Genomic DNA, 71,920 nt, shown 5'->3' on the forward strand with positions numbered 1-71,920 from the left:
CCCTCTTCTTGGGGAGCAGGGCTCTAGGGCGAGGGGGCTTCAGCGGTTGTGGCACACAGGCTTAGTGCCCCATGGCATGTGGGATCTTCCAGACCAGAGATCAAACCCATGTCCCCTGCCTTGGCAAGCGAATTCTTAACCACTGACCACCAGGGAAATCCAAGATTGTTTCTAAATGAGTAAAACAAACCCACAGTATACTAAAATTTATGGAATGTAGCTAAACCAATATTTATGGTTAAGATAGAGTGCTTCTCCCCTACCATTAGGAATTGGCAGGGATGTCAATTCTTGCCACTTTTATTCAGTATTATAATAGAGGTTCTAAATAGAGCGATAAGGCAAGAAAAATCAAGGTATAAAAACTGGAAAGGAAAAAGTAAAACTTTTTCTAATTATGAATTAATGAATTTTACAATATTGCAAAATACAGTCTACCATGCAATTATTAGTTGCATTTCTATGTACAAACAATAAATAACCCCAAATGAAATTAAGAAATCAATTTCTTTCACAATAATAAGATACTTTGCAATGCATTTAACAAAAGCAGTGCAATATGTCTGAACACTAACAGCTATAGAGCACAGCTAGAGAAATTAGAGAAAATCTCAATAAATGGAGAGCTATTCCTATGTTTTAGAAATACACTATGAGATACCTGAATAACTCCATAATTTAATAAAAATTACTAAATTATACCCTTATAATTGGTGGGTTTTATGCTGTGTAAATTATACCTCCATAAAGCTGTTAAAAATTGTTTTTTAAATGACCTTTCTGGATATAGGTGCTTGATGCATTTGTGTCAGAAAGCTATATTTTATATGTTTGTACTCGAAGACTGCTGAAGTAAATACGCAAGTTTATTAAAGCCAAGATATTTTTATATCCCTAATTCCAGTCTCTAAGTCTTAAACTGCTAAACATTCATCATCATAGGTTTCAACTTCTAAACTTGTACAATTATTTATTTGTGTCCACAGCCATAAAAAAATTGGAATGGGTATTTTTTGTATTATTTGTTAAAACTATTGTATTATGTTGTGTACTACAAGGAAAAGAAAATAGGGTGTCTTGGGTGAAAATGAAGCTAAAAGTTGTGGCTCTCTACACATGATAAGTTGCTTCAGGATTCTCCAGGCAACAATACTGGAGTGGGTTACCATGCCTGGCTTCAGGGGATCTTCCCAACCCAAGGACGAAACCCGTGTCTCTTATGTCTCCTGAATTGGCAGGAAGGTCCTTTACTACTAGTGCCACCTGGGAAGCCCATGGCTCTCTATAGGTTACAATTATTTCAGTAATCCACATGGCAGTCAAGCCGTTATAGTGAAAAGTTATGTCCATTAGATGGAAACTGGCAATTAGATTTCCCACAGCGAGGGACTCCTCGATATTGCCAGACTTCTCAGTGTGAAAAATTCACACATCATGTAATCCCTCTATTAAATACCTTCCTTTTAGGTGAAGCAGCACCTGCCTTGTTACCTTTATTTTTTTCGAGAAATGTGAATATAGTTTTTTCTTAATTTTGGTTTCTCTGGGGAATGAAGTTAGATATTACTTTGTGTACTAATCTTACTGTATTCTTAGAAGTAAGATAAATAATAAAGCAAGTTTTATTGGGTGCCTGACCCTGTGTCTTTGAAGTCTGTACAGAGAACTTCGGGAAGTGTTAATGCTGTTTTCACTTTGTATGCCCCTCATCTTTGAAAGGGCTTCCCTGGTGGCTCAGATGGTAACGAATCTGTCTGCAATGCAGGAGACCTGGGTTCAGTCCCTGGGTTGGGAAGATCCCCTGGAGGAGGGCATGGCAACCCACTCCAGTATTCTTGCCTGGAGAATCCCCAAGGACAGAGGAGCCTGGTGGGCTACAGTCCACGGGGTCACACAGAGTCAGACACGACTGAGCGACTAAGCACACGGCACATCTTTGAAAAGTTCTTAATGCTCCATAGTGCTGTTCACGCACTGACTAAATAAAGAGCAGTAAATACCACCAGGCATCTGAATACATAAATGCTCAGTGTTCAACTTGTGGACACCTCTCTAGACTCTCATGGGCAGTTTCACTCCCTGCCTCTATAGCAGCTGATTCTAAGACCCTTGCCCCCAGCCCCATCTTGGTCTTGCAGGCGGAATTCAGGCAACTGTTAAGCATATTGTGCCTGAAGTATTTCCTAGTAGCAAGTGATTGGGTGGACAGATCTTTTATAATAGCAGTTTTTTTTCGGGGAAAAGAGGAGCAGCTAGTGCTGCCAGGTCGCAAAGGGATCCTTAAATGGGAGATATTATTAGCACTAAGACCACGAAGAGGTAGGTTAGAGACCGTTTAGTTCAACATCAGTCATTTTACAAAAGAGAAAGTTGAAACTCGGGATACTGAGTGGATTTACCCCAGGGGTAGCCAAAACTGACAGTTTCCTACTCAGTATTTGTTCTTCTTCCTCACTAATGAACTCTGGATTTTGTTTAGAGTGGCAGTATTCCCAGAGTAAAAGAATCACCTTCTCAGCCTTCCTTGTGGCTAGGGATAAAGACATATGTCCCAGTCCTCACAAGGGAGATGTAAGCAGAGGTCACTGGATGGGGTTTTGGAGAGCTTTCTAAAGGGAGGCATCAGACTTCTTGTTGTCTCTTCCTTCCTCCTTCCTGTGTGCCATGCAGACACAAGACTAGTTGTTTCTGATTTTTATTATTTCTGGGTGTGAAAAAACTTTCTCTTTTAAAGCAATACCTCTTTCTGGCAATCTATCAAATGTTGGTGTAGAAGGAAATGGCAACCCACTCCAGTATTCTTGTTTGGAAAATCCCATGGACAGAGGAGCCTGGCAGGCTACCGTCCATAGGGTCGCAAAGAGTCCGACATGACTGAAGCAACTTAGCATCAAGTATTGGAGGAATCCATTCATGAATGCTACAGCTGCTGCTGCTGCTGCTGCTAAGTCACTTCAGTCGTGTCCGACTCTGTGAGGTCTCATAGATGGCAGCCCATCAGGCTCGCCGTCCCTGGGATTCTCCAGGCAAGAACATTGGAGTGGGTTGCCATTTCCTTCTCCAAAGCGTGAAAGTGGAGTTGCTCAGTCATGTCCGATTCTTAGTGACCCCATGGACTGCAGCCTACCAGGCTCCTCCATCCATGGGATTTTCCAGGCAAGAGTACTGGAGTGGGGTGCCATTGCCTTCTCCATGAATGCTACAGATCTTACTTGAATTCTGTACCTAGCTTTTCTTATGGAAGCAAAGGACATACCAAGGTTCTATAGAACCTGAGAAGGACAAGAAGCTTATCTGCAAGACATATACTTGTTTCTCAGTTTCTACTGAGCCCTCACTGTGAACCCCCAGCATATTAACTTTTGCTGCTCGCTGTAAGAGGGGATCAGCAGCAACTCAGAGAGGACAGTAACACCACCAACAAAAAGGCAGAGAGGGAAGTAACTCACTGAAGAAGGAGCAACGTTCTGGTGGAAGAAAGGGGCAACGTTGTTAGAGCTTTATGGAGAAGTATGTATGGAAAAGAGAAATCATTATATACTTTTGGATTTCTGGGCCAGAGAAGAAAGGGGTTTTCTTTTTTTTTTTTTTTAAGAGAAAAGTTCATGCCCTTATCACTTTTCTCCTTTTCAAGAAAGATAAAGAGACTGCATATAGTGCAGGAAGAGAGTAGGCCTGACTTTGTTCCGCCGAGTTTTCTTCTCAAGAGAAGCAAAGATTGTCAGGTTTGAGTGAAGCAGAGAGAAGCCTAAGAGGCCGGTTTCAGCTGCAGCCTGCTAGGGGAGCTGCTATTTTAAGAGAGAAGTATAAAATGTGAGAAGCACAGCACTTAATGTTTAACTCCATGAACTGAAAATAATTGGCAAGTGCGTTAGTAGTAGCTAAAGGGTGAGAATGTTTATCCAGGAAGCGCACCTTGATGGCCAGAATCGTCTTTTTTTTTTTTTTTAATTAAAGGAAAGTTGAGTATCAAGAGGATATAGAGATATAATCGACCTTTACACACTTTGTGCATTTAAAATACAATCCCTGGGGTTTGTTCTCATCTCAGGAGCGCTGGCTTGGTCTTTGTCACCTATCGGATTTCAGGAAGGCTGACTTGAGATGAGATGCGGCGTTGCCATTTCCTGGGCCCTCGCTTATTCTTTTTCTCCCGGCGCTGTCAGCCAGATCCTTTGTTGTGCCTGCTCTGCGTTCATTCTCTCTGCCCTCACACCTCCAGACAGTGCGATGGGGATTTTTCCCGGGCCTTGCAGGAAGAGCTCCGGACGGCCACCGTCTCAGGCATCAGATAAAGGACAGCTTTAACCAGCCAGTGGGTGTCGGGGCTGGGTCGGCGCCGCGCCGGGAGCAGACACGCTTTTGTGTCGGTGTTTGTCTCCGCGGCCGTCTGACCCCCTGGCGGGAGGCGCGGGCCGCGACCCCCGAGGAGGCGGGGCCTCCGAGCCGGGCTCCGCCTGGTGTGGGTTTCACGGTCGCCGCCGCCGCCCTCGTTTGTTCCGTTACCTCGCCCTGTCCTGAGCAAACAGTCGTGGCTGCCCAGGAGCCCTCCATGGCCTTCCTCCCACCCAACTCCGCGTTTTGCTTTTCCCCCTCGCTTTCTCATTTTTCCTCGTTAACAGCATCCTGGCGGGGCGCTTGGCAAAACTCAGGCTAAAAACAGAGAAAAGAGAGAAAAAGGACAAATTCGATGCACCTGCCTCCTTCCTCCAGAGTTTGCGAAGGATCTTAACCATGTCTGAGTCGGGGGAGATTAGTGAATTTGGCTACATCATGGAATTATTAGCCAGAGGCAAGGTAAGTGCCGGGGCGCGCGGGGCTGCGGCCTGGGTTCCGCCCCCAACCTCACCCCCGCCCCCGACTCCGGGCACTACTTGGCCTGTGGCTGCAGGTGTCCTGGGCCCTGGCAGCCCCCGGGGAGGGCGGGACTGGAGTCCCAGGTCCGTGTTCTCAGCCGCTGCTGAAAGCAAAGCAGACATCTGACCTCCCACCCTCTCCACCCCCATTAATAGCGCGGCATCTCTGAAATGAGCCAAAAAGGAATTGGCCAGCTGGGTGACGGCAGGGGCTCTGGGGACCGAGAGGGGCAAGGGCTCAGCCTGCGAAGATGGGGAGGAGGGCCGGGCGTTGGCCAGGGGGCGCTCCTCGACGCGCCCAGGGCTCCTAAGCGCGGTTGACGTCGTGTGGTTGACCAGGTCTGTCCAGAGCGCGGAGGGAAGGCTGCACCAGACGGTGGATAGGCTATGAGGGTGGGATCGGGTTCACGCAGTCCGACCTTACGGCGGATAAGTAGGGGCAGAACCCCGGTTCGCCCGGCCCTGGTGTTTTCAGGTCCTCGGCCGTTGTCCCAGGCCCGGAGCATTTCAGGCATCCTTCCTTTGGAGGGGAGAGGGAGATGCGAAGGCGCCGGGTTTCAGCCAGGCACCTGTTCCTTTCGGAGTCCTTTGGAAACCCAGGCTGGCGCTGTCGGTGGCGCCTGGTGACCCCGCCCTCAGCCGGGCGGAGCGGCGCCTCGCTGAAGCGGAAAGCCTTGCCGGAGTCTGCCTTCCGAGCTACATCTGAGAAAGTGCCTGTAGAGGCTCCTATGTGGTTTACAGGCGGGAAGAACTGGGAAATGTGAAAGTCCCGCGGTCCGCCGGGATTCGTCTGTGCCTAGAAAGCGAGAAACGGTCTTCTGCAGCTGGAGTTTCGACAAAAGGTTATGGCACAGATGAGAAAAGGATGCCCTGCGCAAGGTCATCTTGAAAAGAAGGATGATCTGCAGCTGTGCTGTGAGCCCCTGGAACATGAGTCTCATATCTCACCAACCCCAGCAACGCGGATGCTTCAGGCCAGACAGTCCCACGGCTGGGGAGCAGGTTAACGTCCCCCATCCCACCTCCCGCGACCAAAGGGTCCTGGGCTAACTGTGGGCCTCCTGAATTCCCTCACTTGTTGTGCAAACAGGGAATACACTCAACCAAAACAGAATGCTTATTCACTTTTCTTTAGTAGAGTCAGTGTTTCAGGCCACCCCTGCCATTTACACCTCGGACCAGAAGCAGAAACGGAGGACACCGGTTCGACTTTCTTTCGTGTCCCGAGGCTCCATCCTACACTTCGAGGAGCCTCCAGCACACGCGTAGGGACATTCTGGCCAGCATCTCCAAGCTCTTTATCTCCCCAAACAGCTTCCCCTTGGCCACGAGCACCTCCCTTCCCCAACCCCGGTCTGGAGTGCCTACCACAACCTTCTCCACCCTCTGGAGGATTGACCCTGGGGAGAGAAGTTCAGAAGGAAGTGCTGAGCGAGGAGGCTGGCTTCCAGGGGGCGAGCCTGGCCTGTCTAAAGAACACAGCAGGACCCTGGTTGCCCAGGAACCAACCAAATGGGGCAGGAGGATGCCTTCAGTTGGTTACAAAATCAATGGCCCACCCTAGGTGGGATCAGGAGCAGAATGACTGAGGGGTCAGTTTAGGCCCCTGGTGCTCAGGTATTCTTCAGAGTTAGCTGGAATTGTATTCCTTGGCTAATACTGTCCTTCAGTAAGCAGGCAACACTTGATATTAGGAGAGAATAGTTTTGAGGTAGGATCCAGGGATCTGCAAGTTGACATCCCAGGTGATTATGAAGCAGGCAGGTGAACTTCTCATGAACACTAAATGGGCAAGGAGGGTGGAATCATTAATGAACCCTTAAAACGTCTTATAATAAAGTCAGGTGAAGAAAACTAACCTCTTGCAATTAGCATTGTGTGTCAGAGTATGCTCACTGTAGTGAAAAAACACAACTCAGAACCTTCTGGCTTTATCCACTGAATTTCTCTGCCTCACTCTCCACTAGGTGGACCCTCTTCAGTAATGGGCCTGCAGCTGCAGTGGAGGCGTGAGCTCAGCTGACTTCCAGAGTCAGAGGGGCAGGTGTGCCTGTAAAATCTCTGGAGTGGGAAAGTGGGCTCTCACAGTAGGGTCTCTGCCTTTTATCTGGTGGAGTGAGGGGTCAGGAGTAGCCTCTTAACCATTACAACTCAAGCTTCTTCTTTGCCCTCTTTCCTTATAACTCTGCTCCTCCCAGTTACCCTCCTCATATATGTGATTATACAGACTTTGAACACTGAATACCTCACTGAGCATTAGCCATGGACTAACAGACCTTTGAGGTTTGACTTGCTTTCTTTTCCTCTGAGAAGTTAGGTTCCACCTTGTAGCTCAAGTTGGTAATGTAAAGAATAATATGAAATGGATCTAATCACACCAGGTTTGTGAAGTTTAAAACGAAAGAGTTGAGGCTCCTGTCTTCCTGCCCCCTCCCCTTTCCTCCCCTTCCTTCAAAGTTGGGACCAGTGGGTTGACCATCATCATAATTTCTTTCACTTTTCTCTGATGGCTTTAAAATTTTAAAACATTTAATATATGGTCATTGCAAAATATTCACACTTTACCAAAAACTTTACAAAGTCAAAGGTGGATCTTCACTCCCACCTCCAATCTACTGGGTTTCTTTGTGTCTACTTCAAATTAAATTAGGCTGCTGCTGTGTTCTCTGAATGTGGGAGGTGAGCCTTTCATCTCAGAGTAACATAAAACCCACATGATGAGCTTGATCAGCTTACTGACTCTACTGTGACGATTACTTTAATATTTAAAGTACACAGTGATCTCTACCACCGTGGTCTTTCAGTTCATCCAACAATACTCTATGAGTATGGGTGATACCTATGATTATTCTCAAAATCAATGTAAATGGACTCCTTATATTTCACTATCACAGAAATTTGTACCATTTCTGGAAGCCACTTTCTGAAGTTTGCGGGGTTTTTTTCCCCCCCAAAAAAACTTCCTATTTTGTGTTGGGGCCTAGCCGATTAACAGTGTTGTTAGTTTCAGGTGAACAGCACAGGGACTGTCATACACACACTTGAGTTTTTCTCCCCCAAACTCCCTTCCCTTCCAGGCTGCCAATGACATTGAGCAGAGTTCCATGTGCTGTACAGTAGGACTTTGTTGGTTATCCATTTTAAATATAGCAGTGTGTAGATGCGGAGAAGGCAATGGCAGCCCACTCCAGTACTCTTGCCTGGAAAATCCCATGGACGGAGGAGCCTGGTGGGCTGCAGTCCATGGGGTCGCTAAGAGTCGGACACAACTGAGCAACTTCACTTTCACTTTTAACTTTCATACATTGGAGCAGGAAATGGCAACCCACTCCAGTGTTCTTGCCTGGAGAATCCCAGGGACAGGGGAGCCTGGTGGGCTGCCGTCTATGGGGTCGCACAGAGTCGGACACGACTGAAGCACCTTAGCAGAAGCAGCAGCAATGTGTAGATGTCCATCCCAAATGCCTTAACTATCCCTTCCCCCCATCCTTCCCCTGTACAGCCCGCTGGCCTGCCTCACCCAGAAGCCACAAGTTCCTTCTCTGAGTCTGTGAGTCTTTCTGTTTTGTAACTTCGCTTCTATCGTATCTTTTTAGATTCCACAAATAAGGGATGTTATACGATATTCCTCCTTCTCTGTCTGACTTATTTCACTCAGTGTGACAGTCTCTAGATCCATTCGTGTTGCTGCCAATGGCATTATTTTATTCTTTTTAATGACTGGGTAATATTCCGTTGACACAGGTACCACGCCTTTCTTGTCCATTCCCCTGTCAGCCTGTGAACATTCAGGCTGCTTCCATGTCCTGGCCCTTGTAAACAGTGCTGCGATGAACACTGGGGTGCAGGTATCCTTTCAGACCATGTTTTTCTCTGGATATATGCCCAGGAGTAGGTCATATGGTAGGTCTATTTTTAGTTTTTTGAGGAACCTCCATACAGTTTTCCATTGTGGCTGTACCAATTTACATTCCCACCACCAGTGTAAGTGAGTTCCCTTCTCTCCACACCCTCTCCAATCTTATTGTTTGTGGATTTTTTTTATAATAACCATTCTGGTTGATATGAAGTGATATCTCATTGTAGTTTTGATTTGCATTTCTCTAATAATGAGCAATGTTGAACACCTTTTCCTGGGCTTCTTGGCCATATGTATGTCTTCTTTGGAGAAATGTCTGTTTGGTCTTCTGCCCATTTGTTGATTGGGTTGTTTGTTTTGGTGCTGTTAAGTGTCATGAGCTATTTGTAAATTTTGGAGACTAATCCCTTGTTGGTCAGATCATTTGCAAATATTTTCTCCCAATCTGTGGTTTTATTTCGTTTTTCTTCTGTAACTCATCTCTTTGGACTAAAAGAGAGCTTTCGAAATCTGTGATCAAAATCTAGCATTACACAATGCAGTGTTTTCAAACTGTTTTGGCCTTTAGAAAGATGTACCTTATTAATTTGCTATCATCTTCACACATTTGTTTTTTCCACACCATTGCATACTTTTCTAGAATCATAAAATGAAACCTTGATGACAGGAAAACTAGAAGACTTTATATTTAGTGCACGTCTTTATTTAGAGTTTAAATATATTTATATTTATGTATTCATAGCCAGAAAGCACTTATTTCCTACACTTGTATTTCCTACAGTTCAATAGTTACTGTTAGGGCACATCCAAAGAGTATGATAGTTTGAGCAAAAATAAAGAGGCTTTGGAAAGCTTACATTTAATTTTAATAGAGAAACAGTGATGGATCCATTACTTGGTGAATTATTACTTTTAACTTTGAATATCTTTGTCGCACAAAGAATTGAACTTTTATAGACACAAAATTTGCTTTCAAACAAGATGCTTAGACATCGAAAGAAGTACGTTTAGAAAACCCTCAAATCTAGACTAATGTGAAGTCTTAAACATCTCCTGGGACTAAAACAAAAATACCACCAAATGATCTGTTTCTGAAGACTCAATAGATGGTTGCTTACACAACTGAATCTAAACTGGGTGATAATACTAAGGTTGTATCCACTGCAAAGTGTTCTTTAAAATATTTTCTTATATCTTGGGATTGGGTAAAGTGTGTGTTTGTGGGGAGAAGGGAACGCAAAGAGAAGATTTAGGTGTTAGCAATATCACTTGAAAACGGCTAATTTTGTAAATATTAGAATTTTCCTCTGATGTTTTTACTATACTGCTCAAAGATAATTTGGGAGGGAAAAACTTTCTGTGAAATGACTTTGTCAAATAATGTTTCATCACATTTTCTATGAAATTGTAAATTATGTGTTAGTTGCTTACCTGTGGGCAGTGCTAAAGTAGGGAGGCTAGAGTGAGTCTCAGGTTTGAATCTTAGCTCTTGGTATGTAGGCATGTGCCCTTGACAGTATTACTTAATCTCTGGACAAAGCTGGAGAGAAGTTGTCATTGTTGCATGTCCCCTCTGAAGGGAAGTATACCTATTTCACAGGGTTATTGCAAGGATTAAATGAATATTTTGTGCAAAGTTCCTAACGCTGTTATTAGCACGTAGTAGGCCTCCAATAAGTAAAGCTATTACATCTACTTACTTTGACAATAGGTTTTGGTCTTGAGACACCTTATATGCAAATTACGATCATTAACAATGGAAGGTAAAGGTGCCAGTTAAAATGCCAGATGTAGGGTTAAATTTGAATTTCAGGTAAACAACCAACTTTTGAATCTAAGTATATCCCATTCAATATTTGAGATATACTAAAAAAAGATCATTACGTATGTGAAATTCAGATTTATCAGGGTGTCCTATGTTTTTATTTGCTCAAACTGGGAACCCTAAGTATAGGAATAGTGAGACGCAGTGAGACCTGCTAACAGCCTCTAAAGTGTTATTGATGTTCACCCTAAGTTGGCTAAAGGACCCCGTTGTCTACCAGTTATGCAGCCAATACACTCCTGTCATTAATGGGAATATACTCCTGTCATTAATGGGAACATGTCTACCAGGGCAGCGCTGTGTACCTCCTACCAACTCTGAAATTATTGGTCTGGTGCTACCAGTTAGCCAATGAATGCCTCCTGGACTTTCTTTTAAACAAACAAAAGCTTGAAATGGATGGGAAGATAACGTTTATAAAAACATCAAACATGAGTGTATGGAATAAGAGCATGTAATTGTGTTAAACTGAGCGGTAAGGGGAGTGCTCCAGCAGCTCAGAGTAAGGGGAACTGATCAGTGAGAACTAGACTCATGAGAATGGAGACCAGATCTGCAGCTTGAAAGGTGAGCAGGAGTTGGCCCACCAAGGGAAATCTGAACTTCCTGGCTGGCTGGACTCCTCTCCTCTGAGGTTGTTCCCATGGAAACTCTTTATGGCAGGTGAGCTTGGCCTGCCAGAGACTTAGGTCAATAACTGGTAAATGTCGTTTATTGTCCCTTTACCTGTAACTTCCTGGTACCCAGCAGCACAGACCATGCACGTGCCAATCTACTGGGATGCCCTGTGGCTGACTTCATTGCCACCTTCCTCACCACTTAAGTCCAGTGCTCTCTTAATTGAAAACCCAGATCGTTTCCAGACAGGGGGCAAGGTTTAGGAGCATGCTGGCCATGTCACCTGGTTGCTCATTCTTGCTCAGGATATACTCACAGAATGGTACTCTGGCTGTTTGACCTCAGACTGAACAGATGATGAGCCAGTGGTGCCTCATGGCACTGACTGAGATACGCACGATAGCCATCAGGACCTGACTCAGCCTGGAATTTAGTCTCTTGTTGGGTATTAGGAATTAGTGTGGAAAGAGAGCTGGTTAATTTAATGAATACTGTATAGCCTAAAGGGTATCAGGTTTATATTTTTAAGTGTGAGCTCATGAACATTTTTTGGGCCTCTATTTTACCAGACCTGAATAATATATGTGTGTAAGTGTGTGTGTGTGTGTGTGTTTCGGGAGTGGTGGTTGTTAGCAGGTGAAGAAGGAGAAATTGTCCTTTTGGACTTCATGAAACAGATAGATTCGAAACAGCTCACGGCCCTGTGATAGAAGAGCAATTACACAATGCCAACAAGCATAAGATATCATAATGTAGGCAAGAGTATAAAGGTCAAGGGACTGAGTGGGTGACAGATGTGGAATAGGCTTCCTTGTGTTGAATTTTGACCCATGTTTTAAAAGAAACTTGGAAAAGAAGGTACTAGGATACTCCAAACTGAGGGGGAGCAGGCACCAAGGGATAGTATATGCAGGACAAATTGGGAGAATAATGATTTATAAAACAAAACAAAACACATCTTTTGTGTCATTCCTACTTAAACATCTTCAAAAGCTTCCCAGTACCTACTAAAAAGCAGCATGGTAGTTCTAGGCCCTGCATACTGGACTCTTGTGTTTCTGCAAGAGCATTTGAAGGCTGTCAGAGAGAGGTATGGGGAAAGCAGAGAGAAGGAGTTTTAAAAATCCCGAAACCCATAGGATTTTCAGTTGAGCAACTGAGAAAGATCTTGGTTCTCTTGGATAACTGGGAGGCTGAGATGGATGGATGTTGGGAGAAAGTGATAAGATGACCCCGAGCATGGCAGCCATGGGAAGAGAAATGACTAGGTAGGTGGGAGACTGGTAGTTTGGATTGGTGGTTTTCAAGTTTGCTGTCTTCTTACCAATATTCACCCTCCCCTGTTTTGCTTTTAAAAGTATATGGATGAGTTTACACAAGTATAAAAACGGTTATGGGTTAAATTACATTAAAAAGTTTCTATAACTACCACAAGCGCATATTATAAAGTGCAAACAATACTGTGTGGCTGGAAAGTGTCTTCCACACCTGCTTCATGCCCCAGCTTCTTCACAACACTGTTAGCATTTCTTGCGCTCTATTGCAGGCATTTTTGCTTGTTTGTGTACATAAACAATATGCCTCTCTTTTTTGTTTGGCACTTTTTTTTTTACACTATTTTAGACGTCCTTTCTCATCAGTGCATTCATTTTAACTGCTAGGTAGTATTCCATGATGTGAATGTACATTATGAATGGTAGATATTTAATTTCTACAAATAAAGTCCCTCAGAGATCTTTGTACACATTTTTCTGCACACACGCAAGCTTTTCAGTGGGAAAATTATTAGAAGTGGAATTGCTTAAAAGTAGAAGCACTGACATTTTTTGATAGGATTTGCAAAATTTCCCTTCAAATAAGCCAAACCAATCTGCACTGTCACAAAAAGGTTTGAAGGTGCCTGTTTCCCCCATTCTCAACTAAGTGTATTGAGGTAACTTTTGAACTTGGAGAATAAGATGGAAAATAGCAACTCACTGGCATTTGATTTGCATAATGGAAGGACTTTCGAGTTTATTTTCAGCCCAATCTTGTCTCTACAGTTTTTTCCTTTAGTTCATGTTAACGAAACCTTCTAATCTCTTTTACTCTGTACTTTAACAGATTCGTTTTGGACTAACGCACTATTCAGGTTGGGTGGTTGTAAGATTAGAGCGACAGAGTAATTATTGAACCCCAAAACCGTAATTAAAAACAGAAACTGATTTATGATGCTTATTAATGATTGAGCCTTTTAAAATCTATACGAGAACATGGTGTCAGACATCATACAGGTTACTGTTACGCAGGCATTTATTTTCCTCAGTTCCCCCGGATCAGGACGATTCAGACCCCGTGGGGAGGAAGCAGCCTCAACTCCAGCCCGTAAAGCCACGCAACCAGGCATTACTCGGGGAGGTGTCCATCCTCTCTGCACCTTATCTGTAAACAGGGCATTCCATTAAAGACCATTGCTATGGTCCATTGCTGTTCTCAATTGTACCCTGCCTCACTGTCATTTAATTGTCGGCTGGAGAAGAGGCTACCTCTGCTGACAGTGCTGTGGGAAGACGGCGGAACTGGTGGCAGCGAGAGGCTTGTCCCAAATAGGAAATAAAAGTGGGAAGCGGGTCAAAACCTAATCAGGATTCCGCGCTACAGCTCTGCGGTTCCCTCGCCCAGCTGTTTGTTGAGAGCGCCTGTTTTCTCAGTCTATACAGAAGAGAATGGAATTATTTAGCCCGCTGGAAGGGCAGGGGCGTGATCTAACAAGACGGCTTTCAACAGCCCCAGGTTCATTCGTTTTCGATTTGTCTTGAAATCTGGAGGAAACACGCTTGGACTTCAGCAGGTGAATTTTGCGCAGCTAGTCTTCGAGCTGGAGAAGGCAATGGCACCCCACTCCAGTACTCTTGCCTGGACAATCCCATGGACGGAAGGCTACAGTCCATGGGGTCACTGAGGGTTGGACACAACTGAGCGACTTCACTTTCACGTTTCACTTTCATGCATTGGAGAAGGAAATGGCAACCCACTCCAGCGTTCTTGCCTGGAGAATCCCAGGGACGGAGGAGCCTGGTGGGCTGCCGTCTGTGGGGTCGCACAGAGTCGGACACGACTGAGGTGACTTAGCAGTAGCAGCAGTCTCCGAGCTGGAGAAGCTGGGCCTGACCACTGGCTGGGCGCGCCCACCAGCGGGTGCGTGGGTGCGGGAGCAGTTCAGGACCACCTGTCCCCATTTCCCCGCACCCTCCATGCCGGGGCTGGGTGGTAGGGACCCGCAGAGCAGCGGCGGCGTGGACGGGACGCACACCCTAGGTCGGGTAGGAAGGCTGCCGCCTCTAATTCCTGGCTAGTACCCAGGGAGAGGGACCCCTACCCTGCGGCGTGTCCAAGCGCCACTTGGCAAGAACGTACCGCGCGTGACGGCGCCGCGCCCTGGTGTGTAAAAGAAGCAGAGCATGAGTGCTTGGCGAGCAGTTAGGGAACGTGCAGCTCGCCCTGCGCATCGGGCCGGAGAGGAGGGGTGCGGGGCGGGGAAAGGGACCCACTCGGGAAACCCCCGGCCCCGGTAGGGGCGGTGTGAGCCGGCTCTCCCTGGTCGCCTCCCCGCCGCGCGCGGCTTCGGTGCAACAACACGGGGAAGGAGGCCTGGGCTCGGCCTCGCCCCGCCGCCCCGTCTAGAGTCACGAAGTGGTGCTTGTCTGTGATGCTCGAGGCGCGCTTTACCGAAGGCGCGGACGTCCGGAGGCAGAGCCGGGGGATGGCGCGGAGAAGCGGCCCAGGATGCAGGCGGCTGCGGCGCCGCGGGACAGCTCCACCCCGGCCCCGCCCCGGCTCGGCCCTCCGCCTCCGCCGCCCCTTCCCCGCCTTCGCTTCCGCCCCTCAGAGGCTCCCGACCCCGTCAGGGTGTTTCGGCCGCGGCTCGGGCGGGCGCGCGGGGCGGCGGGGAGCGGGCCGAGGCGGCGGAAAGCGCGGGGATCCCGGCGCGGGCCACACCCGCCCGCCGCGCGACCGCAGGCCTCCCCGCCCCTTTGTGCGGTGGGCGCTGTCGCCCGGGCGACGCCGCCGCCCCGCCCCGCCCCGCCCTCCGCGGCCCGCGCCTGGGTCTCCGCGCGGCCGCCCGCCCCGCCGCAGTCCGCCGGAGCCGCCGCCGCAGCAGGTCGCGGGCCGCGATTCCCGGGGCCGTCGCAGGAGCAGAGTTCGGCTCTCCGCGCCTGTGCTGTAGTCCGCCCTGGCCTCCTCCTGCCCGCGGTCCGCTGGCCGGGGCCGGCTGACCAGCTTGCCCTCCGGCTCCGAACCGAGGCTCGGCGGCCGCCGCAGGGACCCGCCCGCCAGAGCCTCCCCGGGGCCGCGCGTCTGCCTGCTGGGGCCCTGCCGTTGATGACACCTGGCGGGAGGCTGCCATGGAGGGGGACGGCTCAGACTCGCTGGTGGGTAGGGGCGCGGGCGGCTGCCTCAGCCCCGAGGGCGGCGCGCCGGGGTCCCGCGCGCTCGGTCCCCGCTGCCCTGAGCCGGGAGCGAGCCTCTCTTCCCGAGGAGCGGGGGCGGGCGTGCGGTGGCCCCGCTTCCTCTTCGCCTTCCGCGCCCCGGGCCGGTTCCGCAACCCCGGGCGCCCCCTGTCTGCCCCTGGGAGGGGAAGGTCGGATTCGGGGTCACCCGGGCCCGGAAGGGGGCGCCCCTCGGGCGCGGCGGTGGCCCACCTGAGAGCCGCGGGGAGTTGGGGCGGGGCTCTCCAGCGGCCTTCAGACTGCCGAATTCGTCCTAGGGAGTCGGGGGCCCCGCCGCGGCCCCGGGCGCCGGCCCCGCCGCCCTTTGTCCCGGAGCGCGGCGGGGCTGGCTCCCTAGTCCTCGGATCCCCGCGAGCCCAGCCTGCGGTCGCCGCGAGCGCAGCCTCTTCCCCGGCTTTGCCTGTCCGCGCGGGGCGGGCTTGCTCCGGCAGCTGTCGGGGTTCAAGTGCTTTTGTTTCAGGGAGTCGGGTGTGCAGTGCAGTTCTTCTCAACTTGTTGGTTTTCCGTCGAATCTCATTTATTTGGAAATGGCTTAATTGGGGGAGCCATCACACCACGTTTCTCGTAATCAGATTGCTTCCTTTCAATGTATGTAAAATGAACACTCGTTTTTCTTTTGCGTAAGAATTGCTTTATATCCATCGTGATTAGAAAGCTTATACACTGGTTTGTGTACAAGAAAAGTGGAAATAGTTTTAGATCTTCCAGTGAGAGGTAAACCTCCCATAAAATGGGGCGTGAGAATCTGTTTTGGATTTTGAAGACAATATTTCCCTTTGAATTAGATGTCAAATTCTTTATGAAATGAGATAGGATGTGAAGATTCTGTATTCTTGGATGTGGTTCTGAAGTGTGGCTATCTTCCAGATTTTTTAAAACTGTGACGTGATGCGGGCTTTTACTAAATAATTTATTGAGTGATGCAGCAAGAATCGCTGCATTGCACGACCCACGGATAAAGACCGTTGGCTGAAGTACTGTCGTCAGGGATTATTAGCTAACTCGGTGTCATTTTAAGGGGAATAGACTTGCATACATATTTATTTAACTAAAAGCAGTGAATTGATTCAGTTTTAATTTTCTGTGTGTTTCCAGTAGTTGAAATGGTTGACTAATGTTGTACCATTATTACAATTGCAAGGATGCTAAATACAGATTCATAGCACCTGAAGCTTGGGATCCGTGGAGGGAAAACTGCCCAGGCAAAGGATGGGAAAGCTGGTATGAGGTCGTTAGACCTTTATAGTTGTGATGAGTCCTAAGTGTTTCTCATTGAAAATATTGCAAGCTTGTACCATGGAGAGCACTTATAGTGGTTCTTTGTAATCCTCCCTACCCTTTTAGTATTCATAAAGTGCTTTCAAGATAACTGCTTTGGTATTCAGCCTGAGAACCTCAAGTATTTTACATACATTACAGTTTCTGCATGTGGAAGATGGCCACATTTAATGTAGAAAATTGCTGATAATTCAGCTTGTATGTAGATTTCAAATAGGGTCCAGGAACATAATGGCTAGTCCAGTTTTTACCAGCTCCTGTTACTTGTCAGTTACAGAGCTAATGTGCTAAATAGGAATAATCCTGTTCTTAGTGCTGTATTCTTTTTTTTTTTGGTGCTATATTCTTAATTTTTATTAAAGTAATCTACTTTCAGAATTTCACTGAAGGCGAAATATTATGGATGCCAAGTATTTTATGCTAATTTTTCCCATATTTCAAAAAAAAAAATATATATATATATTTACCATCTCATGTCCGTTCACTTCTAGGCCATGCAACGATGAGGGGTGGATAAATAATGGCATAGACTTTCATAGCCCGAAAAGAAACTTCAGATTTTAAAAAATCTTTAATTCTTTTCGGTAGTAATTATATATGTATTTATACACGGGGTATAAGCAAGTTAACGTATTTACACACTAAAAGCCTTTTATTCTGATTTCTGCTTCTCATTAAGGTGACCATTAAGAATATCGAAAGAGAGCTCATTTGCCCGGCATGCAAGGAGCTGTTCACCCACCCGCTGATTCTCCCTTGTCAGCATAGCATCTGTCATAAATGCGTGAAGGAGCTCTTACTGATGCTTGATGATTCGTTCAATGACGTGGGGTCTGACAACTCCAATCAGAGCAGTCCCCGACTTCGGCTTCCCTCCCCTAGCGTGGATAAAATTGACCGAATTAGCAGACCAGGTATGTGGCAGAACCGGGTGTTGGAGCTTGTTTGTATGTTCAGAGATAATTGTAGAAGGGAAATTTCATCATTTTGGGGGTTAATCTTTCCAGGTGAATAAATTAAAACTTATAAAAGAATCTCTGTCTCTCTTAAAACGAACTTTTAAAATGTCAGAATGAACTTTTAATTGTCTTCTGATATTCATTTAAAGTGGATATTGGATGTTGAACACCGGCTTTGTGTTAAACCCATTGTTAACTGTGTCTGTATTTTAGGGCGTGTTCTATAACTCTGTGATGTCCTTTATAGGAGGGTTGAAATAATGGTCCACTGAAGTACTTAATAGGGACTCTGCTATGTTTGGTAATAGGTAAATACATATGCAAAGTTAAAGGATGAGACTGCGTAATGCCTAGTCCTGGAAGCCTTTTAGAGTAATGTTATTTGGCATCATTCTAATACATTGTATTCTTCAGCCATTTTTTGGATCCAGATTTTAAAATAACGATTTTGAACATCAGCTAAACAGTGGAATTCTGTAGTAGTTTATGGAAGTAGATCTCAGTTCAGTTCAGTTGCTCATTCGTTTCCGACTCTTTGGGACACCATGGACTGCAGCATGCCAGGCTTCCCTGTCCATCACCAACCCCGGGAGTTTACTCAAACTCATGTCCGTTGAGTCTGTGATGCCATCCAACCGTCTCATCCTCTGTCATCCCCTTCTCCTTCCACCTTCAGTCTTTCCCAGCATCAGGATCGTTTCCAAGGGGTCAGTTCTTCGCATCAGGTGGCTGAAATATTGGAGTTTCAGTTTCAGCATCAGTCCTTCCAGTGAATATTCAGGACTGATTTTCTTTAGGGTGGACTGGTTTGATCTCCTTGCAGTCCATGGGACTCTTAAGTCTTATCCAGCACTATTGGGATGGTGTTTGTTTCTTCTGAACATCTATTGCAGGATTAATGTAGATCAAAATGAATTTGAAATCACTGGGAACAGGGCCATTGGAAAATTAAGGGCCAGAACGAGCAGTGAGAATCAAGGGGAGGCAAAGGTGTAGATAGAAATGTCACAGCCTTACGTTCAGCACTTCCTTCCTGTTGAGGAGAGTCCTCTAGTGGCCATGAGCACCAGATCTCAGGGCTTCAGCTCTGCCCAGTTTGGGCTTTGAAGTTTCCAGTTTCATCCTTTGTCCACTCTATTTCTCTCTCTTTTGTTTAGGAGTAACTTTCTAATATTGTTAAAAAAAAAACAACCCAAAAACAAAACACTTTTTTTTAAAATCAGAAAAGGATCTTTCTCTCATTTGCGTGTTAGAGAATGTCGTCACTTTCGATTGTGCTGTGATATGGAATCTCCTTGGGCAGTATTTGTGTCTGTGTGTCCATTAGAGAGTGGATGAGAGGAGATTTGTTCTAAGAGTGGTACTATGGTATGTTAAATCCATGAATTTTTCTTTAAATGGTAATCACTAGTTGCTTGGAGGATATTTTCCGCACATAAGAGTTGTATGTGTGTACATGAAAGGGAGCATTGGGTAACTGGGAGGTGCAAGGTGCATGAGGGTGGAGAGGGTTTCGCTCTTTGTGAAGTCATCACTCCTATGTTTTCCTCCTGGGAGGAGACTGGTGTACTGAGGACGGTCGGAAAGACGGTGAGAGCTTGAAACCATTCTGCCAGATAAAAGTTCATCTATTAGTAGATTCTTAGAGAATAATTAGGGACTCTGGCTTGATTGACAAACAAGATCCACTTTTTGTATGTTAATGTTCAGCACAGTCCATTAAATGAGATTCTAGTTAAATACTAGTAGTTTTACTGATCTTTAGATTGAGCTCACGTGTTTATTTCATGAAATTCTTTATTATATTTAGGCTTTTAATCTTAAGACTTAGTTAGTTTTTATAGAATCAATATAAAATAGGAATGAAAAGTAGTTAACTGTTTCTGTTTCCAGGAACTTACCTAGCTCAGCGGCTGGTAGCCATTCAGTAAATATTTGTGGCATGGATGTTGAGTGGCAAACGTCTGCTATGAGATTTGTATAGAGCATGCCATAATGGCTTATCTTCATTGATAATGGCATTTTTTTCCAGGACAAGAGATCAAAAATAGATTTACTGGATATGTTCTTTCCTCTTCTTTAGGAAGAGCCCTTTTAAGCTGAACTGTGTCCTGGCAGGGGACAAGTTAGAAAGCTGCTCTGTGGAGAGTGATTAAAGGAAATAAGAATGTTTAGCTGGGAGAAGGGTGTGACTCCAGAATATGAGGGCTCTCTCATGAAAGAGTAGTAGTGCTCTGGGTATCTTCGCAGCAGACATTCCAGATCATCCAGTATACTAGCCACATACAGCTGTTGAGCACGTGAAACACATTAGTCTGAATGGAGGGATACACTTGGAACTCTTGGAATAAATGAACACAAATATCTCTAATAATTTTATATTGATTACATTTTAAAATGATAGTTTTTGAATATGTTGTATTACTAAGTATGTATTTCTAAAATTAGCTTCAGTTGTTTATTTTTACTTTTTTAATGTGGCTATTGGAAAATGGAGGAGGAAATGGCAACCCACTCCAGTATCCTTGCCTGGAAGATCCCATGGACAGAGGAGCCTGGCGGCGTACAGCCCTTGGGGTCGCAGAGAGTCGGACATGACTGAGTGCACACACGTTGGAAAATGTAAAATGATGTGTGGCTTACACTTTCACATGTATTTCTTTCAAATGTTTCATTTGACACATTTTAAAATAAAAGGATGCCTTGAAAGGAGAGCAAGATTTGTGTATATAACATTAGCATATTAAGTTGTAAAATCTAAAAGAGCTGTATAACTGTTTGTTTTGGGTCATATATGTGTGTGTGTGTGTGTGTATATATATATATATATATATATTTGTGTGTGTATATATATATATATATATACACACACACAAGATTTTTCTCCCTTTTTGTTGTCATGTCCCATTTGTCTGTTGTCATTAAGATACAATCAATGTTAGTAATATCTATTTACTGTGCTAATTTTGGTCACTTAAAACAAGCAAAGATACTTTATTTTGACTTTGTATTTTCAACAGTTACCGTGAGTAATTGTTTGAAAACACAAATGTGTGATTGTTTAAAAACACAGATCCACAGGACGAGGTATAGGCCCTTAATTGCTGCACCAACAGTGTTGAATTCTGAACTGTGATAAAATAACCTTGATGAATGCTTTACATTGGTGGCTTTATATAAATACCATGTGTACCAGGAGGAACACATTTTTTACTGTCAATTCAATAATTGTGTTATGTGTAGGACACAGTTACTGCTTTATCTTTTGTTAACGTGTTGTGAATCTTCTCTTTGAAATTAAATTCTAAATCCAGCTTTCTGTTCATTGTTCACAGCATCACAACGGAGATCTTTGGGGTGGAGAGGTAGAAAATGCTTTATTGCTTGTGTGGCCGCAGGCAGTATAGTGTTGGATTTAAATGAAATAACTTTATAGAGATAAATTTAAAAAAAGTCATCATCAGTGGTCAAGTCTTCAAAATCATGTAGAAAGTGAACAAATTGGGCTGACATGACTTAAAGGTCAACAGGACTAAATTTTCAAGCCAGTTCTGATGTTTTTAAAGGGAGTTCTGATTATTAGTGCTTGCATATTGTCGTATATGCACACACATGTGTATGTATCCATGATGGGATATTTTTAAAGAAAAAGACATCCCCTTGTTACCGTTTTTTTAAATGTTACCTTAAAAATGCTTTACATTTACTTAATGGAGCAAAGCTTAAATTAACAGCCATATTGCTCCCTTGGGGAGGTTAAATAAGTCAGTACCTTAATTTGCTTAAATGTATTGATAATTTCCTTGGTGGCTCAGATGGTAAAGCATCTGCCTACAATGTGGGAGACCTGGGTTTGATCCCTGGGTTGGGAAGATCCCCTGGAGAAGGAAATGGCAACCCACTCTAGTACGCTTGCCTGGAAAATCCCAAGGACAGAAGAGCCTGGTAGACTACGTCCATGGGGTCGCACGGAGTCGGACATGACTGAGCGACTTCACTTTGTTTCACTTTATTGACAATTTTGGTAGTTAATACCATAAATCTTTGCTTGTTTATGCATATGGTGTATTTTTTGTTAATATTTTAAATTATTTGGGATCGGAGTTTTAACATTTGGGTCTTTCTCATTTGTGAATAAATAATGCACATTGCTTTTGTGTGAAAGGTGGGCCAACTCATCATATGAAAATAATTTCTTTCTTTATTCCAGTTGACCTTTAAAGTAAAATTGGCTACTTTTTTTTTTGAGGGAAAATGCTGGTGATACCTTAAATTTTGGTGGAGAAAATAAACATCTGAAATATTACCCTTTTCTGTTTTCCTCACCTTCTTCTACATGCCTCAATTTAAAAATCTTAAGCCACCTCTAGAAGCCACACGTAATCCATTCTCTTATAGGTTTTAGTGAGCCCCTGAGAATATGAAGTGTTGAAACTTAATAATTAGGAGGAGAGGTAGGAACAGTTTGCTTAAAAAAATAATTGCTCATTACCCACTTTTGGTTCAGAGGGTAGTCGAGAAAAAGTTTTTGCAGTTTGAAAATCTAATACTCAAAGGGATAATGTAACTCATAGGCATCGGATGGTCAGAATGTGGCTGCATTAAGGCGGTGCATAGGCGGCCGCCGCTGCACAACGCCCGGGAGCCAGCGTGATGTCAGCTGAGGAGATACTGTCTACTACGTGGCCAGGTAGCAATTGTGGGGAGGTTGTTTGCAGCCAGAATACGGCAGAAGATGATGCAGTTGGAATAGGTCTGGGATTTGTGATGAATTCTTGTTTTACTCTATTACTATTTCTTATCATTTAAATGGGAAAATGTGATGGAAAGATGACTTTTGAGGGAGGATTTGCTATAAACCAGTTTGAAATAATTTTGGAGTCTTCATTTTTACGATTGTGTCATGATTTATGCTTAACTGGTTTAATCTGTCCTTGAAGTTAAAGGTATAGGGGGGAAGTGTTGATTCTGTGAAATGACCGTGTTCAGATAATTAGCAGATGTCATTAACCCCATGAATGGAGTTTGACTTGGAGAATTGTCGCTCTTGGCCTGTTTTGCTGCTTTTCCTTTCTAAGGTGTCATTACTTACCCACTGTTATACCGTGCGTTTGGGTAAGTACTGTCCGTAGACCTTTGTATGATCATAGAAACGCTTGACCCTGTGCCATACAAGATGGTAACCGAAAATGGCTTTTGACAGTTTTAAATGTGGGTACTACCAAGAAATTGACTTTTTATATTAAATTTTAAGAATTTAAATAGCCTCACTTGGCTAATAGTTACTATATTAGCAGAGTTATAGAGAAATATTGATTCTGTTATGTTTCATTCTTAGTTCTACTGACTTGATTTTTTTTTCCATCTGGCTTCTCAGAATATCTTTGCCCTGAAGTATATTTTATTGTTTATTTTTATGAAAACGATGGTAGAAGATAAGACAGACAAAAGTTCTTTAGTATTCGTGAAAAAATTTTGAGAGCTTTTAAGATCTGTTTTGAAAAATAGCCAAGATAGATTGATTTAATGGTTTGTCTGGTTTAAGAAGTTCAGTGTGATGCCTTACACCTTGTGTTTTATTGTAAAAACAAAAGAGGTTTACAGAAAAGGGATAAAACTTGTTTTTGAAATTTCTGAACATGAGGGTCAAAATCTGGGTGTCACCAGTGTACATGTTAAAGCATGATTTTATTGGCATAATTTACTTTTGTTTTTTCCCCATTTCTTAATTGAGCACAACCTTCACTTCATGAAACCAATAATTCATTTTTTTAAAACGTTGACTGTTAAGACTAGTTATCCATTTTAATTTTTATCACCTAGTTCATGAGTCGAAGCATGTAACTATAAATATGAATTTCCATTTGTTTAAACTTGACCACTGCACTGTATCACTTCCAGAATTATTTGGCTTGTTTTTTCACTAAATGAAATTTTCATTGGCATGTGTTTTAAAAATAGTTCTGCTGCTTATTTTATTATGTGCCTGCTGTGGTGTGAAATATCTCATACTCTATTGCATGTTTTTAGAATTATTACAAGAATGTATTTTACATAGGATTTTCACATTTTTATGTGACTGCTTTCTTGGGTATATTTTTAAATGTAAAAGTTTAAAAATGTCTTTAAAATTTGAAGATATTTAAAATGTAAAATAATGCAGTTGCATGCTTGTTGCATAAGTAGCTTTGGGGGCCTAATGCTGTTTTGCATGTTGTAAAGTCACTTCAAATGTCTCATACCGTGGACTGATCACTAAATTTTACCTGTAGTGATTTATGTAGTGATATGTCAGACATCTTTTAAGACAGTCTTCAGTGATGATAGTAATGTTGCCTAGGCAATGTTAATACAGCTGTTGAAAGACATTTTCTAAATGTGATTTACTAAATTTAACCACTCACTTTTGGTATTGGATAGTAGTATGAAAGAAGGCTATAGCCAAAACAGTTTGTGTTTATACTTAGGGAATTATTTTGTGGGCAACCAAGACTACCTGCTTGGACTAGATTTATACAGGAGAGGAGGAAGCAGGGATAGGCATGCCCCTGTGTTAAACAGACCACCCCAGACTCCTGCGAACCTGTGGGTAAGGACTGTCATGCCTTGGTTTCTTGATTTGGTAAAATCAGGACACTGCTGAGGAAAGGTGTGATGTTTAAGGTCATTCAGTGTGTTGTAAAGTTACTTGTAGTATGTTTGGTGTATCTTTTGGATTACTGAATTAAACAATCTCAATGATTCTTTTTTTCAGGTCATAAGAAGATATTAAATGGTTGGTTCCTCTTAAAGTCACTAGATTCTAGGTTTATGAATAAGCTTTTCACTCCTCTATAGATTGCACTGAATTAACTACTGCTTTTGCCTACTGCATTTTCTAGGTGAAACAGGGCTGCAGTGGGACACCCTCTGTTGTGCTGCTGGGCAATTTTGTTGCCACGTATTTTTCTGAGAATCTGAGCTATGGATTGGATTGTTTTAAAAAATTGCTAAATTACTTTTTTTTTTTTTTGTGCTATGGATTGTTTAACCAGAAACTATGTATGGATACGTAGATACAAAATTTTGCATGCAGTTTCAAATGGTTTACTAAACTATTTGAATCTTCCTGGAGTCAGTCCATGGTCCCTGCCTGGGTGAAGGGCTCCTGCCCTTTTATGTGTAAACTCAGTTCCTGTCAGTCAGCTAAGGATATTTGCATTTAAATGCAAGCCACATTCCTTTGGGTATGATGTATAAAAGTAACCATTTTTATATAATTGTGTGCTTTCAAAAGGTCTTGACCCTGTGTAGTATTGTATGCTTTGTCCACATACCTGATTTAATATGGGATTTATATGGGATTTACTGTAGGATAATTTCTTTCATCTTTGATTTGACAATTTGGTAGCTTGGGCTTATCTTTTGTATACCAAGGACAGACCATTTAAAAAAAAGGATTTTCAGTATACGAACTGATTCATATGCAGCCACTTTGAGTATTATGTTTTTGGAATATATATGTAGATACATATCTTTGCAAAACATGACTCCTTTTTTTTTTTTCATTCTATTCATTTTCCTACCCATGTAACTAAACAAGAACTTATTAATTACACAGGCTGGAAGCGCAATTCACTGACCCCTAGGACAACCACTTTTCCTTGTCCTGGCTGTGAGCATGATGTGGATCTTGGAGAGCGGGGAATCAATGGTCTGTTTCGAAATTTCACTTTGGAAACTATTGTTGAAAGATATCGGCAGGCAGCCAGGGCAGCCACAGCCATTATGTGTGACCTTTGTAAGCCACCACCTCAAGAATCCACAAAAAGTTGCATGGACTGCAGTGCAAGCTACTGCAATGAATGCTTCAAAATTTACCATCCTTGGGGCACTGTAAAAGCGCAGCATGAGTATGTGGGTCCAACTACGAACTTCAGACCCAAGGTAAGTGAAGGAGCTATGAAGTTAGTGTATTAGACTTTATATGGTGAGATAAATTATACCAAGTCTAGAACCTGACAGAAAGAAACTAATTTTAAAAGCTGAGAGGAGAAATTAAGGCCTTATAAGTTGGATTGCTCCTGCTGCTGCTAAGTTGCTTCAGTTGTGTCCGACTCTGTGTGACCCCATAAATGGCAGCCCACCAGGCTCCGTCGTCTCTGGGATTCTCCAGGCAAGAACACTGGAGTGGGTTGTCATTTCCTTCTCCAATGCATAAAAGTGAAAAGTGAAAGTGAAGTTGCTCAGTCATGTCCAACTCTTAGTGACTCCATGGACTGCAGCCTACCAGGCTTCTCCGTCCATGGGATTTTCCAGGCAAGAGTTAGTGTGTTGCTAAACATCCCCAGAGCTTAGAAGGCAATAGTATTGTTCACTCTATTAAAACACAGTGATGTAGAATACCTGAATATTTGTAATGATTACTGAGAAATAGAGGAATAGTTATGTCAGATATAGTCGATACTCTTAAGACTGAGATAGTTAAAGTTAAAAAGCTTTTGTCCTTTAATATGACAAGCCTGTTATTGTCTAAAAGGTGTGGTTGGGCAACATTCTGACATTTTTGGTTACCTAAATTGTACCATGAATAAATAAGAGTAATTACAGCCTAATAGTTAGAAGCTTATGACATAATGGTTATATAGTATCTGAAGTGGAATTTGCATTTCTAAATATTTGGGTAGTTTCTGTAATAATGTACAAAGGAACTTCATGAATGAAGTTATAGATGAAACAGAGTTGTCTCTGAATGGATATTTGTTGAAGCTAGATAAGGATACATTGTGATGTATTTTATTATTCTTCCAGGTAAATAAATAAATAAATATTACTCTTTTTTTTTGAAAAAGGATTCTATGCAGTGTGGTTTGCCCTACTATGTGATTCAAAAGCAGAATGTGTTTTTGATATCTTTACTTAATACTGCTTTCTGATTTATATAGATTTAAAACATGTAATTGATTCTTTTGATTGATGTTCTCATTCGCCTAAACCTAGTAACTTGTGTGAGTATGAATTCTATTTATGTTCTTAAACGTAAGACACTGCGCATAAGACATTTCCATAGAAAAATGGAAAAAAGAAGCAATCTTCAAAGTTATCTTGAAACTGTGAGCTGAATACTTCTCATTTCATATTAAATGGGGTAGGACTGGTGGATTAAAACAAGAGCAGTCTGTGTTTGTGCTTTTGGAAATGACTTCTTTCTCAAATTATGCCAGTGTAGCAATAGACTTATTAAATACTTTAAAATTCACTATTATATTCCTTAGCTCAGCTTAAATGCTCAACCTACTGTTTGATGTGTCTTTTAAACTATTAATTAAATTGATTAGTACTGTTCTATCATGAAGGAACCTACAATTATTAAGTATGTTTTTGGGAGTTAATTTCATAAAGTTGACCATTTTTGTGTATAAATTACAGTCTTGTTCTATTTACAAATGTAAGATTGATAAGAGAATGAAATATGAATGTTATATCGAGAAGTTTTTTTCCTCCAAGTTTTATTCACTGTAGTAAAATTCTAAAAAGGTGTCTCTTATTCTATAGAATATTTACTTGTAATTTTGAGTTCTTGCATTCTTTGCATGAAGCCAAGCTTTATATTCTATTGTAATGGCTTTGAGAATGTAGGAGCCTGGATATGCCTAAAAATTTGAAATCTTTTCCATTATTTTTCCTGGAGCTACAGATTAGTATTAGGACTTTTTGTATTAGAATTAAAAAAATATATTTCTAAGCTATCAGACCAGTTGTAGCTGCTTAAAATATTATCTTTTGAAATAATGAACAGCTTTTTGATTAAAACAATCCTTTTCTTCCAAATGAAAACAGCTATATTATATAAAATTCAGTTTAACTATGATGATAGTTTATGGAATAAATAAAAAGGTAGAAACTAAAATCAGGAAAGCACAGTTCTAAATTTGTTCAGTGTGTGGGTAACCAATATGTAAAAGCAAACATTTGGAACCTTATATGATGAGTGTTCCAAGTTCCTTAGTAACAGATTTCTTGTGAGGATAATAAAGCGATAGGTTCTCATAGTTGTTTGTTTTAATACTTTATAAACATTGATCATAATCATGAATAATTGCCTAGTCTTTGTGGTCAGAGGACCTTTCTAGATTTGTTTAGGCATTTTACTGAAGTCTGATAGGAAAGGAATTTTCAACTTCTTAGCACTAAGTTTAGGGGGAATAACATTTACATAATTGAGCATTTGAACCCTTAAATTAAAAAACAATAATTCTAATGTAGACAATTTTCATACAATGGACCAAATGCTTTTATTTCTTTTTACACTTTTATTACTTTAAATGGCATTAGTTAGTGATTTTATAATGCAAATCCTTGTGTTTTGGTACTTTATCCAATTACCTGACATCTTTTGAGTGTCTCGTAAGCTATGAGGACCCTTAATCCCACTTTTATCCTTTATTCAATAGATTTTGATGTGCCCAGAGCATGAAACAGAGAGGATAAACATGTACTGTGAATTGTGCAGGAGGCCAGTCTGTCATCTCTGTAAGTTGGGTGGGAATCATTCCAATCACCGTGTAACCACCATGAGCAGTGCCTACAAAACCTTAAAGGTAGAGCTTATTTTAGAACTAAATTTTGATTCTTTATAACTTTAGACCTTTGACTTTTTTTCTGTATAAAATCATGGCAGACTGTGTGATCTGTTTTACTGAAATGAGTTAACAGTCTGAAGCATTACTTAATGATCTGCTAATGTTAGGTTGTTAGTATATGTGACCAGGCAGCTCTTTGTCCTTGTGATGTGCTAGTTCTAAAGTCTGAGTGCTGAGAGGGACAGAGGACTCTTCATTATGATCCATCCCTGTGTGAGCCCAGCGCCATGACCTGGAGTGTGGTTAGCAGCTTTTTAAAAACGCTTGATTCTTGTTGCTTGCCAGTAGAATAAGTATAAACTTTCTTGTCTAGTCTGTGGATACTAGCTAAACCTGAGTTACTTGCTGTCTGTTAACATTATACATGGCCCTCTTAATACTTTTAAATTTGTTTTTTTTTTTTTTGTTTCATTCCTTTTTCCTTTTTCAAAAGGAATTCATTCATTTATAAATCCACCACCCATTTAAATTGTTGTCTCCTTTAACAATGTGTGTATGTGTGTTTTGGCCTGTATCTAGTTTGCATATCTACCTACAGTTTCGGGTTTTGTGTTTAATGGATCTGCCACGCTCAGCCTGGCCTCTTGAACACGTGGGTTACCGGTTTTGTTTATTGCCCACCTTTGTTTACCTAATTCTGTCAGCCTTTGTCATTTGTAGGTCAATTGTGACTGGTTTTCCTCATCATTTTGAGTTGGATTCCCCTCCTGCCTTGCACGCCTGGCAACTTTTGATTGGCTGCCAGGTGTTGCAAAGCTTACCTTGTTGAGCGCTGGTTATTTTTGTATTCCTGCAGTTCTTTGAGGGTTTTCTTCTAGTGTGTGATTCATTTACTTGGGAACAGTTTGCTCCTTTTGGGTCTTAGTGTTAAGCTTTGTTAGGCGGGACAGAGCAGCGCTTCGGTCAAGAATTAAAGATTTTAAAATTTAAAAAAAATAAAAAATTTAAAAAAAAATAAAGTAAAGTTGTTTGTTTACTCTTCCCAATACCCTGTGAATTTTGAGGGTTTTAATGTTTTTTTTTTTTTAATCTGGCTGATGGGGAATAGGCGCTGTTCTCAACTTGTATGAGCTCTGAAATTGTTTGTTTCAATTCTTCTGGGCGATATTTTGCCCAGCCTGTTGCAATTTCCTTACACACATGAATTGACCAAAGCGCTTGTGAATAAAGAAGAGAGGCCCTTGGTAAATCTCTGGAGTTCTTTTTTTTGTGGCCATCTGTTCTTAGGCATTACAGTCTATAACCTCTGGCTTTCCCAGACTCTCAGCTCCATCTCTTCTCACAGGAGATCCTGAGCCTAGTTTGAATTCTCTGCGTATCTGCATCAGGTCTGGGAAGTCTTCTCCAGACAATAAGCCGGGGCCACCATATTCCCTTCTGGCTCTGATGGTAAAGAATCCTCTTGCAATGCAGGAGACCCAAGTTCCATCCCTGGGTCAGGAAGGATCCCCTGGAGAAGGAAATGGCACCCCACTCCAGTATTCTTGCCTGCAGAATCCTATGGACAGAGGAGCCTGGTGGGCTCCAGTCCATGGGGTCGCAAAGTCTCGGACTCGACTGAGCGACTGACACTTTCACCACAGGCTCATCTTGTTTCCCATCCCTCAAGGTCACTGCTTTTTGTTTCTTGACGTCCAGTGTCTTGAGAGCTGTTCCGTTTGTTCTGTTAGTTGTTTCAGGTGAGGGAGTAAACCCTGTCTTAGTTTCTCTCTTGTGCCTCACAGTGGCAGTACCACTGTTTGCTCATTTTAACTTTGGCTTCGTTTTGTTTCTTACTGGTTGAATATTACACAAGTTGTCCAAAAAAGTTTTTTTTCTGTTACCTGAAATTAACCTTTGGCAATAATATACACCTGAGTTAACCTTTGCATTCTGTTGTTAATTTCTCTCATTTATGTTTCAGACTTTAGAAAAAATAGACTCTCTATGGAGTTCTTAGTTTATTCACTTTTTAGTAAGGATAAAATGATTTAAGTTGGCTAAAAATAGCAAGATCTCCGAAGATCGTCCTTCTTACTTGGTTTTAGGTTTTACGTCAGAGGGCTTCATGATCTAGGTGACAGGTTTATGACATCGTTTCAGTTTTGCTCGCTGGAGTGTTGCAGGGGGCGATTACACACTCTGGTGGGCCTTAGAGTCTCCTGGGACACTTGGTAAAGTTACAGAGGCCAGTGCTGACCTCCTTCAAGGAGCTTGGGCGTCTGTGTTCTCATGGGTTCTCAGGAGGTTGGTACTCACCAGCATTTGAGAACCAAGCTATCTTTGAGCAGCTCTGGGGTCCTTGAGAATTTACCCTCTCGTCAGTTCCTGGAGAGCTGGGGTCTTAGTAGAACTAAGGGGCTTAAACCTGCTCCCCAGATGAGATGCGCTTCCCGGGTAGAGTGTCTAGTATCAGTGTCTGCTGCATATACGTTTTTGGAGGCTGATGAATAAATGGGCCACTGATTCTTGGTTACAGCAGATCTCGTCTTAGCATAGACTGCCCAGGTTTAAGGGGACTCAGAGGACTGGAGCTGTCTCAGGTAAAGGCTGCTGTGGGCTGTGGACTTGCTCTCAGCGTCACAGCTCACTGGAACCACGCAGACCGCGGACCGTGTTTCTGAATTCTGTCCTCTCTCCTCTAGCCTGTTTAGCCCTGCTAACACCATCTGTTGACTTAGAACTAAGTCCAGTTCAGTTTAATTGTCCAAATTCCTTTCTTTGCTGCTGTAGCTAAAAAGAGTGCCAGCACTCACACCCAGTGGGTTTGGTCCTAACGTGAGCCAGACAAGGGTGGGGTCCTGGAGGAACTGTGGTCTTCCTCACGGCTTGGTGCGGAGGCAGTGCCTCTGCCTGTGGCAGCGTGGTTAGTGTGCATGAGGAAGTTTCTAGTTCAGCTTCTTATGGTGTCAGGTTTGTGTTCAGCTTTGGTTTCCTCGTCTGGGAAATGCTGTATTAAGACACGAGATTTTAATGTCTCTTCTGATCCTTAACACCTGCAGTTTCCTTCTTGGTCCCATCCTGCCCTGATTCCTCAGAAGTCTTGTTCCTCCACCTAACAGGCCTTTCCTCTGTCCCGCTATTGAGTCACGAGGGGAACTCCATGGGCCTGATCCTGGGCGTCCCAGAGAGTTGTAAAGGTGGGTCCTGCCAGAGAGACCTGTTACTTTGATTTCTGTGTTAGACCTTGTAACATGGTCTAAGTGAAAAAAAAAACAGAAACAAAAACAAAAAAGATGATACAGGAAGGAGACTCATTCCTAAAGCTTTGATTCTCTGCCCTGCTTCTTAATAACCCTTCTCAGCCCTTGGTCACCAGTTGTGACCAGAAACGCCCAGATCTTCTGTCAGGGCTGCAGCTTGCGAGGTGTTTCCTGGATCTTCCTAGTCTTGCTTAGACTCAGAATACGTTGTCTGTCGCCATTTTTTAGCCCATCATGCTTCAGGGTATGATTGTTTGTTTTAAAATGTATTTTAGGCATACTATGTTTTGTGGGCTGTGCTAGTGATCTCCCAAAACCTGTGACTGTCTCTATGGTAAACTGTGCCGGTGCCAAGGTGACTGCTTTATAAACAAGTTATTCAGTAAGCTCTGAAAGTTGCCTGTCATTTAGACATCTGTATTTTCATCATCGTATATCGTGTGACTGTTTAATGACTATCTAGGCTGGGATGGACCATGAAGGTTACTTTGAAAGGGTCTCTGTTGCTTTCCTTGGTGTGTGTGTGGGGTGCCAGTGTTTCTGAGTGTGCTGTGAAATCTAATGGAAGAAAGCACTGTTTGGATTGCTACTCTTCTGTTTCCTTTGAAGCTTTGTGAGGAGTCATTCTGGGAGTAATGATGGGAGACAACAAAAATGTAGTCTGTAGACTCGGAATTCTTGAGTGACCTACCTTGCTCTTTTTGTTTGTGTGTTTTTAGGTAGCCTAGTTCTAATTGCTCATGTATCTTTGGGCCTGTGTGCTTAAAGCCAGTTAACAACAGTAATCACTGTAGCTGAGAGAGGAGGATGCTGTGTTAAGAAAATTCTGCAAGCCCTTTGTTACACTTCTCTTTCTACTTATTTGTGTTTCTAATATGTTCTAACAGGAGAAGCTTTCAAAGGATATTGATTACCTTATTGGCAAGGAGAGCCAGGTGAAGAGTCAAATTTCTGAGCTAAACTTGTTGATGAAAGAGACAGAGGTAAGTGATATTTTCCTTTTCTTTTATATGTCAGAGGTGGGGTTTGCATATTTTTCATTTATTCATCTAGATATTCATTTTTTCATTCATAAAATCCTAAGGGTATTTTATGAGCTGGGAGTAGAGTTTTGTTAGATTTTCACCCCTGTTTTTCTGGGACTAGGAAAACAAAGGTAAGGAATGGAATGCTGTGTGATCAGTGCTGATAAGAGGTAGTGATTATTATGATACTGAAACACAGATGAAAACATTATTTTCCTTATGTTGCTACTTTTGAGACCTTTTTTTTTTTTGAGACATGTCTCAAAAGTAGCAACATAAGGAAAATAATGGCTTTCAAAATTATTTTTTTGCAAAACTAACAAATTGCATTTGAAAGATGTATTGTATGTTAATAGGACTAGGTTTATTTAAATTTCCCAGATATTCTTAAATATATACCTATCATATGTTCACCAAAAGACATGTATTAGAATGTTCTTAGCTGCAAAAAAAAAACATAAGAAAAGGATGTTTATAGCTGGATTATTTGTAATAGCCACAAAGTGGAAAGCACTCAAAAGCCCATCAATAGTGGGATATAAATAGCAATGATGAATGAATATCTAAACTGTGGGCAACAATGTAGAGAAATCCTGCACTAATATTGAAAGGAAGATGGCAGACACAAAGGAGTACTTGCTGTGGGAGGCTAAGAAAGGCAAAACTAGGCTGTGGTGTTCAGGATAGGAGCTGTTGAAGAGGTGGAGGGTTAGAGCCTGGAAAGGTTATCTGGGATACTGGTAGTATTACTTAATCTGAATGCTGGTCACATAGGTGTGTTCACAAAAACTCTGTGATCCTTACACTTATGTATACATTTTTCTCTTTGCATATTATATTTCAGTAAAAAATTGGAAAGATTGATAGCATTTTAAAAATATAGCAAAAGAGGATAGAATTAGGTTATTTTAAAATTCTAAATATTCTTCACTGACTTTGATCCCTGTTTCTTTTCTTTATTTGAAATAAATTGAAGGTCGTTTACTCTTGATCCCTTTAAAAGTTTTTTTTTTTTTAATGTTTATTATTTATTTATTTATTTGGCTGCACAGGGTCTTTTGTGGCATGTGGGATCTAGTTCCCCCACCAGGGATCAAAAAAAGGGCCTCAGCATTGAGAGCTCAGAGTCTTAGCCACTGGACCACCAGGGGAGTCACTAAACGTTTTAATTAAATATAAAAATATTCTGATTAGCTTGAGACTTATGTCTTAAAACAAATTCTTTCTAAAAGTGGGTTAAATTATTGAAAAATTGGGTGAATTAGCATGTTACCAGTATTGCTTTAGTTTTTAATATTTTACTGATTGCTTTCACCATCCTAAGTAAGTTGGTTTTATGTGTGATTTAAAAGGTAGGGTTTTGCTTTTCATATTGGTGTCTGATTGACAAACTCTTCACAGTTTACTGTAATCCCCTAACACGTGGCACATTATCACCCAGACAGGAGGTCGTCAGAGATTATCTTTCATAGTGTTCTCAGTCATCTGCCTTTACTTTTTAAAGCGTGTCTTTGGCTGTGCTGGGTCCTGATTGCTGTGCAGACTCTGTCGAGCTGTGGTGAGCGGGGGCCCCTCTCGGGCGCAGTGTCGGGGCCGCTCATCGCAGGGGCCTCTCTAGCTGTGGAGCACAGGCTCTGGGGCGTGCAGGCTTCAGTGCTTGTGGTGCACGAGCTTAGTCCCCCCGCGGCATACCGACTCTTCCTCGACCAGGGATTGTCCCCTGCGTTGCCAGGCGGACTCTTAATCTACTGTACCACCAGGGAAGTCCTGCCTTAACTTCTGAGATAAGGAAATCCAGTGCTTATTTTTGAGTTTGTCATTCAGGAGCTTGAAAACTGAGGAATTCAGGCATTAAGTATTCACGTAGGCACTGACTCCTTGAGATCCCGGAGAAATTATTTAACATTTTTTGTACCTTTGACCTCAGCTGTATTTGTAGGTTTATCAGTAAGAGTCTTCTGTACTAGAAAATCTGTCTCCGTTCTCGGTAAAGATTGCCATACTATCTTTTTATCTATAATTATACTTTGCTGGAAACAGTCTCCTCTTTACCTGTGTATAATGATATTTCTGAATTTAACGTGATGTCACTGAAAAACTACCAGAATGCCATCACCTTCTTTCTCTCCTCCCATCCCCCCTTTAAAAAATTGGCTGTTGGGGTTAGAAAACAAGAGAAGTAAATCTGGAAAAAATTTCCTTTCATTATAAATGTTGGCCAGAAGCCACTGAAAAATGTACAGTGCACTTGTGCCATATATTGTCAGCTTTTAAGAATGTTCTCGAAGACTCGGTACTGTTGGCTGCTGCTCTGAGTGTATTATGAGTGCTAGTCTTATTTCCAAAGTCAAGTCAATCTCTGATGTTGTGGACATCCAAAATGTTCAATAGCATCCTATAGAGAGGATCATTTCACGGCAAAGTAGTGGAATAGCTGTGTATGTAGTGAAAATAGGTGACATTGAGCTATGCAGTTATGTATTAATAAATAATCTTTCTCAATCTTCAGAAGAGCCTGCGTGGTCTCTCTTATTCCTAGTTTTCAGAACAGAAAAATAAGACTAAAGAAGTTGATTTGCATAACATGTAATTAAATCAGTATTAACTAAATTACAATTTATTTATTACTGGGTTGTCTGAAAAGTTCGTTTGGATTTTTGCATAAGATGTTACAGAAAAATCCAAATGAACTTGTTGGGCAACCCAATATATCACTAATACTAATTTGAAGAGAAAAGTTACAATTTTATATCTTAGTAATGTAACTTTTTTCGGTTTTATATCTGTGGTTTACCTTTTTAAAAAATTGGAATATGGTAGAAAGAATAAAATTTCTTGAATTAGAAATGAATAAATAACTGCAGAATTTTTTTTTCCTGTGTCCTCAGTTAAATAAGATAATTTCTGCCTAAGTTCCTTCATATACAAATTGAACATTGCTTTTTATTTCATTGAATACACTGTTTATTGCTGGACTTTGGAGATTGAAAGCTTACGGAAATACAGTTATTATAAAATCAAAAACTATGTGTAAAAGTTGCTGATCATCCCTAATTAAGTGCATTTGATGTCAGGTTATTGTTCTGACAGCTTCAAGGCGTCAGACAAAATCTTCTTCCTTCCAGGATTTGGGTTTGTCGTGCTGAATTTTGACATGAAAAGACATTTGGATTTAGCAGATGAGCTAATGCTTTGCTTGTTTTACAATAGTGTAACGGAGAGCGGGCTAAAGAAGATGCAATTACACATTTTGAAAAGCTCTTTGAAATCCTAGAAGAGAGGAAATCATCTGTTTTGAAGGCAATTGATGCTTCTAAGAAACTAAGATTAGACAAATTTCAGACTCAAATGGAAGAGTACCAGGGGCTGCTGGAGAACAATGGGCTGGTGGGGTACGCTCAGGAGGTGCTGAAGGAGACGGATCAGTCTTGCTTTGTCCAGACGGCAAAGCAGCTCCACGTCAGGTATTTTGATTTGAACTGACAGTCTCTCTAGCAGCGTCATTAAACACTGCTCCGAGTTTCTGCTGTAGCTCTGACGGCTGCGGAATGCTGGGTTGTGTGCAGTAGCTCTTGCTTCACTCTTAACCGAGTGCTGAGTGAAGTTTTCTTTTGTTAATCTCATTGCAGATATTTAGTCTAATGTTCCTTTTTAAAGAATCATTTTTATATAAAACATTTTATATCTGTCTATAGAATACAGAAAGCTACAGAGTCTTTGAAGAGCTTTAGACCTGCGGCTCAAACTTCTTTTGAAGACTATGTTGTTAACACATCTAAACAAACAGAACTTCTTGGAGAATTATCTTTTTTCTCAAGTGGTAAGTTTTAATATCAGCATACCTTCGCCTTTTTGGTTGGAATTCGCACTGTGTGGACTACACGCGGGCTTTCCTGGTGGCTCAGCGCTAAAGAATCCGCCTGCCGGTATAGGAGATGCAGGTTTGATCTCTGGGTCGGGAAGATCTCCTGGAGAAGGAAATGGCAACCTACTCCAGTATTCCTGCCTGGGAAATCCCAGGGACAGAGGAGCCTGGTGAGCTACAGTTCTGGGGGTTGCAACTAGTTGGACTTGACTGAGTGACTAAACAACAGAATCCACACAGATTCTCTTCAGCTTGACTTTATAAAGCAGCAGCTCAGTTGCCCATACCTTTCTGTCCTAAAGTTGTATGCCATTTATGTTTTTATAACCATGTTTTTATGCCCAAAAGCTAGGTTCTATTGGTTTGTATGTTTTTAAACATTGTGTGAATGGCATCACGCTATATGTGTCTTTTTTGGTAAATTGCTTTTTTGAGAAATTAGGATAGATATTTGTTAATGTATGAAGTTCTGGTTTACAGCTGTATTTTAGCTTTAATATTCCATCATATAAATAACTTTCCTACTGAGCGACAGTCTGTTCCTGTTTTTTATCTGTTGTAAACAGCTCTATCAGACATCTTTGTCAGTGTTTCTCTGTGCCTGTGTACGAGTTTCCCTAGGGCAGAAGCCTGGAAATGGTATCTCCCAGGTTAAAGGTGACTCTAAGATGTTTAAGCGTTTACAGTGCTCTATGAGTTTGTTAGGGCTGCTGAAAGGAAACAGCACTGATTGGGTGGTTTAAACACCAGAAATGTGTCTTCTCAGACTCTGGAGCCTGGAAGGCTGGGACGAAGCTGCTGGGCAGTGTTGGTCTCTCCTGACGCCTCTCTCCTTGCAGAGCAGCTGACCACCTCTCCTTGTGTCTTCACATGGTCTTCCCTCTATGCGTATCTGCATCCAGATTTCATCTTATAAGGACTCCAGTCATATCCGTCACGTTGGACTAGGTCCACCTTAATGACCTGATTTTAACTGTGGTACTTCTTTAAAAGCCCTCTCTCCAAATAAAGACACATTCTGAGGTAGTAATACTAGGGGCTAGAACCTTGGCAGGTGAATTTCAGTCCCTGATGTTTGCCTGTGTTTGTGTTCCGCTGCTCACCAATAGGGAGGTAGTCCATTCCTCTTCTCACCTTGTTCATCTCCTTCAGATTTCTCTTCATGGTGAACAGTTACAATCTTTGGAAAAGTATGTGTGTGTGTCCTTAGTTGCTCAGTTGTGTCCGACTCTTTGCAACCCCATGGACTGTAGCCCGCCAGGCTCCTCTGTCCATGGGGATTCTCCAGGCAAGAATACTGGAGTGGGTTGCCACGCCCTCCTCCACGGGACTTCCCAACCCAGGTCTCCCGCATTGCAGGCGGATTCTTTACCATCTGAACCACCAGGGAAGCCCAAGAATACTGGAGTGGCTATCCCTTCTCCAGGGGACCTTCCTGACCCAGGAACTGAACCTGGGTCTCTTGCATTGCAGGCGGATTCTTTACCAGCTAAGCTACAAGGGAAGCCCTTGGAAAAGTATAAGCTTAATTATTGTGTAGATATAGATGTGTAGATTTGTATTTAGTCAAAGGAAATATGTCTTGTTAAAAAGTTACATACTGAAAGATTATTACTATGACCATCTTTCTCTTCCAGTCAGTGCCTGAATCTCCTTTTGACTATATACTTTTCTTATCTATTCTCTTTTTCCAAAATGTATACTTGAACTGCTTTTATATGTATGTTATTGCTTGTTTACTTAGGAGTACAAGGTCCTTCCTCCTCTGGGTCGGCAGGGGGTGGGGGTCCCAAAATTGTCTTTGGAAGGAGGAGATTGAGGTTGGGTAATCTCAGGCTATGCCAGTGCATAACGAAGAACCAGTAAAACCTGTGGGTCAGGATGTAAAGTGGTCACCCGTCTTCCGCCTGCTGGGTGCTCTCCTCACTGTTCCCTGCATGACCATTTTTTTAGTAAACTGGGTTAAAAAAAAAGAAAAGAAAGAGGTATAGGCTGAGACATACCGGTCATGATAGCTGTTTTTAACTTTAAAATGTAGTCTGGCTGACTTTTTAGATCCCTTGGCTGCTCAGAGACACACAGACATATGCTGTCCGTTGCTTGCACACAGCTGGAGGATAACGGAGACGTCTGCTTTTCATTCCGTGTGTTTCTCTGTGATTTGGTATAAGTGTGTGTCTGTTTATGTGCGCGTGTGCACGTACAACCCTTATAGCTTATTTTTACCATATGACCAAAGCGGTTAATCTGTTTGGAATTTATTCTGTGGAAAAGATTATGAATACATACAAATATTTAGCTGTGAAATTTTGATCATTGTATTTTTAGTGAAAAATTAGAAACATGTTTCTGAAAATAGTTAAGTGTTACTACAGTGGAATACCACTGGGAGAAAAATACTGGCAGGAGCTATACAAAATTATTGTACTGATAATCTTTGAGGTACTTAATTTGTGTGTGTGTGTGTGTTATGTAGTTTCTGATTTTCTTACAAAAATATGTATCTTGTTAATGCCAAGAAAAAGTCATTTTAAATTGCTTTGCAATTCTGAGAAAGATAATATGAAAGGAAATTATATAATATTTTGACATTTATTATTATACTAACCAAACTTAGATTTTAAAACACTTACTAAAATAACTTAAAAGAGGACAGAAATTAGAAATTTTACGTCCAGGGTTGTTATTTCAGTAGATGGGCACTGAAGGGTATATGGTTAGAAATTTTGATTTATTACATTTTAGAATTAATGTGGAAAGCTAAAATTGTTTTACTAAAATTGTCTTATTTTTCATTCTTCTTTCCCCTTTCAGTTTTAAACATAAATATACACTTTAAAAATCTCTTTTTTTCTTTCAAAATTTTATTGTGACAAAACTTATCCTGAGATCCACCCTCTTAAATTTTTGGTATAGAATATGGTTTTGTTGTCTATAGTCACAGGGTGTACAGCAGATGTCTAGAGCTTATTCATCTTGCTTAACTGAAACTTTATGCCTGTCTATTAATAAGTACACATTTCTCCCTGCCCCCCAGCCCCTGGTAACCACCATCCCACTCTTTGATTTCGTGAATCTGGCTATTGTAGATCCCTCACATAAGTGGAATCATGACATCGGCATTGGTCTTTCTGTGTCCTGCTCGCTTCATTGAGCCTGTCCTCAGAGTCCATCCATGTTGTATTTGCAGGAATTATTCTTTTACTTATACACCTTATTCTAAATATAGAAAGGTCTTGGACAACAGAGAAATCCTTTAGTTTTTGTCAATAAATCATTTTTACTGAGGAAAAAATAAAGGTTCTGAAATAATAGTTTAATGTTGTTTTCTGTTTTATAATTCTTTCAGGTGTAGATGTGCCAGAGATCAATGAGGAACAGAGCAAAGTTTATAACAACGCTTTGATAAATTGGCACCATCCAGAAAAGGATAAAGCTGATAGCTATGTCCTTGAATATCGCAAGATTAATCGAGATGAAGAAATGTTGTCTTGGAATGAGATAGAAGTTTGTGGCACAAGTAAAGTTATTTCCGATCTTGAGAGTAATTGTAACTATGCTTTCAGAGTAAGAGCCTACAAGGGTTCCATCTGCAGTCCTTGCAGCAGAGAGCTGATTCTTCATACTCCTCCAGCTCCAGGTAGTGTGAATACTGGGGATAAGAAAAGCGTACAGTTGGAAGAGACCATGATAAAAAATAAACCTGCTGATATGTCTGTGCAGACCTACATTAAAGCCAGCTCTCATTTGTAAAAGATTCTAGAAAAGTAGATTCTATATCCAGCTAGGATTTAGAAATAGAATGAATACTTGAATTTCACCATGCAGGCTGAGAATAGGATTAGACTTCTAACTGATGACAGGTACAGAATAACATGACATTTGAATGTTTAGGGTTATTAATTTAGAATTAAAATAGTGTAAATGCTACCTTACAAATTTTAAATTGTATAATTCTATTTTTTTGATCAGTTTATAGAGATCTCTATTAGCATAGGATCTGGGTAGGTATTTTAGACATTTATTGGTGTAATCACATGAAGTATAATTTTAGTTAACCTAATTCTGACTTGTCTGGCTTTTCTAACCCAGTGATTACCAGCCCATGGGGATGGAAGGCGCGTATTAAAGCCACATGGATGGCCCTCCTTCCCCTTCCCCACACGGAGAGCTCCTTCTACCCAGCACTGCCTCTCCTTTCCAACTTGGTAACCCCCGGTACTACTTAAGCAAGGCCTGTACATGTTTATAGAATGAGAATGACTTACGGGTTAGCTGATGTTCGCTGACAGTGTTCCCATGGATAAGGGACGTATAGAGGCAAAGTTACGCTCGTGCTGGTGAACGGGTAATCATTTTGCCCTTAGATGTTCCTTCACTTGGCTCTTGGACCCCATAGCTCCTGTCCATTTTTTGTGGCTTATGTACCCAAATTTTGTGCACTCTGCCTTTCCTTGCCGTTTTGTCCAGGTGTGCTATTCACTCTTTGTTTTTCATGTATATTGTAGCTAATTAAGAAAAAACAACCACCACCACCAAATGCATAAGGTTGGCTAAAATTATTTTTCTTGAATTTTAATAATACCCAAAAGAGAGTTTTAGGGTGCATTTACAAGTATTAAGTAAACATTCTATGGTTTATGCAGTTTCCACTTTGTTTTCTAGTCTGACTGAAAGTGGAAGGAAAAATAAGCCTGAAAGTAGCTGCTGTTTTCAGCGAAGTGGAGGGGGGTGGGGGAGGGGAAACATGGAAGACTGTCTTCCTTTTCTCCGGGAGAAGCCATATGAATAGGGTGACCATCTAAATTTATTTTGCAAACTGGGAGACATTTGAGATTGAAAGCAAGCGTGAATTGTCATCCCAGGACAATAGGCATTACCGGGAAGACTGGTCAGATCTCATTCATGGAAAATGGTTTTAGCTTGTTAGCAACATGGCAGCCCACTCCAGTGTCCTTGCCTGGAGAATCCCCATGGACAGAGGAGCCTGGTGGACTACTACAGTCCATGGGGTCACAAAGAGTCAGACATGACTGAATGTTAAAATTTGTCATTTTAGCTATTTTTAACTGGATGCATCAGTGGCATTAAGTACATTCTGTGCACCCATCATTATAGTCTCTGGAACTTTTTCATTTTTCCAAATCAATACTGCATCCATTACACAGTAACCCCTCCATCCACCCTTCTTCCAGAGCCTGGCAACCTCTGCCTCTATGAATCTGCCTATTCTAAGTACCTCGTGTGGGAATGGATTTGCACAATCCTTTTGTGACTGGCTTATTTTCAAGGTTCCTCCATGTTGTGACATGTATTAGAATTTCCTAACTTTTTTAGGTTGAATGGTATTCCATTGTATGTATATCCCACTGTCAACTTAAAAAAAAAAACCCCAATGGGAGAGTGTTATTGGGGGCAAAATGAGGACTGCAGTCTGGGAAAGCAGCCGCTCAGATAGCTCTGAGAAACTGCTCCAAAGAGGCAGAGGGGAAGGTCAGTACATGTGTGATTTTGGTGAAGGGAGAGTCCTTGCAATCAAGCACATTTTTTTTTTTTCTTCAGAAGGTTTCTGCTAGTCACAAGGAGCAGTCGTCACCATGAAGGATTATAGTGCTTTTTTAGATAGGAGGCGATAACAAGAACTGGGCTCATAAACTAGGCTCCTGAAAATAGAGGGGTCCTACAGTCCACCCTCCCCGCCTGCCCACCCCTGCACAGAGGGCCTCATTTCTGCTCTCCACTCTGAACTCGCTTCAGGGGTGTTGAAAACCAGCAGCTGCAGCAGCACATGATTTAATCCTTGCAGAGATGGATGGCAAGTGCTGGTGGCAAGTGCCAATTTGAAGTTGACACCACATTTTCTTTGTGCATTCATCTGTTGACGGGCATTTGGGATGTTTCCACTTCCTGGGCTAGCTGCCAATGAATGTTAGGCTTAATGGGTTTAAGTTGAGAGGCTTAGGAGAGTAGTGTTGTCTCCATTCTGCAGTTGAGGAAATTAAAGTTTAGGTTAAGCTCCAGTTAAATGTTTGAGCTAGGAATTCAAACTCAAGTGTCTCTGAACCCAAAGCCTGTGCTTTTTTTTTTAAAGCAAAACACTATTTCTCGTGTCTGCCATCTTGATTGGTAAGGAGAAGACCTTATTAAAATTGCTAATATTTTCCGTATTTATAAAATTCGGGCTTCCCTAGTCGCTTGGTTGAGAAAGAATCTGCCTGCAAGGCAGGAGACCTGGGTTTGATCCCCAGGTCAGGAAGATCCCCTGAAGAAGGAAATGGCAACCCACTCCAGTGTTCTTGCCTGGAGAATTCCATGGACAGAGGAGCGGGAAAGGCCACAGTCCATGGAACTGCAAAGAGTCGGACATGACTATGCTAACTTAGAGATAAAATTTGGAATAAATTTTAAGAAAACATGCAGATATTTTTGAAAATATACAACCCCTTATTTTAGGATAAAAGAAGAACAGGTTCAGTAGTATAAGGTGTTTCGGTGTTTAGGTTTGCTGTGCCTATTCCAAGGAGCTACAGACATAAATTTCTCCTACACTGAAAATGTTTCTTCCACTTTGAAATTTCTGAAAATTTTCAGGTATAGAGAATTACTGGAAATCATTTCTAAGTTGGGGTTTTGATTTGTGAGTAGGGTAGAATAATATTCTTCCTCCTATCTCTTTTTAGTAATTTCTATTTGAAAACCTGTTAAATTTAACCATAGAGTGTAGAAATGCTAATAAATAATTTGCAGGCTAATTGTAAGCTCTGTTTGCAGTTTTCAGTTTCCTCTTTGATGAAAAATGCGGCTATAATAATGAACACCTCCTGCTGAACTTGAAGAGAGACCGTGTGGAGAGCAGAGCTGGGTTTAACCTCCTGCTTGCTGCGGAGCGGATCCAAGTGGGTTATTACACCAGCTTAGACTACATCATTGGAGATGTTGGGATTACTAAAGGGAAGCACTTTTGGGCCTTCCGTGTGGAGCCGTATTCGTACCTGGTGAAAGCGGGCGTCGCTTCCAGTGACAAACTGCAAGAATGGCTCCGGTCTCCCCGGGACGCAGTTAGTCCAAGGTAGATTCTTTTATTGATCTAGATGTTGATAATTCTTTAATTCTGTAAAATGTAAATATCCTGGTTTAGCAAGGCAAGCCTGAAAGTGGACTTGGATTTACTTTCTGCATTTAGAGTATTTAGTATTTAGAGTATGCCTTTCTTAGATTTAGATGTTTTGGCTGTGCTTATGTGGCTGGCTAAGAAAAGATGTCATGTTATCTTGTATCACACCATGACTAATGAGCTTTAGCAGTTAAATTCTAATGCTGTGAGGAAACAAGTCTTTTTTGGGTACAGCTCTTGATTATGGTATAGTTTCACAATTTAGAATACTCAAAGGCTTTCATATCAGTTGTCTTAATTATAAATAAAATTGCATAAATAATGTTTTTTATTTATTTTAGTCGCTCAGTCGTGTCCGACTCTTTGCAACCCCATGGCCTGTAGCCCTCCAGCCTCCTTATTCCGTGGGATTCTCCAGGCAAGAACACTGGAGTTGGTTGCCTTTCCCTTTGCCTCTAAATGCCATGTTTCACAATTGGTGCTAAATGGATACAGTTTCTTTAAACTGTCCTATAAGTACTTTAAAAATTTGGTCACGGAAAACATGTTCCCATGGCAAAGAATTTCAGTTTCTTGAGAGTGACTATTTAACTTTCTGTACAGTTTAGTTTTGTTACATGATGTAGTGTGAACTCGTCCAGACAGATAATTTCTGATCACTTACGTCTGCAGAAATCCCAGAGTAACAATCTAAGTGACAGGAAAAACTTGTTGCCCTAAAATGAGAAATTGAAATAACAGCGGAAATTGAAATACGGAAATAGTTACGTAAACATAGTGGCATGTCTACTTGGTAAATTACTAACAAGGTTAAAAAGTTTATAACATGAGAAATGCTAGAAGTGAAAAGACCTGATTGAAATGGTTGATGTGCTGTGCTCACAAAGGCACTAATATGAGAAGCACACTGCCTAGGGAGAAAAATGGAAGGAACGTTGCGTCAAAATTTTCTTTAAGGCGTTACTGTTTTGTAATCAAAGGAGAATAAAACTGTTCATGATACTTGCCTGCATCACAGAGCCATGTAGAAAATCCCGACCAGGAAACAACAGTTCTTGGCAGGAGAATGAAACATGCTTTTTTCTCCTGCTTTATTTTGTAGCGCCCATTTATTTTACGTAGTCTGATAAAGTCTTTGGATTAGGGGATCTGTGTTGGTTACTGTTTTCTTATATATGATTTTATGCTATAAATATTCAATATTTGTCAAGTCTCTTCCATTTCATCCCCCTCCCGCTTTATTTTTAATAGGCCAAAATTACTAATTATTTTTAACTTCTCATCTGTTTGTTTATATATATAGGTAAAAATGGATGATACTTTATGACAGAATTTGGGTCTGAGTCTGTGGTGTAATTCTGAGTGACATTGCATAGTCCTTATGTTTCTAACTGATTATGGTTTAACAGAAAGGTTTTGATGTAAAAGCAGTTACAGTTGATTTTAATTTAACTCAGTGTATATTATCTGGTGAAAATGTTCTGAAACGACTTGCAGGCCTTTGGATGAGGATGCAGATGGATTCTGCTCTGTCTGTGCTGTGTTTTAGGTACGAGCAGGACAGCGGGCACGACAGCGGCAGCGAGGACGCCTGTGTTGATTCTTCGCAGCCCTTTACGTTGGTTACTATAGGTATGAAGAAAGTCTTTATTCCCAAGTCACCTACTTCCAACGAACCTGAAAATAGAGTCCTTCCCATGCCAACAAGCATAGGAGTTTTCCTCGACTGTGATAAAGGCAAAGTGGCTTTCTATGACATGGATCACATGAAATGCCTCTACGAGCGCCAGGTGGACTGCTCCCATATGATGTATCCAGCGTTTGCCTTGATGGGCAGTGGAGGAGTCCAGCTCGAAGAATCCATCTCAGCAAAGTACCTAGAATACCAGGAGAACATGTAGTCTACGCATTTGGTGTGATTTAGGATGAAGAATGAGCAGAATGCTGCCTCGGTGTTACCTTTGTAACTAATTATATATCATCTGAGTGTTGTGTCACCACACTTATTTTTTGTGTATGTTTCTTCTTCAAACACAGAAAACCTAAGCAGCCTTTCTGCCTTTCACAAATGCTGGGGAGAGACGTTCTTTCCTAGTTAACACTGAGATGGGTGACTGGACTTTCTTTTTTATGCACAGGAAATCTAATTTATTTGTATCAGCTTGTGTTGCTGTTACTTAGACATTCCTTGTTTTGGGCTGGGGGGAAGGGATCCAAAAGTATTTATTACTCTTCTTTTGGGTTTGGTTTTTCATTTTTGTATCATGTTTATGTCCTCAGAGGAGATATTTTTTAAATGCCTTATGGATAGGAAGTAGTACTAAGCATGGTGTTGTGCATTTGTTTTTAATAGGAAAACAAAGGTATAGATAGATAAAATGAAAAAGGCCATAGAAATAGTAGTATATTTAAATGGAAAATTATGTATTTAAGAATATATTGCCTAGAAAATGAATACTACTGTTTGTTCTTTTCTGAGACCACAGACTGTAAGGACATTTTAAAGAGTTTTCTTGGCTGGTAATGCCCGTACTTGCATGTGTAAGAAATATGGTTTATCGCAGGAAACACAGAATTCTTGGCTAACACATGAAGCTTTTCACTTTGTATGATTTTTTGGGAAATTTTTTTCTTCAATTTTTTTTTTTTTTAGTTACTCTGTGAGCATATTTGAGCTTATATCAAATACTTATTTTTCATAAATACTAGTGACAATAATGATGCCATTCTTTTGCTTTTTGTGTCTTGTAATTTTCATTTTGGGACACAAACATTACATATCAGATTGTCTTGGTTTATGTTTACATGTTTGAAAACTTCACAGTATATTTTCAGTGTCATTAAATATATTATAAAATGTGAAGTAGCTATCTGGTCAGTTGTATGGCATTTTCTCTGGCTCATTGGTAATAAGCATTTATTCTATAAGGAAATAAAAGTATAGATTTGTTTAGAAATAATAACTGAAATCATAATGACTGTGTATACCCTTCTTAAAAGTCGAACGTTCTTTGAAGAATTACATTTTATCTAAATTTTATCCTCATTTTTGAAGGATACTCTTTTTTGGGTGGTTTTATTTAAACTGGTTAGTTTTTTTTAAAGTTAGAGTATTCAGGAACTAGACTGTTAAGTATATTTAGCGTTAATCATTTCGGAATTCTTTTGATACATTTTAATTGACTAACCAAAACTCTTAGCTCTGGCTTTTTTGTTGTTGTTATGTACATATATTAATGGAAATCTGTTATTCAGGTTGGTAGCACTAAATTCGTACCTTTTCCCCCAGACCCAGGAAGGAAATATCATGGAGAGTTTCAGTGTTGAGTAAGCTTTGTTTCCCACCTGTGAATAGCACTTTATGACATAGGCTGAACTAAACAAATATGCAGTGTTACGTGGATCGTTGTGCAATAAAGCTGCTAACGTCACATATATGGTGATGTCTGATGGTCTCAAGCCTGTGAAGTGCATATCATGTAGACATTTTAAATATAAAGCTTTAATAGGGATAGGAAAGCTGCTTAAAACATTGTATGCTTCTGCTGCTGCTGCTGCTGCTAAGTTGCTTTAGTCGTGTCCGACTCTGTGTGACCCTGTAGACGGCAGCCCACCAGGCTCCCCCGTCCCTGGGATTCTCTAGGCAAGAACACTGGAGTGGGTTGCCATTTCCTTCTCCAGTGCATGAAAGTGAAAAGTGAAAGTGAAGTCGCTCAGTCGTGTCCAACTCCTGCAGACCCCGTGGACTGCGGCCCACCAGGCTCCTCCGCCCCTGGGACTTTCCAGGCAAGGGTGCTGGAGTGGGGTGCCACTGCCGTAGCTGCATATAGATTGTTCTCTTGAACTTCTTCCATTTTTAATAAAAATTAAAAGTAAGTCAAATGTCATTATTGAAGTTTGCATTCCAGGAGTTCTCAGTATGTTTATATGGAAAATAGAAGCAGTGTATGAAAAGATGTTTGACTGAATATATTAACCTAGAGGTAAAGTTCTATTTAAAATTACTTGGGGCATTTGCTAGCTTTAATTCTTGTGGAAGGAAGGGATCATTAGAAAAGCTTAACATCAACAGGGACTCTTGAATAATGCGGAATTAGGGGGGCTCCACTCTGTATGCAGTTGGAAATCCCAGTGTAACTTTATGATTGGCCTTTTGCCTCCTCGGTTCTACATTTAAGGACCCAACCGACCGGGGATTGTGTAGTACCATAGAATGTGTTCATTAGAAGTGGACCCGTGCAGTTTAAACCTGTGTTGTTGAAGGATCAACTGTCTAAATTGATCAGTTTGTCTAATATTTCTTTTTTAAAAGTAATCTATTGTTTCTGACTGCTCTGGTTCTTCAGGGTGGCACGTGGGCGCTTCTCCTGATGCGGCTCATGGGCCCTGGAGCACACAGGCTTCGGTAGCCGTGCCACGTGGGCTTAAGGTCCCTGGCATGTGGGGTCTCAGTTCCCCGACCTGAAAGCAAACCCGAGTCCCTGGCGCTGGAAGGCTCTTTCCTAGCCACTGAACCACCGGAGAAGTCCCATCATATTTCTTCTTTGACCTATAGTAGGTCAGATATTTTTCAGATGAGTAGCCCCTCCGTTCACATTTATACTCTCGGGTTATGAGGCTCTGGTAGTTAAGTCTGAATTGCAGTGAATTGTTACTCATGGTTGATGGGTCTTAATTTTAAAATAAATAAGAATATATTCACAAATATCCCTATAATAGTGTGTAATAACTTCATTCTCATATTCACAACTGCTTTCTTGAAAGTAGTAGAAATCAGACTACTTCTGGGGGATTGAACACCATCTGAACCTGTTACTTTTCCAATAGCCCCCGTCATCTGATAGCCCCTGAGAATGCACACTGTGTGGGAATAGAATCAATCATTGGATTGCTACAGGAAGCAGTTGTGAACTAGTGTTGTGGGTGGGAATACTCTTAAGAAATGATGTTCCACCACACAGATTTGCATTCATTTTAAATGAGTTTTACCAGCTTATGGGAATAATATCATATAGGAATTGGAGGGTGTCTTGGGACTTGAATTCAACTTGAAGGACTTGTTTTCCAAGTCTGACTTGGAACTAAGTCATTTCACAGAAGTCTTGGACCTCTGCTCTTATTAGATGCGGTGCTGTGTAATGGGTAAGAAGTGAACGAGACAGTCTGGTTAGGTTCCTGCCTTTAGGAGCTTACTTTCTAGGAAGGAGAGATGATAAAAATGAAAGGGACCAAGAGGGTCCTGGAGGTGGGAGCTAATACTCGATTTGTGGTCAGGGAAGCCCCTCTGAGGAGGGTGATAGGAGTCTGACACTTTATCTCCAGGAGCTGGTCGGTGTACGGAGGGCTGAGTGCTGAGCATGGTAGGTATAGTGAACATGAAGTACAAAAAGGCTTTGAGATAATAGAGTTCTGGCTGGTAATAGAATTGCCCTAGCTGGTTCAGTTGAAAAGAAGTTAATGGAAGAGTTGCTTAGAGATACGGGCAGCCTTTAGTCGTGAGATGGCTGGCATGAGCTAGCCACAGCTTAAAGCCATTACCGCATCTAGAGCAAGGAGGACAAGGGGAAATAGTGTTACTAGATCCCAGGGAGAGGGAGAACGGGAAGGGAGGGTTGCCATGGAGGCAGCTGTCGCCACGGGTGGGTGCCAGGCGGGGAGGGGAGGAAGACATACTGTCCTCCGGATCTGCTGGGCTGCCTACTGACCAGGCCCGACTGGCTGCTGCCGGGGCCCTCTGGAGATGCTCACCGCCGGAGTCTTCCTGGGGCAGAGGTGGGGTGACGGGGTTCTGTGGTGGTTGTGGTGGGGGTGGTATAGGGGGAGAGCAATGGGCAGAGTGGGAAGGAGTTCATTGTCTTCGAGGGAGAAGAGGGGAAGCTATAGGCCACTGTCCTGGCTGCTTAAGTGAGGGCATTTATAATCTGAAATGTAAACGAAAGGAGGTATTTTGATTCCTAAAGACTTAGACAGCTAACGCACTTTCCCCTTTTAGCTTCCTGGTGCTTCTCTTCTTTGCTGTCTGTTCTTTACTGAGATCTGAGTCTAATGATGTTGCTTTTTTCCTCTGAGTTTGCTGTCTCTTGTCTGAAATACCTTTGAATAGGGAAGAATAATTAAGTGTGATGGTTAAGAAAAAAACGTTTGCTTGAAGTTCTGGGCTAGACTGATGCCTGCACGTAGAAGTAAGTTTGTAACATACTGTCAAAATAAAATTGAAATGTGCCGTAAGTGAATTTTAGACTATAGACTACCCGTGGATACTAAAAATATTTTTTTTTTTAATTTTTTTATTTTTTATTTTTTTAATTTTAAAATCTTTAATTCTTACATGCGTTCCCAAACATGAACCCCCCCCCCACCTCCCTCCCCACAACATCTCTCTGGGTCATCCCCATGCACCTGCCCCAAGCAAGCTGCACCCTACCTTTTTTTAAAGGTGCATTTATTTATCTTATCTGAACACAATGGTTTATTAGTTTTTCAAATGCCCTATTGCATATTTTTAGAGGACCTAAAAAAGTTCCTTGGTTTTGTTTATGTTGGGATGTGGTTCAGTTGAGTTTGAATCTCTGCTCACTGGCCAGATTATGACTGTTTCTGAAGATCTGCTTGCTTTTCTTCCAAGTCTTGGTCTCATTAAAAGACTATAAATCTTTAAAGTGCAGAGGTAATGTCCTTTGGAATAGTGTACCTGTCATGTGATACTAAAACTGTTGGAGCAACACCGATTTTCTTTTCTTGGTAGAGTGGTGAGTACTCTTAGCTGCTGTAGAAATGTTTTTTCTCTCTTAAGTAATATCTGTATGTCTCCAAAATAATAAGTGCAGGGTGTATAAAGTTAAATAATGGTAAAAAATGCTTAACAAAACCCAGAGACCTCCCGAACCCCCACCTGTACCCCTTCTAGCTCCCTAGAGTCAGTGGCATTGACTCTCATTTGTTTCTTCTGTATTTATAGTAATGTTCGTTTCCTCCTAATACGAGAGATTCCTTACTTCCCAACATCCTGTAATACTGAATGAAGCTTTTAGCTCTCTAAACATTGCTCCATACTCGGCTAGGTAGGTCTGCCACGTCTGTCTTTCTTGTACAACTTCTGTTTCTCTCTTGGAATTAATAATTGCCTGTTTCGTTGACTTGAATTTTCTTTTGCTGTCTGTCTAGCTAAATTGTCCTACCTCTTTCAAAGATTTGTAAAATGCCTCTAATATGGCAATTCCAGAGGTCAAACATATTTCTATGTTTTTATTTTTCCTGAGGAATCTGCTAGAACTGGGTCCTCCTGCTCCAATGTGGACTGCTTGGTTCCTGGGCCTGTTATGAATACATAGCTCTTTGGGGGCTTCCCTTTGCCTTTATGCTAGGAATAACCCATCCTTCTAAGTTGAACCCCATTTCCTGGATCCCATATTTTTCTTGTAATTGATTTATGCCCTCATTTTATAAGTAAGTATAAGTAAGTATCCTGAGAGATGGTTCAGGGAAGGTAGAATTTTTGGAAATCTTGCATTCTAAAATTTCTTTATTCTAACCTCCCAGTTAACTATTCGAAATAATTCTCCTGTTTTTCAAGGAACTTGTATCTGGTGAGTAGATTCAGTATTTGATAAAATTGGGGCATTTTAAGACACTGTATGACACCTTAATTTGTTTTACCTATTTGAAATCTTTGTACCCAAATGCTCCCTCCATTTTTAAGCACATCTGACTTAAGTGGAAATATTTGTATTATAGAAGTTATTTTGCTGGTAAAATTTCTTGGGTTACCAGTTCTGCCCATAACTTTGACGTGTAAGCATTTGAATTCCTTCTTGGAGAGTCCCTAATACTGAGCAACTTTCATTTTCACTTAACACACCCTAAAACTGCTGAGTGACAGAGAACATTTAAAAATATTGTGAACGTCAGTACATCACGGTATCTAAAGGGTGATATGTCTAAGAGCAGTTTATAGGTATGGAGGAAAGGGGAGGACTCCGTGAGCAAATAAGTTTGGCTGATACTCCATAAATTTAAGTTAGATACTTGATATGTTTTTGACTGCAGGAATTTTCACAGCGTTTACTGCCTGTTGATTTGGCTCAGTCTCACAGAGAATTCTGTGGATCACATGGACACAGTAGCAGTGGTTATTGTGAAGTTTTGGCTTGGACTTATATCTGAGATTTGTCATTTAATAACTGTATGATCTTAGACAAGTTCATAACCTGTAAGCTTTATCTTATCTGTAAGATAGTTCTAGTGCCATGTACTGAGGCTTGATAATGTACACGAAGTACTTAACACAGTGTCTTGTATACAGTAAGTACTTCTGTATATATGGTGGCTTCACATACACATTCTGCTTTTAAATAGCGCTTCTGAAATAGTATTTAACTTTATAAAATATCTTTTACAAATGATAGAAATATGCGAATACAGAATTGTACTAGGGAAGTCTTAGAGTTTTCAGCTGCTATTATTTGCTTATAAAGTTCAAAACCAAACTGGAGAGATACAGTGGTCCCCCCTATCCACATGGAATGTGTTCCAAGCCCCTCTGGATGCCTAAAGCTGCAGATAGGGTTGAACCCTATATATATATATTTTCCTGTACATACATACCTACTGTCAAGTTTAATTCATAAATTAGTCACAGTAGGAGAATAACAACAAACAGCAATAAAATATAACATTTGCAACACTGTATGTACTTGGTCGCTCAGTTGTGTCCAAACTCTTTGTGACACCCCTGGACTGAGTCCTGCCAGGCTCCTCGGGATTATCCAGGCAAAGAATGCTGGAGTGGGTAGCCGCTCCCTTCTCTAGGGGATCTTCCCAACCCAGGGATTGAACCCAGGTCTCCTGAACGGCAGGTGGATTCTTCACCATCTAAGCCACTAGATAGTAACACTATCCTGTAATAAAAGTTACCTGAATGTGGTCTCTCCCTGTATCTTATTTGCCTGTACTCATCCGTCTTGTGAGATGTTAAAATGCCTACGTGATGAGATGAAGTAATGTGATTGATGGAGGCGTTGTGAATATCGCTAGGCTGCTGTTGATGTCCTGATTCTGGATGTCTGATGTGGACAGTGTTGGTGGTCAGGGGTTCTGGGCAGGGTGCAGCTAGACAGCATGAGTACATCCCTGTTACTCAAAGCAGCACACAGTTTAAAACTCATGAATTGTTTCTGTCTGGAATTTTCCATTTAATATTTTTGAACTCTGGTTAGCTGTGGGTAACTGAAAAAGCAAAATTGTGGCTGAGTGGGGGACTATTGTTTATGAATAATTAACGAGGAATAATTCAGCCAGTAAGATAATTCAGTTTTCTGTGAGATCAAGATAATATGGTCCATGTGTTTCTTTGCTTGTTACTTAACGGTCGAGAGAACGTAAAAACACAAAGGAAAAGGGCTCGTAGCCTGCGTCGCCGCTTCAGGGTCTCAGATAAACTGAGTTCACCCTGCATCTTTCAGTGGCTCCTGGAACCTTGTGAGGATCATGTTAATTAAAACTCAGCATGCACAGGGCTTCCCAGATGGCGCTAGTGGTAAAGAACTCATCTGCCCATGTTAAGAACTGTGGGTTTGATCCCTGGTGGGGACGATCCCCTGAGGGAGGGCACAGCAACCCGCTCGAGTACTCTTGCCTGGAGAATCCCTTGTAGAGAGGAGCCTGGTGGGCTGCAGTCCATGGGGTTGCAAAGAGTTGGACACAACTGAAGCGACTTAGCACAGGACAGCACACGTGTACTGCGGGGCAGTGCTTCCCTGTACCTCTTCAGTTAACACTACAGGCAGTGTTATGTGCCTGTGGGTCACCTGGGGCCTCATTAAAATGCAGATTGTGATTTGGGAAGGCTGAGCGGGAGCTTAAGAGTCTGCATTGCTAGCTGGCTCCAGGTGAAGCTAGCTTCTACAGACCGCAGTGTGAATAGCCGGATGTGGAGAGCAGGACACGATTAAGCGACTAAGCAGAGCCCAGCCCAGCCTAGCGAGCAGGATGGCTCCTCTCTGCGAGTATGGCTGGGGAGCCCCGGGGTAGAAGAAACTGTAAAACATAAGGCAGTCTCAGTGCAGATGGACTGGGAATTATCATCTGAGTTCAGCTTCATGAGATTTACAGGTAAATCTTCTTTATGTGTTAAAGAGGCTTTTGTTATGTCCAAATCGGGAAATCTCCCAATGACCACCAGGGAGCCGATATCCGATGCAAAAGCAAGAGAGTTTTTATTACCAAGCTCGAGCTGGGGCTCCCACCGTTACCGACGCAGTGGCTATAGGGGGAAGCCCCGGGTTTTCGGTTACATTGCTTATATAGGGAGTGTTCATGAAAAAAAAAAAGAATTTCTAGGTAGGGGGATGTCTGATTGGTCACTTACTTTCGAAGGGTTGTGTGTTGGTTTTTGATTGGTCCCTATTTCCTAGGTAGACCATAAGTTCCTGAACCTTAAGTGAGGAGATTCTGGTCTGGGGTCCGATTGGCTCGTGGGTGGTGGGGGTGAGGTCAGGGGATTTCCAAAGGCTCTTTTCCTGGAACCTTACAAAATGGAGTTTTTCCTGTTAACAAAATGGAGTAGCTTAGATTCTTCACTTTGAATCAACTCCACACTTGGGCAAATATTCAATTGAAATTTCCAAGCTACTGAGCTTTACGGTATTAAGAGTGAGTTTGGGCTTCCCAGATTAAGTCCATGGGTTACAGAACCCATCCATTTAAAACAAACCAGCTGAACTCAACATGCGTCTTTGAGAATGTATCTTGTGTAAAATTGCTTGATCCTAAACTAAGATCATGGCATCTGGTCACCCATCACTTCATGGCAAATACGTGGGGAAACTGGAAACAGTGGCTGACTTTATTTCTCTGGGTTCCAAAATCACTGTGGATGGTGATTGCAGCCATGAAACTAAAAGACGCTTACTCCTTACACCTCCTCTTGGCAGAGAACTCGAATTCTGGTTCTGGTCTGGTCTGATTTCTGGTAGGGCCGAGTTCCAGTCCTCCCTTCTCTGGAGGCCCAGAGAAAAGTCCCATAACACCTGAGTATCTGTAGGTGGCAGGAGACGTCTGTAAGGCCACCCCTTTTGCCCCCCCTCTCCTGCTTCCTCCCCCTTCTTTCATTCTGGCTTCCTTTCCTCCCCTGGAATCTTTGATGTTAGTACTTGGATCTGAAGTTCTGTGTCTCTATAGGAGGTTTTCTGAGAGACTATATTCTTGTATTTAAGGGCTTCCCTAGTGGTGCAGAGGTTAAAGCGTCTGCCTGCAATGTGGGAGACCTGGGTTCGATCCCTGGGTCCGGAAGATCCCCTGGAGAAGGAAATGGCAACCCACTCCAGTATTCTTGCTTGGAGAATCCCATGGACGGAGGAGCTTGGTGGGCTACAGTCCACGGGTCGCAGAGTCGGACACGACTGAGCGACTTCGCTTTCACTTTCTCCTTGGAAGGAAACTTATGACCAACCTAGACAGCATATTAAAAAGCAGAGACATTACTTTGCCAAAAAGTCCATCTAGTCAAGGCTATGGTTTTTCCAGTAGTCATGTATGGATGTGAGAGTTGGACTATAAAGAAAGCGAGTGCCGAAGAATTGATGTTTTTGAACTGTGGTGTTGGAGAAGACTCTTGAGAGTCCCTTGGACTGCAAGGAGATCCAGCCAGTCTATTGTAAAGGAGATCAGTCCTGGGTGTTCATTGGAGGGACTGATGCTGAAGCTGAAACTCCAATACTTTAGCCACCTGATGCAGAGAACTGACTCATTTGAAAAGACTCTGATGCTGGGGAAGATGTGGGCAGGAGGAGAAGGGGACGACAGAGGATGAGATGGTTGGATGGTATCACTGACTCTATGGACATGGGTTTGGATAGACTCCGACAGTTGATGATGGACAGGGAAGCCTGGTGTGCTGCAGTTCATGGGGTCGCAAAGAGTTGGACACGACTGAGCGACGGAACTGAACCTTTTGTCCTTGGTAATACTAGAGTGAGGTAACTGCAAAATACGTCCACAATTAGCTAAAAGATTTGTTAGAAATTTGTTATCATTGAGTGACTGCTGTATTCTTGGAACTGTGCTTACAACTATGTGTATATATATGTATGTATGCTTACGACTATACATAGACCTTATTTTAATTCTCATAACTTTCATAAGAGTGTTTTGTTTTACCTATTTGACCAGTAACCCCCCTAATGTCTCAATGCTAGTTGGTGGCAGAGGGGATTTGAACTCAAACCTTACTACAAAATCTAAATATTAAACCGTTATCTAACTTTCTTGTTAAACTCACTTAAATGTTGAGGAATGTTTGTAAATAAAATGATGACAATAATTGAAAAAAATAAATTTTGCCATCAACTCTTAGAAAAGTTTTAAATGACTCTATAGCATTTAATTGTTGGATCTTGTTGAGGTCCTTTAGTGGACCGGAACCTGGTGGTCCAGAGTCGACCGATAAGAAAGTAAAGGAGAGAGAAAGAGGCTGATATTCCTTGGTTTACACAGAAAGCCAGTAAAGCCCGTGCACGGCGCTTGCTCTGTTCACGAAGGCCTCAGGCCCCCTCTCGATGGGGTGAAGGTGCAGAGCGCCTTCGGGAGAGGGTCTTAGAAGCCCGGGCAGGAAAGTGAACTCAGAGAGCCTCTGCGCTCCAGGGGATCAGCCTGAAAAAGAGAGAGGGGGAGAGAAAGAGAGGACACGGGTACCAGAGCTCTGATGGAGCAAAGGTGTTTTAATCAACATGGTGTGGGCATATATACTGTCTTACAAGGTAGTTATTCTCAGCAAAGATAAAGATTAAAATTCCAGACTTAGAAAACGTAGGCGATCCATATTAAAGAGAGAGAGAGTTGACTTTTACTGTATGGTTCACAAGAAGGAAGAGGGTACTTATCACCGTATTGAAAACTAATGAAGGAAATGCCTGGATTCCTCAACCCCGGGAGAGGCTCGCCTCTCCTCTTAATTCCTGAGTATGCAGGAATTAATAAGGAGCAGAGGATTCCTGACGGATCCAAAACGGCACACAGGAAGCCTCCTGTTAAATGCTTCCTGACTTCTTTACCGATTTCACGAGTAACCCCCCTAATGTCTCAGTGCTAGCTGGTGGCAGAGGGGGATTTGAACTCAAACCTTACTACAAAATCTAAATATTGAACCGTTAGCTAACTTTCCTGTTAAACTCACTTAAATGTTGAGGAATGTTTGTAAATAAAATGATGACAATAATTGAAAAAAATAAATTCTGCCATCAACTCTTAGAAATGTTTTAAATGACTCTATAGCATTTAATTGTTGGATGATAGATTTTCTAGTCTTTGCTCTTGTTCATGTTGCTTTGAAGAATGTCCTTGGTACAGGGCTTTCAAAGTGACGACTCCATGAGGAATGTACGTGTATATATGTATTTTCCTCATCTGTAGTGGGAAAAATGCCTATCTTGTAAAGAAACAAAACTTGAATTTGAACATGTTTCCAGTTTGGGGCAGGGCATATACTTTGCATTTTAGGGTCACATCTAACCTTTGTAACTTGCCCTGCCTCTGAAAGCTTTTCAAGGCTCATATAAAGTTTTGAAGAGATGTTGTTGTCATCTTGGAAGATGAGAAATAATCAATCTTTTCAGTATTTTTAGTAGACTCAGCCTCTATGTGTTTTTGAAAGAAACCACGCCTAAGTTGGTGTTAACACAAGTGGTTTGATAATTCTGCTGATAAGAAATCATGTTCATAGGCAATTTGCAGTTTCATCGATTCTAAAATGGTTGGAGTTATTAGATTCAAGCTAAGGAAAAGCTCATTATCTGCAAAGTGTAGAGATGTGTGTACTTCGGTGACAGTTCTCAAATCTGTGTTTATTCATTATTTGCTTTGTCTGCAATACCCCATGCCTTTTCCCTTTACCTTGAAATAGAAGTTGCTTCAGAAAAGAATTTAATCTCTGTGTAGTCTTGGTTGAGTTCTTTGAGATAATTTCCCTAACTCCTCCGAAGCTCTTTTTGTTTCCTCAGTTTTAATTCAACCGTCTGCTACAACCATTTCCCTACAGTTTTTCACCTGTCCACAGTCCATTTAGTTAGTAAATTACTATGTATGTATGTACTTAGTAAAATTACTTGATACTTCAAAGGGTCATTTGTGAAACTAGAAAAGCTTCCGGTCTGTATTAACTTCATTCTCTCTATATGTTAGCATTCCACTGATGTACAGTTTAATTTAGGGACAACTGAAATGAAAAAGGCATTGATTAAAACAAATCACAGTGAAGATAGTCAAAAATATTTTGATGGTGGAGATAAATGTTACAATTATTTGAGTCAGTTTTGTTGGTTCCTAATCTCGTAATGTAATTGACTCACCTGGACTTAACTTTTGGCTTTTAATAGTCTTGAATTATGTTGACCCATGAGTTTGAATTTTTTCCCCCAATTGATCGGTTTCCTAAGGATATTTCCAAGTCTTTCCCATCCAGGCTCCGTGTGAATAGGGACATGAGCAGTTAGGTGGCTTTAGATGGGAATCTAGACATCTGAGAAATCTGTCCTTGTATTAATTAATGGAAGACAGCAGCAGCCACAGAAACGCAGACTAAAGGATAGGTTCCTACAGGTACTGTGAAAAGATAACTGAAGTTAGGCTGCCTCTCCTGGTCTCCTGTCCTGAAAGATTGGATTGCAAATGAGTTAATTTGAAGAGATTAGATCTCTTATAAACAATTAAGTCTTTGGAGGAAAAACAGAGACTCTGGATCACGGCGTTTTTCCGCTGCTGACATTCTGGGAGAGAATCTTGAGTCATTTTGGACCATCTGTGTTTGCTCTGGGTGTTTAGGACTTTGTAATTCCAAACTCTGAACTGATTAACACTGGAAGCAGATTGGGGCCCTGACTCACACATCATCTCAATCCCTTAGGTGCTCTCATGTTTGCACCTGGCTTCAGTCATGTTTCCATAGTTTATTACCTCCAGCCTGTATCTCTCCTCTATTACCCAGACCATTCCGCCTACTTGCCGTGGACAAGTCAGGTGTCTGAAGAGTCCCTCAGAACTAAAACTAAGCTGCAGTTTCCCAGGGCTCTTGACCCTTTTTCTCCCCAACCAAGCAATTCATTTTAAAAAGAGAGCTACTAAGTTGTTGTTTTTTTTTTTTTTTTAAGATAGAATAGTGAGTCAGATAATTTAGATAGAGGGTCCTTTGGGGATCTTCAACTGCTCACAAAGTGCACCAGAAAATCACGTTCGCCATCCCTCCTCGGAAAGCCTAATAGACGGTGTAGAATAATGGTTTCTGTGGTAAATTCTCCTCACCTCCCCAGCTCCTGTCAGGGGGACGCAAGTTCTGGCTCAGTTGCTTTCCTGTTCTTTAGCAACAACATCCTCACTTGGCGTGCTGACTGGATCCACTGCCTAGGGATTGTGGTGCCATGTAAAGCATTTCAGGGTGAGGTTGTGTATTGTTTAATCTCTCAGTCATGTCCGCCTCTTTTGCGACCCCATGGACTGTAGCCTGCTAGGTTCTTCTGTCCATCGAATTCTCCAGGGAAGAATACTGGAGTGGATTGCCATTTCCTTCTCCAGAAGATCTTCCCAACCCAGGGATTGAACCCACGTCTCCTGTACTGGCAGGTGGATTCTTTACCACTGAGCTACGAGGGAAGCCCGTGGAGCAAAGTAGACAAGTTCAAATCTTAGGTCCACTACTTTTTATGGAATAGCCTTTGCACAGTTTCACAACCTCTCAAAACTACAATAACAGTAGTTTTAAAATGAAAAACACCCACATCATAGAATTTGTTGAGTATTAGGTGAAATAAGTATACCTGGTGTAGAAACATTCAGTGAATATGAATTCCCTCCTGGTTTCACAAACTGGGAGCAGACGTCACAAGGTCCCTGTTTCTCTCTAATTCTCCCACACAGTAAAATATACTTGTTGGCTTCCTTCAATAACATGAGCATCTCTCTCGGTAGACTGAGGAAGTGAAATTCTTTCTTCTGTTTTCCTTTTTTTTTTTTTTTCCCTCCTGTAAAGTGTCCTAATAATAGAATATGTTCAAAGAAAAACAGTTTTTTTCCTGGTAATTTAACAATTTTATTTTTTAAGCTAAACCAATATCTTGAATCAGATGATAAAGAGTTGTTTTTAGATTGTTGTTTTGCTTCTATTAACAATTACCTTGAAATTACTTTTTGAGGTGACTTCCTCCTGTAGCTTTCTTGACATAGTGTCTGGCTTATTCAGTTCAGTCGCTCAGTTGTATCCAACTCTTTGCGACCCCATGAACTGCAGCATGCCAGGCCTCCCTGTCCATCACCATCTCCCGGAGTTCACTCAGACTCACGTCCATCGAGTCCGTGATGCCATCCAGCCATCTCATCCTCTGTCGTCCCCTTCTCCTCCTCCCCACAGTCCCTCCCAGCATCAGAGTCTTTTCCAATGAGTTAACTCTTCACATGAGGTGGCCAAAGTACTGGAGTTTCAGCTTTAGCATCATTCCTTCCAAAGAAATCCCAGGGCTGATCTCCTTCAGAATGGACTGGTTGGATCTCCTTGCAGTCCAAAGGACTCTCAAGAGTCTTCTCCAACACCACAGTTCAAAAGCATCGATTCTTTGGCACTCAGCCTTCTTCACAGTCCAACTCACATCCATACATGACCACAGGAAAAACCATAGCCTTGACTAGACGGACCTTTGTTGGCAAAGTAATAGTAGATGCTAAACAAATTCTTGACCTGATTAGCTGGTGGTACAACTGTCATTGTCTCAACAATAACACCTAGGGACCTCCCTGGCGGTCCAATGGTCAAGCCTCCACATTTCCACTGCATGGGATGTGGGCTCAATCCCTGACTGGGGAACTAAGATTAGGTATGTCTTGTGACATGAGCAAAAAATAAACAGTTAAAAAAGACCAATAATATCTAAATTATGATAACAACCTGTAGACTTGCAGTATCAGACATATGCTCAAGATCAGGTTTGCTCATGTATTTCACTGTCAGTGAGCAGACTAGACACTTTGGAAAAGAGGAAATCCAAAAGACCAACGCATGCTTAGAGATGCAAAACAAGATGCCATCGAGACATCGCCAACACCTCTGATTGTCCGACACGTGCTTGTAGAATTGTGGATTTTACAGGAGCTCAGACGTGGCTAGTGAGATGGTAGATAGGTGGAACCCTTTTTGGATAGTAGTTTTATTTTCTAGTAAATTTGAGGGTTTGCCTATCTTAATTGCCTAGCAAGTCTACTCGTAGATGTATGTCCTAGAGATTTCATTCTCCTGTCCATCTGGATACATACAGGAGAAAACTCAAGAGCCTCAAGATGGATGCCAACCAGATTGTCCATCCATAATGGAATGAAGAAATATGAAATATTTGTATGTGGGATACTGTGTAGCACAATGAAAGGTTATCTATTGCTAACACATAATGAAGTGAATATCACAATGTACAGAAGAAATATGGTGCTATATGTCTGCATGATATTTATATCAAGTTCACAAATTTGCTAGAATGTAAGCTCGGTGAGGGGAAGGATCTTACTATTTCACATGCCTCAAACAGAGACCCTGGCCCCATAAGATAGATGCTCAATGAATATTGAATGAACTGAGCCATATTGTTCAGGGATTTGGATGTGGATATCAAAATATAAACCTTTAACATTAAAGTCAGGATAAGGTTAACTAATGGAAAGTTGTCTTCTCAAGTGCTGGTAATTTCTTGACTTTTGTGATTATAGGAATGATCACTTTATACGTTTGCTTTACATACTTTCTTATATGTGGTGTTTCACAATGAAATGGCTAACACAGCAGCCTTGCAGTTTATCTGGTTTCATTTTCACATACTTATTTTGGAGCGTAGGTGAGAGGAGGGTGGGGACAATCAGGAGGCAGCTCTTCTCCCTGGGATGGCGTTGGGGGTCGGATTGACAATGGCGACCATACAGCTTTTCACTGTCTGCACCAGGACATCTTAGGAGATGCTTGGACACTGGGGACTTGGGTTCAATTCCAGCTTTACCACCCACTGGCGGTGTCACGTGGGAAATGAGGCAGGCTCCTCAGCTGTGAAATGGGCATGATAGGAGCCACCTCATAGGGGTGTAGTCATTAACTGAGGATTAAACAGGATAAACCATGGAAGGCATCTTCACTGGCAGGGTCTCTGCTAGTCCACTGGGTGCTTTGCAGGAATTAGAAAAGCACCCTCCTTCTCACAGACACTGCCTTGGCGGGGGGGTACACAGCTTGGTGAGCAGATGACACCATTGTGTCCGTTAGAGGAAGAGGCAGTGCTGAGTTTGGGCCCCTGAGCTGAGTCCTGCTGTGCAGTAAGTAAACTGCAGAACTCTCTGCAGCCGCCTTGGCATTTGGTATAGAGTAAATGTTTCATGTACCTGCCATGATACAGATGCAAATTGCTATCCACTCCAAACATGAGCTTGTACAAGGAATCAGCTGAATTAACCGTGGTGGAAATGGAGTCTCAGTTCTGTTGGAGAAGTTTTATTTTACACCCCCTGGAGGAATCGTTTTCTGTCAATTCTATTAGGATGTTTGTAAATACAACTTCACTGAAAAGAGCAATGTTTTGGGGTTCCCCAGGCTCTGGTCTCAGAGCCGAATCTGGAAGCTATGAATAGGAACTAAGTTTCTGTTTCCTGTTTCACAATGGGAGTTGCATTGAAAACTGTGGTCCATGTACCTGCTGGGTGAAAGACAGGGGTGCTTTGAGGTCAGCGGGACCAGATGTGATGAGGGTAGGGTCCTACTCTTGGCACTTAAGAACAGAAGTCATTCACACTGGAAATCACAAGTTCTAACTGCCCAAGTAAAAATCAGAATTCAGGGGCCACTCTTGGGAGTTTTCACAATAGTTGGAGAGCAAGTCTTTCACAGTCCCTAAGGGAACTCTGAATGACATTTTATTTTATTTTAACCTCTGGATTCTTCCCTTTAATTGGACAGATGCCCTAATTTGGAGGAATAAAGTCACAACAATGTGTGAGGTGTGTGCAAGTGCGGCTCAGATTCTGAATGAGGCTGGTGCCCCCTAGTGCCGAAAGATAGCCCAACAAGGAGCACCCCCTTCCCCAAACCGCAGCTGCACACTTTGGCGCTTTCCACATTTGCCCCAAAGACCCTATCACCCTGATTTTGATTTGATTGTGGGTGCTCTAAAGAACTAATGGTAATCACACAGTGTGAGAGAAATGTGTAACTAACAGTTACTATTGCCGCTTTGGGTGCTGGTTGGAACGCGAGCACGGCCATTTTCAGGGATGGGGCTCTCGTGTATGAGAGGTGGCGGGAGCTATGCAAGTAAGCAGCTCATTTCAGGAATGAATTTCAGCTCACGAGGTCTTCCACATTTGTGGTTAAGTGTCTGGGTGCTTTGGGGCATGAATCTGGCCATAGGATGTGGAACTTACTGTCCTTCATGAAAGAAAATCTTCACGTGCCCTTTATGTGCCGTGTATTAGACATCACTGGTGTCAGATTCTGTGAACAATGTCAGAATATTGGATTCAGTATTTTCATTTGGAAAACTGGCCAGGTCAAAGTCTTGTCTGGGTTTTGTTATCAGGTAGAGCAAGTGTGTGAGAATGGCTCCTCCCTCTGAGCGCCTGTGTCGGTCAGGGTCCAACCAGGAGACAAAGACCGAACAGTAATTTGCAAAGGAAATGTTAAAGTGCAAATATTAACTATTACTGGGGTTGGAGTAACAGGAAATTGGCTAGTAAGGAGGACAAAACCTTCATGAATGAGAGTAATACCCTCACCAAAGAGGCCCCTGAGCACACCCTCCCGTTTCCACCAGCAAGATGCGGCAGTTATGAACCAGGAAGTGGACCCTCATCAGAATCCAAGACTGGCAGCTCCTTGGCCTCTGTGTTTTAATTTCTGATATATATCGGGTCTGCCTATGAGATGGTGATCAAAGAGGCTGCTGCTGCTAAGTCACTTCAGTCGTGTCCGACTCTGTGTGACCCCATAGATGGCAGCCCACCAGGTTCCCCCGTCCCTGGGATTCTCCAGGCAAGAACACTGGAGTGGGTTGCCATTTCCTTCTCCAATGCATGAAAGTGAAAGGTGAAAGTGAAGTCGCTCAGTCGTGTCCGACTCTTAGTGACCCCATGGACTGTAGCTTACCAGGCTCCTCTGCCCATGGGATTTTCCGGGCAAGATTACTGGAGTGGGGTGCCATTGCCTTCTCCGATCAAAGAGTCTCTTTTACTTAAAAAACAAATTCCCTTTTACCATGGCTAAAAGCCCAGTGAAGCCGTGTGCCTCAGGTCATTTAAAATCCAACTCCCGCCAGCCTCCCCTTCTCTCTGGCTCCCACGCAGAGTGTGAGTCTAGTGGCGGGAGAGGCTGGGAGACGCTGGAGGCACAGGCACTTCTGGGACGCTCAGCTGTGTGCAGTCTCTCTTCTGAGCTCCCAAGTCCCTTGTTACCCATCCTGAAAACTCAGAAGATGCGATAACCGAGGATCTCCAGATAACTGATGTGAGACATCAGGTATCATTTCCCAGGTACGCCTCCCACGGTTTATCTTTTCTTCTGCATTCCCCCTCCTCCATGCTCCTTCCTCCCCGCTACCGCCTGCGACACTCCTCGGCGCGTCCCTGGAGAGCTTTCATACTGTCCTTTTTCTATCCCCACCGCTTCTTGTCATCATGCTCCATTCTGGCTTTCATCTCCATTCAGGGATGGATGCTGGTTTGTGGACCTGAAGCTTCTACAATTTTCTGGGTAGGGAAGCCTCTGTAAGAAAAGATCTAATTATGAATACAAAACTATGAAAATAAATGTGTGGAGTGAAAAATAAATCACTACAAATTAAGATTTTTTTTTAAAGCTGGTAGAGATCACAAACATTACAAAATAAAAACAAATTTTAAAAATAAGTATCTGATGTACCTGTATATAACTTATGCCTTATCTTTATTGGTTCTGCACATTCTTTGTCTCCTCATATGACAAAATTCTGTAATATAATTTTCTACAGAGGGATTATAAAGATAATTTAGTCTTTCCTCTAGCATAACTGACCATGCTTTTTTTTTAAATTTTATTTTTTTATTTTTAAATTTTAAAATCTTTAATTCTTACATGCGTTCCCAACATGAACCCCTCCACCTCCCTCCCATAACATCTCTCTGGGTCATCCCATGCACCAGCTCCAAGCATGCTGTATCCTGCATCAGACATAGACTGGCGATTCAATTCTTACATGATAGTATACATGTTAGAATGTCATTCTCCCAAATCATCCCACCCTCTCCCTCCCTCTGAGTCCAAAAGTCCATTATACACATCTGTGTCTCTTTCCCTGTCTTGCATACAGGGTCGTCATTGCCATCTTCTAAATTCCATATATATGTGTTAGTATACTGTATTGGTGTTTTTCTTTCTGGCTTACTTCACTCTGTATAATCGGCTCCAGTTTCATCCATCTCATCAGAACTGATTCAAATGAATTCTTTTTTAGGCTGAGTAATACTCCATTGTGTATATGTACCACAGCTTTCTTATCCATTCATCTGCTGATGGACATCTAGGTTGTTTCCATGTCCTAGCTATTATAAACAGTGCTGCGATGAACATTGGGTACATGTGTCTCTTTCAATTCTGGTTTCCTCGGTGTGTATGCCAGAAGTGGATTGCTGGGTCATAGGTAGTTCTATTTGCAATTTTTTAAGGAATCTCCACACTGTTCTCCATAGTGGCTGTACTAGTTGCATTCCACAACAGTGTAGGAGGGTTTCTTTTCTCACACCCTCTCAGCATTTATGCTGCAGATTTTTGGATCACAGCCATTCTGACTGGTGTGAAGTGGTACTCATTGTGGTTTTGATTTGCATTCTCTAATAATGAGTGATGTTGAGCATCTTTCATGTGTTTGTTAGCCATCCGTATGTCTTCTTTGAGAATGTCTATTTAGTTCTTTGGCCCATTTTTGATTGGTCATTTATTTTCTGGAATTGAGCTGCATGATTTGTTTGTTATTTTGAATTAGTTGTTTGTCAGTTGCTTCATTTGCTATAACATCAGAAGGTCTTCACATCGTCAGCTTATTTTAATTGTCCTTGAGCTACATAAGAAAGTCCTTGGCACATACATTGCATCATTTCATTGCTACAGGTTTATACCCAACAAACACAGGGACTCTGACATTCTATTTTATGTGATTCACAAAGAAAAGGAAATAGCATATTTAATAGTTGCCTTCACAGCAATATCAAGTGTATTCTTGATAGAGAATTTCCATGTTGACAGTGTGTGGGTGATGAGAATGAACACCTTGCTTATAACTGGGGACTTGGCACAGGCTCATTTCTCACCCCATGTACCTCGAGCCTCTTCTCCCACACCACCCAACTACTCCACGTGCAGGCTGCCAAGCCCAGAGGCCCCTCGTCATCCCTCCTCTGTCACCAGGACTGGGTCACTCCCTTCTCAGTTCAGTCCAGTCACTCAGTCATGTGACTGACTCTTTGTGACCCCATGGACTGCAGCACACCAGGCTTCCGTGTCCATCACCAACTCCCAGAGCTTGATCAAACTTGTGTTCATCGAGTTGGTGATGCCATCCAACCATCTCATCCTCTGTCATCCCCTTCTTCTCCTGCCTTCATCCTTTCCCAGCATCAGGGTCTTTTCAAATGAGTCAGTTCTTCACATCAGGTGGCCAAAGTATTGGAGCTTTAGCATCAGTCTTTCCAATGAATATTCAGGACTGATTTCCTTTAGGATTGACTGGTTGGACCTCCTTGCAGTCCAAGGGACTCTCAAGAGTCTTCTCCAACACCACAGTTCAAAAGCATCAATTCTTCCACACTCAGCTTTCTTTATAGTCCAACTCTCACATCATACATGACTACTGGAAAAACCATAGCTTTGACTAGACGGAACTTTGTCGGCAAAGTAATGTCTCTATTTTTTAATACAATGTCTAGGTTGTTCATAACTTTCCTTCCAAGGAACAAGTGTCTTTTAATTTCATGGCTGCTGTCACCATCTGCAGTGATTTTGGAGCCCAAGAAAATGAAGTCTGTCACGGTTTCCATCACCCCATCTATTTGCCATGAAGTGATGGGACTGGATGCCATGATCTTTGATTTTTGAAGGTTGAACTTTAAGCCAACTTTCTCACTCTCCTCTTTCACTTTCATCAAGAGGCTTTTTAGTTCCTCTTCCCTTTCTGCCATAAGGCATATCTGAGGTTATTGATATTTCTCTGCATATCTGAGGTTGATATTTCTCTGCATATCTGAGGTTATTGATATTTCTCCTGGCAATCTTGATTCTAGACTGTGCTTCATCCAGCCCGGCATTTCACATGATGTACTCAGCATATAACCATCAGTGAGCTTCTTGGGGAAAGCTCCCTTCTCAGGAAAGTACTTTTTCTCTTGGGTTCCGTGACTTTGCCTGGGTTTTTCCTTTTTTGTAGGCACTTCCTTCTCTGTCTCTTGTGTGTGTCATGAGGCTCAGTATGGGCTGCTGCTGGATTATATTCACTCTTTAGTGATCACTTCCAGCCACATCATTGCATGTACTGGTTAGAAAATGATGCCTCCCAAATTTACACTTCTGGCCTGGACTTCTCCCAGAGCCTGAGACATATTTACCTACTCACGATCCTGCTTGGATTCAAATGAGCATTTCAGAGAAATCAGTATGTTTAAAATGACCCCCAATCCCAAACCTGTCCTCCCCATTTTAGCAAATGCCTCCCTCCATCATGACTCAGCAGGTCAGTCTAAAACCAAGGAGTCACTCGATTTCTCTCTTTCTCTCTCATACGCATTAGTCCATTGGCAAGTGCTGTCTGTCCTACTTTCAAAATAGATTCTGAATCTCACCATTTTCACCCCTGCCACTCCAGCCAGCTCGTTCAAGACCATCACCATTACTGCCTGAACTGGTGGTGTTGCTCCCCATCGGGGAGCTTTACCCCATATAGATTACCTTCATCCCCTGCTTGAAATCCCCCAGTGGCTTCCTGACACATTTAGAACATAATTGGAGGACTTCTATGAACAGAGTTAAAGCAGTAACCTTGAGGGTGGCCCGCAGCCTGTGCTCCCGGCTGTGCTCTGGGTGGTTCTGAGCGGGCTCCGTGTGTCCGCGTGGCCTGGCCGGTGGCCGCTCCTCTGCCCTCCTGAGCCCAGCCCCTCGCTGCTCCTGCTCCTGCGCCGGAACACGAGGCACGCAGTGCTCCCGGCTGCGGCTCTTGTGCTCGCCTAGTCCGCACCTTTCTCTCCAGCCGCCGGGTGACTCACTCCCGCTTCAGACGGGGCTGTGCTCAAGAGTCATCTCCTCAGAGAGCTGGTCCTGGCCACCCTTCCAACGTCACTTGCCCTTTCCCCTTTGCTCACCCTTGCATATTTTTCTTCATTGCCCTTGTCGCCACCCGTCGTGACTTTGTGTTTATCATCTCTCTCCCTCACTATAAGCTCTACGAGGCTAGGGATTTTTTTTCTGCCCCCATCCAGGCTATCTCTAGTACCTAGAACATTCTCTAGTACATTAGATGCTCAATAAAGGCTTGTTGAATGAATGGACATACTGATGGTATTGGATTAGTGCAGGAACCACTTCTTATCTTTCTCTATTTTTTCTGCAGTAAGAATCTTGTGAGTTTGTGCAGTCCCTTATTATTAATAGATTGACTTCTGTGGACCTTAGCCCAGTTTAGGTGCATTTTATTTCATAGCCTCACACCTAAGAGTGGGGTGATGAAGTGAAAGAGGCCCCAGATTTAGTGTCAGTCGTCTTGTGTTTTTCTTTGCTCCAGTTGCTGACTTTGGGAAGGAGTTTGAGCCCAACAACACCGCCTCCCTCTTTGGTGAGATGGGGCAGTTACACCCACACCCACAACAGGGGTACAATGAAGCGTAACTGCATGTAAGGCACCTTTTGGGGGCTTCCCAGGTTGGTGCAGTGGTAAAGAATCCACCTACCAATGCAGGAGACATAAGAGACTTAGATCCCTGAGCTGGGAAGATCCCCTGGAGGAGGAAATGGCAACCTGCTCCAGTATTCTTGCCTGGAGAATCCCATGGACAGAGGAGCCTGGTGGGCTACAGTCCATGGGGTCGCAAAGAACTGGACATGACTGAACACACACCCTGGCATGGGTAGGTAGGTTCTAGAGAATATTAGTTTTCTTTCAAATTTAATGTTCTTGGTTTCTGAATAGGAGTGATTTCCTCAGAAGGTGATGGGAATGGCCTGACCATCCCCGGTTTAGAATGAGGAAGATTCGAGCTTGCTTAAAATGCCCAGTGCAAAGCAGATCTTCTGATGTGTTTAGCATCTGGAGGTTTTGCCAACTTTTTTTTTTCAGAAAACCTCTCTTGCCTTTCCTGAGGCGCTAACTCATCTGTGACCAATTGTTTTCCCTGTTAAAACCGAGCAAAGTGTGCAGATACAGAAAAGGGCACACTGTGGCTGTGGTGAAGTTGGAAAGTTCACCCTCGTGAAGAGGGTGGGTGTGTGGGTTTCCGAGGAGGCCCCAGAGACTGAGGGTTAGTGCCAGGAGTGACGACCTCCTAGGCCGGTCAGGGGGGCCTTATCGGAGCCAGCAGTCACACTAGAGCAGTCAGCTTCCTCTGGAATCTAGAGGAGTTTTCTTCCAAGCCGCACACCTTCCAGGCGTGCCTGTGAGTGTGCATGCCCCGGGGCAGGCCAGCTGGCATCTCTGGGATGGTTCAAAGTGTGTATTTTCCCCCTCCCAGATCTTCCCATTTTAAGGTTCTCACCTCAGTCTCTCCTCCCCACTTCCCTTCCCTGACTCTACGTTGAGAAACATCTTCCCCAAAAGGTAACGGTTGGAAATGACTTTCCATGGATAGCCTTGTTGCTACTTGAGTAAGAAACCAAAGTCCTTTGCGAGCTCGGTGGACTGAATTTCAGGGGTGGACACGGAGACACTCTCTCCACCGGCAGCTTCTAGGGCCCCTCCCATTACTGCACTGGTGTCTGCCTCTGTGTGGTTAGCAGTCTCTGAGGAATGCAAGGTGGTGCTTTCCTCTGTGCTCTGCGAAATCTCGGGCTTTGATGTTGCTTTCATTTTTACCAAAATAATTATCTCACGTTTTTATTTTGTGATTATTTCCAAGCTTGCCAAAACCAACCAACCAACCTATAGAATTGTTGAAACATTGGCTTATTAGAAATAAAGCTATTGTTGAATGATTCCCTTATTATTCATTTTCCCAATAGCTTGCCTGCTGCTGCTAAGTTGCTTCAGTTGTGTCCAACTCTGCGCGACCCCATAGACGGCAGCCCACCAGGCTCCCCCGTCCCTGGGATTTTCCAGGCAAGAATATTGGAGTGGGTTGCCATTTCCTTCTCCAATGCATGAAAGTGAAAAGTGAAAGTGAAGTCGCTCAGTCGTGTCCGACTCTTAGCGACCCCATGGACTGCAGCCTACCAGGCTCCACCATCCATGGGATTCACCAGGCAAGAGGACTGGAGTGGGGTGCCACTGCCCTCTCCTGCAGTTTGTTAACTGTTAGATAGCCCCTGGTTGCAGGGTTAAATGCTGTTTAACAGTTTAAATATACGACTTCAGCCCTGACATAACACTTCCCTTTCCTTATTTTGCTCGGTGTAAAGCCATGGAAATGAACAAATGCTTTTCCTGGATTCCTTCACAAAATCTAGCAATTTCACTGCCCGTGATAAAAGCTGACTCCTTTTTACCAGAAGTTTTCTCTTAAGTCAGCATAGAATTACAAATAATCTGCTGAGAGCTGACATTGTCTTTCGAGGCAAATAAGTTGGTAAAGCTTATGAATAAAGATTGTTCACCATCTATCTGTTGTTTTTATTTATTAGGGGTATTAACCCTTTGTCATAGTGTATATTACAAGTAGTTTTTCCAGTTTATTGTTTAGCTTTTGACTTTCTTTTTATGGTGTGTTTTGTCCCTCAAATCTTGTATCGTATATGTTAATTTGAAAATGATACTGTTGGTCTAGCCTGTGACATGTGCTAATTTATTTTCTCTCAGTGAAAAGGGAAATTTCAGTGGCAGAAGCCACATGAGGTCATCATTTGGTGGCCTAGGTGCTTTCTGCTCCTAGACTCAGAAGGTGGGTCAGAATGGCTTGATTCTGCAGGCTGGTGAGTCTTGCTCCTTGTTTCCCAACGCGGTGGTTAGGCTTTTCTCCCATGTTGGAGTTTGTTTCCAGTGGTTGCACATAGTGTGGCTTCTCCCATCTAGGCCTTCTTAAAACCCTAGCAGATTCAGCTCCCAGCCTGCTCTCTGGGAGCACATGAACATCTTTGGGGGAAAAGCACTGGCTGGACCCAGGGTGGTGGTGGCTTTGCCCCTGGCTGTGGTTTGTGTGTCTCTGCTGAGAACTCTGAGAGCAGTGCTATGCACAACAGTGTGACCCTGTTGTTCTTCCTCTTGGAAGGACTTTCTTCCTTCAGCTCCAGAAAAGCAGTGGTCAGTCTCTCTATTCCCTTTTCAAGCATATGCTTTCGCGTGCTTGTGGTTGTAAATACAATAAGCAAAACAATTGTCATTCAGTTAACATGATAACACAGGTCCCTTTTCGTATTCCTATGTACATATCATTTTTAGTGATCACATAATGTATTTTAATTGGATATATCAAAGTTTTTGGAGAAGGAAATGGCAACCCATTTCTGTATTCTTGCTTAGAGAATCTGGTGGACAGAGGAGCCTGGCAGGCCATGGTCCATGGGGTTGCAGAGAGTCGGACATGACTGAAGCAACACACATGTCAAAATTCCCCTCACTTTCTGGTCTTAGCCTGAGTTTCCCCTGAAGTAGACTGAATCAGGGATTTGAGTGTAAGAAGTTCGTCTGGGAGGTGATCCCAGGAAATACACAGAATGGGAAAGTGAGACAGGAAAAGGAGCAAACCATTTAGGTGGCATTAAACAAGGGTTTTGTCTGGGGGTAACTGGGACTAGTCTTGTTGGGAGTCCTCTAAGAAACAACTCAGAGTTGTGCCACCCAAAGGTGAGAAAGCTGGGGTCGTTATCAACTATAGAATCAATGCCTCTCATTGCTTAAGATTCACTCAGGGGGTGTGAACTCCCTGGCGCTTCCGCCTTTCCCCACACTGGAGAGCCAAGCACTCTTTCTGGGTAGAGAATGCTCTCTGGCAGAGAGATGCGGGAAGCCAGTGGACCACTGGGGATGACTATCTTGACCTGAACTCCAGGGGTGTCAAGAG

The 71,920-nt window shown here is 42.4% G+C and overlaps 1 protein-coding gene across 3 annotated transcripts; it reads left to right on the plus strand.

The window, feature by feature from the left end:
- Nucleotides 4,500-47,126, plus strand: TRIM36 (tripartite motif containing 36). 3 transcript variants are annotated; one of them, XM_018053731.1, is made up of 11 exons: nt 15,255-15,570; nt 17,606-17,840; nt 21,221-21,250; nt 25,486-25,811; nt 28,319-28,465; nt 32,577-32,672; nt 35,925-36,178; nt 36,410-36,534; nt 39,929-40,219; nt 43,351-43,648; nt 45,243-47,126. In XM_018053731.1, exons 1-11 carry the CDS (start codon nt 15,544-15,546, stop codon nt 45,592-45,594), a joined length of 2,181 nt encoding a protein of 726 aa, XP_017909220.1. In that variant the 5' UTR covers nt 15,255-15,543; the 3' UTR covers nt 45,595-47,126. The 3 variants fall into 3 exon arrangements, with proteins under 3 accessions (XP_005685095.1, XP_017909220.1, XP_017909221.1); XM_005685038.3 differs by lacking the exons at nt 15,255-15,570; nt 21,221-21,250 and adding an exon at nt 4,500-4,797; XM_018053732.1 differs by lacking the exon at nt 21,221-21,250 and having other exon boundaries at nt 15,313-15,570.

Source organism: Capra hircus, chromosome 10 (assembly GCF_001704415.2).
Source record: "Capra hircus breed San Clemente chromosome 10, ASM170441v1, whole genome shotgun sequence".
Classification (NCBI taxonomy): Eukaryota; Metazoa; Chordata; class Mammalia; order Artiodactyla; family Bovidae; genus Capra; species Capra hircus.

What these genes read in the sequence shown, in the direction of transcription:
- TRIM36 (XM_005685038.3), top strand. Translation starts at nt 4,735, where the DNA reads ATGTCTGAGTCGGGGGAGATTAGTGAATTTGGCTACATCATGGAATTA. An exon ending in CTACGAACTTCAGACCCAAG is followed by an intron (nt 25,812 to 28,318) that starts GTAAGTGAAGGA and finishes TTTATTCAATAG; the next exon opens with ATTTTGATGTGCCCAGAGCA. An exon ending in GCAAAGCAGCTCCACGTCAG is followed by an intron (nt 36,179 to 36,409) that starts GTATTTTGATTT and finishes ATCTGTCTATAG; the next exon opens with AATACAGAAAGCTACAGAGT.